The sequence below is a fragment of the Nelumbo lutea genome, chromosome 1, assembly GCF_056320005.1.
Source record: "Nelumbo lutea isolate HS-2025 chromosome 1, American lotus-T2T, whole genome shotgun sequence".
NCBI classification, from domain to species: domain Eukaryota; kingdom Viridiplantae; phylum Streptophyta; class Magnoliopsida; order Proteales; family Nelumbonaceae; genus Nelumbo; species Nelumbo lutea.
The window spans coordinates 112,140,038-112,198,347 of NC_142684.1; the positions used below are offsets into that span (position 1 = coordinate 112,140,038).

At 38.8% G+C, this 58,310-nt stretch overlaps 1 protein-coding gene across 1 annotated transcript; it reads left to right on the forward strand.

The window, feature by feature from the left end:
- The first annotated feature begins 25,595 nt into the window (after positions 1–25,595).
- On the forward strand, positions 25,596–57,416 carry LOC148876839 (protein CELLULOSE SYNTHASE INTERACTIVE 1-like). The gene is made up of 8 exons (XM_088973531.1): positions 25,596–25,937; positions 26,820–26,991; positions 28,299–28,372; positions 29,432–32,489; positions 32,765–35,309; positions 49,445–49,899; positions 56,533–56,649; positions 56,807–57,416. The coding sequence occupies exons 2-8, from the start codon at positions 26,926–26,928 to the stop codon at positions 56,966–56,968; spliced, it is 6,477 nt and encodes a 2,158-aa protein (XP_088829657.1). The 5' UTR covers positions 25,596–25,937; positions 26,820–26,925; the 3' UTR covers positions 56,969–57,416.
- Positions 57,417–58,310: the final 894 nt, after the last annotated feature.

The following is a 58,310-nucleotide window of genomic DNA, read 5'->3' on the forward strand; positions in this document are numbered from 1 at the left end:
TGGACAACCTAGGCTGTCAACAGAATTCCTGCCGCATGAGATGTTAGTTTACAATTTTTTTTGCAATGGAAAAAAGCTTGGCTATCTATCTTCAATAGCTTCTGCTGTCCATTGTCTGTCTTCAATAGCCATATCGATGTTGGATGTAGGGGTGTCAATGCTATTCTAAAATCCCATTTCGAATTAGAGATTTGGTATATAATTGAATCGAATTTGGATATATGACTTAATTCGATTGGATAAATATCTAAATTCAATTGATTATTTAATTCTTATATATAATATATAAAAATATTTAAATGTTTTATATAATTTATATATAACAATTAAATTATATAAACAGTTTATATATTTATATATTTTATATAAATAAAATATTTATTTTATATATTTATTATTTACCTAAAATAATTAATTGGTTGAATCCAAATCAAATCGATATTTGAATATTTAATCAAATTCGAATTTGGATATTAATTTTCAATATCCATCGGATATTGATCTGTTTACACCCCTAGTTGTATGAGTTAATTCTTAGGTGAACTAATTGGTGATGTAGGGAGCATGGTTTTGAAAACCGGACCATACCAGATGGTCGGACCGATTGATAGGGAACCGATCAAGTAACCAATTCTATTTCACCCTAAAACTACTTCTTGGCCAAAACCGTCGATTTGGTCAGCCACCCATTGACTCGACTGGTCAAATCATCGACTTATCAACCTAGACAACAGTTTTTTGGTCGTTTTATATTTATTTATTTTTAGATTAAAATGGGTTGTCTATTCGAACTAGAAAATCAGACTATTCAACCCGAAACCGGTGGCTAAAATGGTTTCGTGCCCAATCCGATTTTTAAAACCTTGGTAGGGAGACTCTATTGTCAATCAGGCTCTTGAACGTGCACAGGCATATATGATATCAAAAATACATGACATGGGAAGAGCTTTGACTAATTAGCACGCAGTGAGTTTGGATGAATACTTAGGTGGTGGTTGGAAGCGTGGACATTTTTGGGACCGATTTTCAAGAAAAAACATCCATGCTTCCAAGACCCATCTTCACAAAAAAACGCCTTGATTTTGTTTGGGAGTGTTTTTGCCACGTAGGCAATGAGCAACACTATTCTGTTTGGTAAGGTGGTTTTCATCACCGTTTTTTATGTGTATGCACACATTACCCTATAAGATGATGTGTGCTAATATCATACCAAAATATATAACAATGTTTATCAAATGGTCTAGATTAATTAGATGATTGTTTTATAATATTTGGCATAAAATTTTAAATCCAATGGTTGAAAATGTCGTAGAAATAGATTAACAACATAGCATGAATAATGACATCATATCCAACGGTTGTGCGTGATCCAATTCACCTAAATGCTTCTAATTACATCCCTAATATACGAAGGTTCTCAATTCACCTTCTTGCTATATGTTTTAGGTCTAAACACCCTTAGTAAATCACTTCCCATCCAAAGAAGAAAAGTACAGTGGTGACTATTGGGAAGAATGAAGAAGAAAATATGTTTCGTTGCCAGCGGGCTAAGTCTACAGTAGTTTGTAACCAAACATGATACACAAGACCGAGTGAGGAAGCTACCGATGGCCGTTATAAAACCTGTAATGGCGATGCCTATGAAAGTATATGGATCACCCATGTCCACTACCATTTCAAGGGTCTTAGCATGTCTCCTCGAAAAAGAAGTTCAGTTTCAGCCATCAGTGTTAACATGTCTAAGGGCGAACAAGTCCCAGCCTTTCAAGACGAAGATATTTCTCTATTTGGTAACTAATATATGTTCCTCCCTTTTAGTTTTATTTTCTTTTGAAAATGACTTCAATCTTTCTACCAAATAAGCTTAATTTCTTCCAAACATCCCCTAAATGGTTCTGATCGTCCAGATTTAAGACTGATGGCAAGTTACGTGGCTCAAGTGACCACCCTCTCCAGCGACGACAGTGACGAAGGAAACGAGTAGATGTTAAATGTTCTGGTGGGCTAAGAAGCACCAGAACATTCCCACTAGTGACAATTCATCTAATAGGTAAGCGCCACATAGGATACAATTATTTGCCATATCAGTCAACCGTTGGGGGCAACAGTTCAACGAATCACTGGCGTTTCATGCAACAACTGGGTCCCGATTTATGAGGCATGCACGTGGGTGTTTGTTGAATCGCCTACGTGGATCCGATGTGGTGCCGTTTTTCAGAAAAACAGCCACGCTTCCAAACATCCCCTTAAATGGTCACCACATCGGTTGATTGGCTCTTTTCTAATATCATGGTCGAACCCTTTTAAATTAGAAAAGACTTACAAGGTGACAACCAACTAGTCACCAGTTTTGGGGTCGATGGTTCAACTGCCTAATTCGAATGGATAGCCCATTTTTGACAAAAAAATAAAAAAGTTTAAAAAATAATTAAAATAAAAAAACAACCAAAAATCGTTGAACGGGTTGACAATTCAACTGCTGGGTCAATGGATCATTGACCAATTCAATGGTTTTTTGTCGAGGACCGGGTTTAAGTAAAATGGAATCAGTTGCCTGGATGGTTCCCAAGCCAAACATTCCAACCATCCAAGTCAATAGTGGTTCAAAAACATTGCCTATATATGATTTGGGAAATATGCAACAAGAAGCTTCATCTTATTAAGGGTGTGAATCCTCTCTCCTGGGTGGACAAATCAAATGAAATAATTATTGATCAATGTCTCACTCTCTGACATGACAAGTTAAATGCATTATCTAACTGAAAACCATTATCTAGTATTCACTAATGGATTTTATTATCAATATACAAACAATATTGGCATTGGTTTTGTCATCAAATAACCAAATTTTCTTGGATGTTGAAGTAATAGGAAAGAAGTTAAACCTTATAATAATGGACCATACATGGATCGATGAAGTGCATTTTGGGCGGATCTCACATCTCCGAAATCAGTTTAAAAACTTAAAATTCACTTGCATATCCAGAACTAAGAACACATTAGCTCATTTAAATATCAAAGGCACTACACCATGGACATGCTACCTTGTACAACTTTATCTATGATATAATTTAATACCCACTCCTTTGCCTAAAAATAAATTGTGGAGATAGGATGGAAAAATAATAGATCAGAGAATTGCATGTACTATTTAGTTTCAATGAATATTTATGCTCATAAGTAGGGTTGCAGATGGATCGGATAACCAATCTGATCCGATAAGAAATCCAATCAATCCAAATCCAATAAAAAGCCGTGGGATTTCAATATTATGATTTGAACTCAAATTCAAATATTTTATTGGGTATCTGATTTGAATCTGATTCGTTTTGTATTGTGTTAAAAAAATGATGATATAATATACATTATATATTGTATTATTTATATGAATAATATATAATATTTATAATATATAAAATATACATATAAACAATAATATATATATATATATATATATATATATATATATATATATATATATATTAAATGGCATCAACTAAATTGATTGGATTTTTCTAATTTGATCCAATTTGTTAGGATCAAAGGGGTATCCAAAATTTAGCTATTACCCGATCGAATTCGGATTCGAATAAAATCCAGTTCTTCTTATTTACAACCATACTTATAAGAAAATTAGCACAATCATATTATTTTTAAAGATCTGATCCAACTTTTCAGTAAGTTACTTACTCAGGTAGGTAACTGCATTTACCCATATTCTTTTATTTTCTAGGTAAATAACACAATGATCGTTTTAGCCATAAAATCCATTATTAAAAGGGACATTTTTGTCCCATTCAACTGTTGGTAACTTTCCCTTAGGTGAAAAAGTTATTTACCCCCCTTGGGGAGAATTGGAATTTGCTCCTCACATAACGCACTTCACACCAACTTCACAGTCACATCCCATCATGTATTGGGAACATCTCCCATGAATAAAAACACGTAAGTATGAGAGATGTTCCCGATACATGGTGAGATGTGCCTCTAAGGTTGATGTGAGGAGAAGATCTAGGCTCCCTAAGATATAGTATATGTTTGGTTCCGTTTACGTTTATTGAGTAAACGGTGCCACATAGGTGCCCCATCAGCAAATGCCTCAATAATTGCATTTGTATGTATTGATGTTTTCAAAAGCAAACTTTAGTTTCTTTGCACCTCTCCCATTTCAGGAAGCTTCATTTTGGGGCTTCCTAAAACGAGTAAGTGTTTATTGGCATTTTGCTGATGTGGTGCCTATGTGTCATAAACACCCTCATTAATTACTTTTCTTGGTTTTGTAACCACCCAAGTACAAAACGTTTACTCAATAAACACAAATGGAACCAAATGCCCTATTTAATCATCTCATCCTACTAATTTTTTCAGACCAATATTTCCTCAGCTGATCCAACTTATTTTGCACCAAACGACCATACATTTCTATGGCTCAACCAAGGTATTGCATAATTTTCATTGATGTGTTTTTAAATATATCCTTAGGTTGTGTTTGGAAATGATGCAAATAGAGTGTAAATCCCGGTTTAGGGTAAATTTGTACTCTGGTTACTTTTGCTTGTGTTTGGCAACATTACATTTATGCATTGACAAATGACAGAAAACACAATTTTCAATGCATGTTTATATTAATAATAAGATGTAAAAGTACATCAATAAAAAAGAAGTAAATTTGCATTCAAGTGGACTTTTGATAAAAAAAAAAAGACATGATTTATCGGAATTGTTATTTGCATCCATTATAGCTAAAAGTCTGTTTGGTAAGAAGGTAAATTTGTTAGTGCAAAACTAACCCAACTTTGCAATTTATGTGAACTGTTTTACACTCTACGCATTTGCATTTACACTTGTTTGCATCATTTCCAAGCACAACATTGATGAAATTCTTGCATGGAATGCGAGGGGTTGTAACAACCCCTCAATTCGTTGACATCTATTAAGGCTTTACACAAAAGAAAACTTTGATATAATTTTCATTTTTGAAACAAAACTTTCTCATCAAAATAGTGTGAAGCTAGCCAAAAAATTAAGATAACCGAAACTTTTGGTGGTTGAAGCGGAGGACTTCTCAGGTGGTTTATTATGCTATTGGAAGTGGGATGTTAAATGCAGCCTTATCAAGTCCAATAAAAGATTAATCCATCTATAGCTCTTGAATCATCCACTTGGAAAGAATTAAGGTCTTCTATTCATTTATGGACATCCTTCCAAAGACCAACGTAAGAAATTCTGGTTAGACCTCTCTAATGATCCATCACTTGGAGACTCACCTTGGTTGGTAATGGGAGATTTAGGCCATGTTTGGTTCAATTCTCATTCTTTCTCATTCTTACCCAAGATGAAATTCTAAAATGGAAAAGAATGGGTAAAAATAGGCAGAATGAGAAAATATTGCTATGAACCAAACATTTTTTTTCCTAAAAATGAATTCTTTTCAGACTAACAAGTGTCCTATGTTACTCATTTTCATTCTTCAAAAAAAATGTGTCAGTTTTCACAAACTACTAGCCTAGGTCTCCAATAGTCAATGTTTACTAATTGGCATAGATGTTTTGTAAAAGTACTTTTTGTAAAAATGTTTTTATAAAAGTATTTTTGTAAAAGTATTTTCATAAAAGTACTTTCATAAAAGTGTTTTCATTAAAGTACTTTTGCAAAAATAAACATCTATGACAATAGTTTTATAGGTAGAGTTTCCTCAAAGAATGAAATGAGCAAGATAGGGCATGATTACCTTTCACGTTGTAGGCTAGTCAATTTTTGTGCTATGGGGCTGATTTTTCATTCTAAAAAGAATGTGGCCGTTGACAATAATTTTGTAACCAAATACTCTAATGTTATTCATTCTTATCAAGAATAAGCAAAAATTAAGAGAATGAGACCGAGAACAAGTAACCAAACATGGCCTTAAATGATAGTCTCTTATCATGATTACAAGGGTCATTTGAAGAAAAAATCGAAAATCTCCAAATAATTGACCCGTTTCATTGAATCAAAGAATTTATGTGATTTGGGTTATAAGAATGCTCCTTACACTTGGTCAAATGGTTAAGTAGGATCACATTCGCATGAAGTGCAGCAAAAGATAGATAGAGCACTAGCTACATGCCACTAGTTGGAAATATTCAGCGATGCAGAATTATACCACCTTCCTCCAATTCACTTTGATCGCTCACCTATATTATTAAGTACACACCCCCTATGAAGAAGAAAAGGAGAGCCGAATTCCACTTTCAGCCATTTTGGGTTGAACATCAAGAATGTTTAGAAATCATTGATGATACTTGGAAAGAGCAAGTTAGTGGAGATTCAGCATCCCAAATTTTGTGGAAACTTAAAGCTTTCAAAAGTAAATTAAAGGAATGGAAAGAAAAACCAAGTTTGGGTGGACTGAAGATCAACTCTCAAAGCTCCAATTACAAATTCAACAAACGAAGCAAAAAGAGTATGACCTATTAGAACAAGAAGTATCCACCTTGAGCTCACTTGCTAGTTGAAGAGCAACTATGGAAATTAAAATCGAGAAAACTTCGATTACAAGAGGGAGGGAGATAGAAATACACACTATTTTTATTAAATAGGAAAGGCAAAGACAAGAATACAAGAAATTGACTGGCTGGAAACAGAAAAGAGGGAATCGATATTGATGAGGGCAGATTTGACCCCCCAGTGAAATTGTGACACGTGGCACCTCGTGACAACTAGGAAAACACCCAGCCAACAAACTTACAAAGTTGGTGACCCACCCAGGCACCAGTCTGGCCGGCCTGGCGTGACCTACGTGCGGCCTGACGCGCGCCTGCGCGGCACACGTGACTTGCGCGGCGCGAGCGCGCGGCCTGTGCGAACTGTGCACGGCCTGCGCGAGCTGCGTGCGGCGTGCGGCCTGCGCGACCTGGCCGACCTGGACCAGCCTAGCGCATGATCCGGCCAAGCCGCCCATAAGGCGCCCACTGACAAACCTAGCTAGACACTGACCCGCCGACTGACATAGGCGCCAGCTTGATGACCTGGTCTAGACACCGACTCGCCGACTGACACAGGCGCCGACCTGATGACCTGGCCTAGACACTGACCCACCGACTGACGCAGGCGCCCCTCTAACAACCCGGCCCAGGCGCCGACCTAGCCGCCTGACACAAGCGCCAGCCTGACGACCTCGAGGAGTTCACCACCGTACCCCGGTTCTGACAGGATGCGACGAGTCTTACCGTTTGGAGGCTTTTCACCCACCTAACCTACGAGGACTCCGGTATATAAAGACCTCACCCCCCAAAGGGGAGGGGGATGAAAAAAGGGAAGCAACCCCTGCTCTCTAGCTCTCTCATATTATCTTCAAAGCTCTCTACAATAAGAGTGCTAACTTAAGCGTCGGAGAGCCCCCACTGGGAAAATACCCCCGGGACCCCTGATTCAGTTCTCGCAGGTCCTTCAGCTCCCGCCGCCTACAAAGAGGAGGAAAAGATGGAGTTCTCGCATGTCTCTTAGCTCCCGCCACCTACAAAGAGGAGGAAAAGATGAAGTTCTTGCAGGTCCCTCAGCTCCCGCAGCCTACAAAGGAAAGAAGACCACCTCATGCTGAGGGCAGTCGAATTGCGCCGCACCAGGGAGCTCCAGCATTCTCTAAGTCATCGGCCGCCTAGTAGGCAGTTCGCCACCAGGCAGTTCGCCACCGAGCAGCTCGCCACCAAGTAGCTCACCACCGGGCAGTTCACCACCGAGCAGCTCGCCACTAGGCAATTCACCACCAGGCAGTTTGCCACCAAGCAGTTCGCCACCAAGCAGTTCACCACCAGGCAGCTCGCCACCAGGGAGCTCGCCACCAGGCAGTTCGCCACCAGACAGTTCGCCACCGGGCAGTTCGCCACCAGGCAGTTCGCCCCCAGGCAGTTCTCCACCGAGCAGTTCGCTAGTAGGCAGTTCACTACCAAGTAGCTCATCACTAAGGCACGCCACCACCGGGTCAAATAACGAGGTACTTAGCAAAAAAATTTTACATCACAAAACATTGGTACGTGGTCGAAAACGGTTACATCAATTGGCGTCGTCTGTGGGAACACACTACAAAAAGCTAAGTTCTCATCTTGCCAAAACTAAGTCCTCACTTTTTAGAAATTGAAGCTATCGCTTTATAGTTTACCTTTTTTATGAACTCAGAGACTATGCAGGGAGCTAACGGACTAAGTAGCTCTACCAACCTTACTTTCAATTCAGATAATGCCACATCAATCCTCTCCACAAGGTCCCCCCTACAAAGATGAGCTCTTCGTGGCTTCCGCGGGAGTTGGCGGCCAACTGACTACATAGGCACCCTTACTGGTCGAGCCTTCCAAGGCTCCCGTGTGAGCTGGCAACCTAAAGTTAGTAGTGTTGCCCTCGAAGGTTGAGCCCCTAGTAGCTTCTTGTAGGAGTAGGTGATCGGCATTACGAAGTTGATGTAGGCCAAGCCTATGGGCCACATTACTACTTAAGACCCGGTCGCCTCTCCGACACGGGCAAAGTTAGAAAAGAGTAGACCACTGGTCACTCCCAAAGCCTATGGGCCACATTACTACTAAAGACTCGATCGCCTCTCCGGCACGGGCAAAAGTCAAAGAAGAGTAGACTACGAGTCGCTCCCAAAGCCTACGGGCCACACTAGTAATTGGATCAGCACTTACTAGCTCATCGACTTACGGGCCAAAAGAAATCTACTCCCTTCGCTGAGTTACTATCGGCTTGGGAGTGGGGGGCTATTGATGAGGGCAGATTTGGCCCTCCAATGAAATTGTGACACGTGGCACCTCGTGACAACTAGGAAAACACCCAACCAACAAACTTACGAAGTTGGTGACCCACCCAGGCACCAGTCTGGCCGGCCTGGCGTGACCTACGTGCGGCCTGACGCGCGCCTGCGCGGCACACGCGACTTGCGCGGCGCGCGCGCGGCCTGTGCGAACTGTGCACGGCCTACGCGAGCTGCGTGCGGCGTGCGGCCTACGTGACCTGGCCGACCTGGACCAACCTAGCGCATGATTCGGCCAAGCCACCCATAAGGCGCCCACTGACAAACCTGGCTAGACACTGACCCACCGACTGACACAGGCGCCAGCTTGATGACCTGGTCTAGACACCGACCCGCCGACTGACACAGGCGCCGACCTGATGACCTGGCCTAGACACTGACCCGCCGACTGACGCAGGCGCCCCTCTAACAACCCGGCCCAGGCGCCGACCTAGCCGCCTGACACAAGCGCCAGCCTGACGACCTCGAGGAGTTCACCACCGTACCCCGGTTCTGACAGGATGCGACGAGTCTTACCGTTTGGAGGCTTTTCACCCACCTAACCTACGAGGACTCCGGTATATAAAGACCTCACCCCCCAAAGGGGAGGGGGATGAAAAAAGGGAAGTAACCCCTGCTCTCTAGCTCTCTCATATTATCTTCAAAGCTCTCTACAATAAGAGTGCTAACTTAAGCGTCGAAGAGCCCCCACTGGGAAAATACCCCCGGGACCCCTGATTCAGTTCTCGCAGGTCCTTCAGCTCCCGCCGCCTACAAAGATGAGGAAAAGATGGAGTTCTCGCAGGTCCATCAACTCCCGCCACCTACAAAGAGGAGGAAAAGATGAAGTTCTCGCAGGTCCCTCAGCTCCCGCAGCCTACAAAGGAAAGAAGACCACCTCATGCTGAGGGCAGTCGGATTGCGCCGCACCAGGGAGCTCCAGCATTCTCTAGGTCATCGGTCGCCTAATAGGCAGTTCACCACCAGACAGTTCACCACCGAGCAGCTCGCCACCGGGCAGTTCGCCAGCAGATAACTCACCATCGAGCAGCTCGCCACCAGGCAATTCGCCACCAAGGAGCTCGCCACCAGGCAATTGGCAAAGAGTAAATTCGCTGAAAGTTGGCAAAGAGTAAAACACCTTTTCCATTGGCTTTAAGTTCCCTTTTTATGGTCATTAATTAATTCACGATAACAGAGATTTGAATTTGCATTGTGATTACTCACTATGATAATCAGTGCATTTGGTGTATCTGCCAGCTAATCTTTAGTCGAGACTTGAGAGAGAGCACGCTTCAAGATCGACTTCGTTCGACTAGCTTGGCTGAACTAAGCGAATCCGAACTCGAACTTAAGCCCGTCTGAAGTGTGAATGTGTGTGATTCTCGTCAGTCACTGCCTTATTCGGATTTCCTGTTGAATATTGGCGTCATACGTGGATGCTTAGTTGTCAATACACAAGTGATCCAGTTCATCTCGTGCCTGAACTGTTGTCTTTTTATAATAAAAAAATATAAATTCTCAATGCTTGCCACAAAGTGGGCACTATGGTTGGAAACGGAATGTATTGAGATGTACGTGTGTACCTGGAGCCATGCATATTTTATCTGTTAAAACTTAAAAATTGGGTAATTGTATTTTAATCGAATATTAATCATCATATTTATATTATATTGGATTTTGAATTTAACCGGAATACGATTCGATAGGGTGCCCTCTTCTAAAACATTAAAACATTAATTCTTTATGAAATTATAACACCAGCATAAAAATAAAAAAATACACCTTATTGAATTGTATTTTCAAAAGTAAAAATAAATTGATTTATTTCAGAAAAAAAATAGTACATGTTTATGAAACCATCAAAGCATGAGCTTTTAAAATAAAAAACAAAGGTAGTATTTAGAACTAATGCCGTTTTCTACACCTCTCAGAGAACGGTGCTGCACAAGCATGGTGTTTTTTTAGAAAATTTTTCTTACGTTTTCTATTTGGTACCATTTATGTTGTTGATACATAGGTGTTTATCGGTGCTTTTTCCAATTTTTAAGCTGTGGTATGAGAAAATGTTTATCACAAAATGGCTAACCAAACATCAAACATTTTCCCAAAAAATGGATTTCTGATGTGGTGTTGATGTGGCATCGTAGAAACGGCATTGATGCCAAACACCTACAAAATTTGTAGTAAATGAATTACTTTATTTCAATAAAATGATATTAAATTACCAGATGAAAACTGTTCTTAATTTAAGGGGATGTTTGGTATCTATGCCGTTTATCTTAAAAAACAGTGCCACGTTGGCGATTCCACTTTTCAACGCCTACCATGCTGTTTGTTCAGGCAATTTTTGAAAAAATGGTGAAAAAGGCATGCATTGTAAATCACATTCTTCCTAATGCATGCATCGGTGAGCTGTTGCATTCAACGGTTATGTGATGTGGTGCTTACATATATCCTAGCTGTCATATGAGTTGTCCATAACTAGAATGTTCTAATGCTTCTCGGCCAATCGGAACTTCAAACACAATGGTAAGCAGGATTCAACCAAATTCATGCATTTTTCTTCTTTTCCACCAAACTATTTCCCCTCTCACTGCACAACCGCTGCAATTGTTGTTGAAGGAGGTATCACTGGAGGAGGTATTGTAATATTATTTAGTTTTTAGGTTTTTCATACTCTTTTCATGGGGAAACTTCTCTAGTACTACCATTTTCTCATTTTTTACATGTTCGGAAGAGTTTACAAAGCATACTAAGGATTCGACTGGTTCATTTTTCATCTTCAATCACGAGGTTTGTACAAATGAAAATGGTGGTGCTGTTTCATGTTGTAGAGTCCTACCAATTCCTTGATTTGTTTACCAGTTTGTGTTTAACTTCTTGTTATTTTTCGTTCAAGGATTAGCTTCTTATTTTATGTTCTGTTGTTTTAACTCTCTACATGATTATTGTACATGTGTGAACTCTGTTCTTTATAAAGCTTTATATACATGGTTGGTATTAAATTGAAGGGCGAGGGTTTGTTTGTTGGTTGCTGAAATGGATACTAAGACTAAAGACTTTAGTTTATGGACTAATGCATGTGAAAATGCCTAAAACTAAAACATAAAAGATTCTTAGATGGAATAATGAAAACTTCAAGAAAGAAGATATTTTCCCTTCTTCAATTAATTTCAGTATGAAACGAAATGTTAGAAAAATGAAAAGAGAGATGGCTGAATATTGGATGGGTTTGAAACATAACCATGGGTGATGATAGTGGGGCTCAAATAAGGTCTCGTTTATTAACCACAAGATGGCCACTGGCCAGTGAACTTAATTAACTGACTAAACAAATAAAGATGAAAACGACTAATAGACACTTTGGCCCGAGGTGAGTCATGGCCTGATAGGTGATTATTTGAAAATTAAATATGATTTTAATACGTGTGATTTTTTTATTGGATCACTCACAACCGTTGGATGTGATGCCATTATTCACGTTGAGGTTGTGGATCTAATCCAACAACAATTTCAATGGTTGGATTTGATATTTTAGGCCAAATATTATCAATCAATTTCATCCAATTAATCTGGACCATTTGATAAGCATCATTATATAATATGGTATAATATTAGTGTGCACCATCATATAGAATAATGGACGCACATACATGAAAAACAGTGACGAAAATCACCTTACCAAACAACATTTCTACTTATAAAGTGTTGCTTATTGCCTATGTGGTAGAAACACTACCAAATATAAAGATGGTGTTTAATTGTGAAAAATGGGTTAGCAAGCGTTGGCATTTTTTTTTCGAAAATTGGCCCCAAAAAACGCTCATGCTACCAAGCACCATCTAAATCAGAAATTAGAACAGTGTCTCTTGTTTTAGTTTAAGAAACAAGTATGAACACATACAGTAGGTGTGGATTATTCACATTCAATTCAATTATAAACTGATTCAAATCACCGTATAACCTGATTGAATTGGAGTTCAGCTAATATCATATAGGCCTCGTTCACTTTTAAGGAAGTTACTTACCCAGGTAAATGTATTTACTTGGGTAATAAGTGCATTTAGTCATTTACTCAGGTTCTTTGATTTCCTAATTAAATAAGACAATGACCATTTTAGTATTAAAAATCCATTATTAAAAGGGACAATTTTATCCCATCCAAGTGTTTTCAATCTCCCCTCCCTCCAAGAGAAAAATAAATCTGAAAAAAAGAACATGGGTATCTTGTCAGTAGGAACCAAAATCCCATTGGCCAACCCCCTCCCAAGTGGGAAAAACATGGGTATCTAGTCGGTAGCAACCAAAATCCCATTGGCCAACTCCCCCCCACCCCCAAAAAAAAAAAAAAAAAAAAACAGGCCCATAATACTTAGACCATCTCTCATCAAGATTTAATTTTTCATATATTTCTCAAAATTGAAAAATCTACACAATTCTTTTTTTTTTCAGCCTTATTATGTGAAAATATAAATTATTATAGGAATGGCCCTAATTCTGTACATGACAAAGGTGGCTTCTCATTTTGGAGTTTGAAAATTACTAACACTTTGTTAAGAGGACAAAAAATATAGTCACCACTCATCACTGTATAAAATAAAGGGCAAAACTATGATGTTGGCAAGATATGGTATTGGAATAGCTTCAACCAATCAAAATCCACCCAAGAATTTTGATAAATACCCCACCTGATTGGCTATCACACTTGATTGGTCACAATTTTTTTAGGTATCATGTCTAAAGTGAAAAGTGACAATAAACTAAATATTTCAATTTGAACAAACAGGACTTATAGTCTAGGTGGTCAGGTGACATCCCTCCCATTGAGTCACATGTAAGGGCCTCAACATTACTGTTACTGAAACCAATTGCAATTTGCAATACTAGAAAAGCAAAAACAAAATAAGACTCAATATGGGGATAGTGTAAATACAAATATATATATTGCAACGTATATATTTGTAGTTACACTCTTCCCAAATGGAGCCTAAAAAAATGTCATCCTACCAAGGACTATGTACCAATAATTATAGCGTCTGATGTGCAAAAGATTATTGCACATGTTAGCTTGCCAGCTTCCGTTATTGTTTATAATTGACCACATTCCAATGAAACGATACAATGAATGAACTGAGTGCACACATTCCATGCATTTCCTTGTTCATGAGCCCCAAACACTGAAATATACTTTTCATGGTTTTTAATACTTACACTCTGTTTGGAAAGGGTGTAAATTTAAATATAAATATATACAAAATATAAGGTTTTGCGTTGTACATATTTATAATTTATACTCTTTTCAAATCAAACTGTACATATTTGTATTCGTATTCTTTTGAAACTGTGCCTTAAATCGATTGCACCATTGTATTTCTCTTATGATGATATTAATTAGAAAAAAGAAAAAAAATTAAAGCTATATTCGGTTGAAATAAAAGGTAAAAAAATCTATATATACAAGATATAATCACAGTTTAAGTTCATACATTCATCCACAATTATCACAAATGTTTTAAGATTAAGAGAAAATCTCCAATTTCAATCAATTCAACTCTAATTAATTGTTGGGTTTAGCCTCCAATATATAAAAATAAAAGGATATTTAACTACATAACAAAAAAGAGATGCCAAGAAGAGACAAAGAGTATACAGCTGCAATAGCTTAGACCTTCCACGTTTACAGTTGGACTGATCTCTTCTGTATTATGATTGGTATGACACAAATAGTGCAAACATCCGGTCCAAAGTCCAAACGCCTGAAAAAAAAACATGGTCCAAACATTCATATATTCGGCTGAGGATTTCGTAAGAGACTCCCATGTGAGGGGCAATTCGTTGGCATCGGATTGGAATATCATTAACACCCGACCCCACTTTCTATTATTTTATACAGGGATGCAAATGGATCAAATCGGATCATAACGAAACCGACCTGATGCTGTTTACGTCGGATCCGATTCAATTTGATCCAAAGATCCGATCGGATCTGATAGTACTCGATTTGACTTCGAATCCTATCGGTAAATCAAATCTTTGGATCTAATACAATCCAACTTATATATATATTTTAAATTATTAAATTATTAAAAGAAATTTAAAATATACTAATTTAAATAAAATAAACATAGAAAATACAAGTATTTTTTAATTATTTCCATCATATATATACACGTTTTTTATAAAAAATAAATATTATAACAAATTTATAAAAATATAATATAAAAAAATACATTTATAAATAAATAAATAACATATATATGTATTAAATATATTTATATTTATAAATATACTAGCGGGGACCCGTGCGGTGCACGAGAAATCTGAAAGATTTAATCATTTTATTTACTATTAATTAATATTATATTAATAATAAAAGTTTGTTGTTAATTAACTAAAAGTATTCAAAGTTATTGTTAATATTTAAAATTTTAATAACTGTATTTTTCATTTAATGTTGATTCACAAAAAAATAATTATTGTTAATTTAATATGAATAAATAGTCTTTAATAAATTTAGTTTTATTAATAATTTGTAGTAATTTCAATAATTGTTATTATTTTTAAATGAAATTTTGATTAACTTTAAATAAATAAAAATAATTACAAAAGATAACATTTTTATTAATTTCACTAATAATTAACAATTATATAGGAATGACAATGGGGTGGGTTCAGGCAGGGCACCCCATCCCTATCCCTGCCCCATAGTCAAGACACTCTACTCTATCCCCGCCCTGTCCCTAGTGTCAGGCAAGTTCAAGGCAAGGCAACCACTCCCCAATGTTGGGCGAGTTTAGCGTCAAGGGACCCCACTCCTCATCAAGGATGGGAAAATCCTTAAATTTCCCAGCCCTGTCCCCAGTATTGGGCGGGTTCAAGTAGAGGTGTAAATTGGGTTATGCTGGCCTGGCCCGGCACGACCCGCATGTGGCCCGCACGTACCTCCCTCCCCTAGGATAATTTGGGGGGTCAGTTCGGCACAGCCCACGGCCCGAGCCTACACAAGTCCGTGTTGTGCCAAGGGCTGGGCTGATCCACGGGTCGAGCCTTGGGCCAGGCCAAGCTATGAGAGGTCAATTTTTAATAAAACTGGAAAGAATGTTTTTATTTCATATGATTTTTTATGTATACAATTGTTTATATATACAATTAAACCTATTCATGGGCTGAGTAGCCCGACGGCTCGGCCTGGCCTAAACCATTATTTTTCAGGCTTGGACAAAATTTCAGGCCCGTTGGCTCAAGCTCGAGCTTTCTCAAATAAGCCTGGCCTGATAATATTACATATATAAAAAAGTACTTATGTTATATAAAATAAATATATTATATATCATTCTTAAATTATTAATAAATATTAATTTACTATTATGAAATATAAATTAGTTTATTAATTTATTAAATTATTACTAATATAATATTAGTTGATAAAAGTATATTGAAAATAAGACATTTTGCGTACAGTTTGGGATTCGGGCTCGATCTTTAGGCTTTATATAAGGGTTGGGCTTGGGCTCAAGATCAAGGCCCAATGGTCAGGTCGGGTTTGGGCCTGCACATTTTCTAGTGATAAAGAGACTCGTGTAAATTATAAAACTATGATTTTTTTATAATTTTAAAAATTATTTAATTCTAGTCTAGTATAAAAAATGTATATATATATATATATATATATATATATATATATATATATATATATATTTTAATTACTTTTAGCATTTTAATTAAGATTTAGCTTTTTCAGAATGTTTGGATTTTTTAATTCTTTTTTTGTTGTTTTTTCATTATAATTCAGTAATTTTTTGCATATGAGTATTTTTTAATAATTTTCATTATTTATTTTTGCATATTAATCACTACAAAATTAATTTTCATTTGTTTTAATTAAAAATAAATTAAATAACTAAATAAATACCATAGTTAATAAAAAATGCAACTAATTTTCAATATTTTTCAATAATTTATAGCTAGGGTATTTTTTAATAATAAAATACTAATAATTATACTTTTTTATTATTTTTAGTAAATACCCTTATTAATATAAAATAATGTTTTTTTCAATATTTTTAATTATTTTTAGTATTTTAATTATTTTTAGGTTTTTCATAATTTTCTGGATTTTTAATTAATTGTTGGTATTTTTTCATTATTATTCAGTAATTTTTTCATATGAGTAATTTTGCAATAAAATATTATTATTAAAACATGTTCTACATTTTCAATTTTCATTAATTTTTATCATTTTTAATGAGTTCATTATGCATAATAAAGGTCTCAACTCATAAAAAATATTAATTAATTAAAATGCATTAGTACAAAGTTATCTAATAATATTATTAAAACTATCAGTTAATATTTTTATATTTAAAATTATTATTGGTATTTTCCATTATTATTCTGTAATTTTTGCAATAAGATATTGTTAACAATTTTTTGATTGTTTAACCTCAACCTATTTATATTATTATTACTCTCTCTCTCTCTCTCTCTCTCTCTCTCTCTCTCTCTCTCTTAAATAAATAAAATAAGAGGCCGGAAAACCCAAAGGTCTCTCTCTCTTAAATATCTTTTTTATATGTAATAATAATATGCATTAAAAAAAGAGGCATTGGAAAACCCAAAGGTCTCTCTCTAATAGTGTGCAACTTTATTAATCTAATCAAGGTAAGCAATGATTACTGTTTTATATTTTTAAAACAAAAGAAATTAAGAAAAAATGCAAAAAATGGTGAAAATAGATAAATAGCTTCTCTCAAATGAGAGACATGCTGACATGGATAGACCAATTTTAATATATGTATATACATATATATATATATATATATATGAGAGAGAGAGAGAGAGAGAGAATATATATTGAATCAGATAGGAGTGATCTAAATCCAATTCTATTTTTGATTGGATCCTATTATCCAATCCAATCCTAAAATCTGATAGCGGTGGTTCAAATTTGATCAAATTGGATCGGATCCAATCCATTTGCACCCCTAATTTTATTTCCCATTTGCACCTTTTCCACCAATCAACTATCAATACCAAGGTTTTAAAAACTGACCCGAAAACGGAACCGTTCTGGCCATTAGTTTCCAGGTGAGCGGTTCAACCGTCTGGGTCAAACGGTTCAAACTGTTTGAACATCTTACCCATTAGATTAGAATATTAGGGTAAGATACATACTATATAAGAGAAAATAAGGGTTGAAAGTTGAAACTTTGAATGAGGGAGATTTGAGATAACTGTCAATTGAATCGAAAGAGTTTAGAAGAAGAAGAAGAAGAAAAGAAGGACTTGCAGGTTGCGAGCTTATAATGGCAACGATGACGACGACTTACAGCGGCAATAGTGATGAAGACGATGACAGCGATGGCGATGGCGAACTACAACAACAATGATGGTGGCAGATCTGAGATTTCTTAGTCTTAGATCTCACTCTCTCTCACTATCTCGCGCAGTTCTATCTCACACATCTCCAAATCTCTCTCACCTTTTCGCGCGAGAAAGACAGATTTGCGCAGATCTAAGATTTCTCAGTCTCAGATCTAATATTTCTCAGTATTTAAGATTTCTCAGTTTTTAAAACTTTATAGCAAACCATTCTCTGGGTTGAACAATTTAATGGTCAAACCGTCCTAGTCAATGGTTCGTTGACTAATTCAATGATTTTTTTACCAAATGTCAGGTTTGGGGTAAAACGGAACCGATCACCTAAACGGTTTCTGGTCCAAATGGTCCAACCATCCGGGCCAACGACTGTTCGTAAACATTGATTGATACGCTTCTGAAATGTGTACATGCCCTTAAAGACAAAAGGCGTCATTAAAATGATTTTATTTGCCAAAACCATTTTCAAGATCAATGGTGGAGATTAATCATATAAAAATAACAATAAAGAATAATGGATAAATTACAGATACCCACCTTGCACTTAGGGGGTTGTGATATTTAGTCCCCTAAATTTTGTTTTAAGACAATGACTCCCCTGTACTTTTGGGTAGTGTTTTAAAAACAGACCTGGAGGTTGAACCGCTTTTGCCTCTGGGTCACCGGTTCAATTGTTTGGGTCAAACTGATCATACCATGCCACATTAGCATATATATATATATATCTGTGTATGTGTGTGTGTACAAATCATATTTTATCAATAAATAATGTATAATTATGTTTCAGACATGGTATATATTATTTTATATTTGACATATGCTTTTTAATTTTTTATGTATAAAAATATTAAAAATTGCAATTTGATGCCAAAAAGGGTGTTATGCAAAAATATTGGGGCGAGGCGCATTGGAACGCATAGATCTCGAAAAGTTACCCAAACAAAATAAAAAAAATCACCTTAATCGGACAAACAAAAGTTCGATTAAGTTACCCAAACAAAAGTTACCCAAAGTTTGCATACATAGTTAGTATGCAACCCGCAACCTGGTGACCGGGTCGTTGGTTTGATGGTTCAACTGCCAGGGTCAATGATTTTGTTGACTTTTCAATGGTTTTTGGGGCAATCCTGGGTTTTATAAGAATTGAACCCGAAAAGTCGACTAGGTGATAGTTCAAACAATTCGATTGTCCAAGTCAACAATCGGTTAAAAACAATACTTTTTGGTTTCATGATTTTGCCCCTGAGTGTTTGATAGAGTTAACGATAAAAATGAATTTATCAAATTACTCCAAGTTAATAGGCCAACTAAAATATGGATAAAAATCATGAAAATACCCATCCTTCCCTTTTTTTCCTTTTATACTATGGGGTACCCACCCCCATCTCCTTACCCCCAACCTTGTAGTGGGATTTGATCCCAAGTCTTCACTGCAACAAGTTAATCTTAATTACCAATTGAACTTAGTTAAAAATGTCCATTCTTAAGCATTGCATTTGAAGATCAATGGCTCATTTAATATCACATTTGTATAGGGAATACCTTGTTGAGAAAAACATGTAAGAATTAGGGTGGTGCTCAACAACATGGCTGGTTTATCTTTAAAAACAAAACCAACCATGTTGTTGAAAACCCCCAAAATTGAGTCTATGTTTGGGTAGACTTCTACTTTTGTACTTTCAATAGTATGAAAGTAAAAATACAACTTTACTTTAGTATTTTTGCTTTGAAAGCCGAAAAAAATTTTAAAAAGCATGCTTTCTAAAACAGAAGTACCATTTTTTGTTTGGCAAAAGCACCCTATCAGTCATGTGATTCATCTGATCTTATATGTGACAAAGGCCACATTACCCACAATTAGGCATCTGTATACACTAAAGATACACACATGCCATTAGGGGTGGCCACAAGCCGAGCTCTTCATGTGCTACTTAAGCTCAGCTCGTGAAAAGCTTGGTTTAGTTTCAATAGAGCTTCGAGCCGAGATCAAGCCCAATTTACAGGCTCGATTAAAAAATGAGCCAAGCTCGAATATATATTATAATTCTTAATTTTTAAATATCAAAAAAATACTTTTTATATATAATTTTTTATTTTTATAAAATATTTTTTTCTCAAATCGAGATCTAGCCGAGCCAAGCTTGAACTTACGAGTTTTTGACTCGAGTCGAGCTCGCTCGAGCTTGAGCCTTGTACTTCCTAGGCGAGCCGAGATCGAGCCTCATACTATTCAGCTCGGCTCAGCTCGAATCCACCCCTACATGCCAGTGTACACATCATGTACAATTTGTCTAGTGATTGGCAATCTCCCATTCTATTTGGCACGTGTACACATCATGTACAATATGTTTGGCATAAAACTCATTCTACTCCATCATTTGATTCTCTAGCGATTGGGAGATTGTATTTCACAACCATCTGTCTCATAATGTCATCCTTAACCCTCTCCATGTGCCAACGACCCTATACCCCGTTATCAATCTACACAAATCCTAGGGGTGGCACACTATCAATTTCCTCATTCACAACCACATCCAAGTTTGTGAAGTAGTTCACTTCAGGCAAGTCAATGACTCCATGCATTTGAACATAATTGTGCAGTGCACAATAGGAAAATACAATTTGGACATGGTTTTTCATCTTGTAAGGAAGCATTAGTTTTAGAATTGGGAATCCTTGTGCATGCCAAAACATCGTTCTATAACATTCCGAAGCTGAAAGTGTGAGTGGTTGAAATATTCTCTAGCAGTTCTAGAGGTACCTCGGCCTCTAAAGTTAGATAAATGGTATCGTTCTCCTCGGTAAGAACTGGGCGGAGCTAGGATTTTTTATTAAGGGGGGCCAAAAGCTAGGAAACATGGGTAAAGGGGCTAAAATATAAGTGGAACTTAAATAGATTTTATGGGAATTTTGAAGGCATAGGGGGGGGGGCATGGCTCCCCTCTGCCACCCCTGGCTCCGCCCCTAGTAAGAACATAAGAATCCATCCATGCTTGTATAACCAGAATCAACCATGTAGTACTTGCCTACATTATTGACAATTTCATGAATTTGTAAGATCACATGCACCATTTGTCATGGGAAAAAAAACCAAAAAAACAAGAGGTATCCAAATGGAGGGGAAATGATGATCCTATACCGGTTGGTGGGCGAGGAAAATTTTGTGATGGATCTTGAACTGTTTCTAGGAAAATCCTAAAATTATGAGCACTCCCTTCCCATCCATCATAGACAAATGTGAACAACATATTGAATGTACAGGCACACGACATTTTGAGTGGTAGTGGAGCTTTTACCACAGATTGGAATATGCTTGTCTACTGGGACATGTGCATGTATATAGGTGCCATCTATTGCACCAATGCATTCATGCATACGTATAAGCAATAATTGAGCACATTGAGGTTGTATGTAATTCATAAAATGATTGAGAAAGACATCATGGGTACCTTGAAGAATGGATAAAACTATGGATTAGACCGGATTCCCTTTGGGATGACACTCATGTTAGGACTCCTTATGTAGTGTTTTGATAATTCAGCCATAGCTTTCAACATAGAAATGAAGTGATGAGAGATTGTTTCCCATGAATGCTGAAACCTATCAGCAACCGAGTGGTTTGAGTTGTGGTGCCCGATAGTTGACATAAATATAGCAAGTTGCTCCTCCACACTTACAAGCTGGGTGTCTCTGAGTCCCCTCCCTCTTAACTCATTGCACAGTCTTATAGATATATCTATATCCATCCTAAATAGGTCTAGACATCTATCTAGATTACCTTGTAAGACATTGTGAATGCATTTTGCCCCTGTCAAACTATCATCTCTATAGGGTATCCTATGCAGATTTCTCTTCACATAATACTCAACACCAACCATAACAGTAAATATGACGACATCATCTTCCTCTTCATCATGCCAAAGTTCATCATCATTGTTTCTAGTATCACAAACATTATTATCCTCTAATGCATTATCAGTGCCTCTTTCACTACTTGAACTTGCATGTGAGTCAGGTTCAGTGTTTTCAGACATGTTTAAGTTACAACAGAATTAAAGCTAGAATATGTTCATCATGTTTGAATCCATGACAGTCATTATGCTATATAGAATAAACATGCACACACACACACACACACACACACACATATACAGAATAATAGTGAAAGGATCCAACATATTCCCATATAAGCTGTAAGGGCAAAAAAAAAAAGAAAAAAAAGAAGAAAAACACATAAGTTCCATTACCAACACAAAAGTCATAAGCATAAGGTTTCAAATCCTCCAAAAAACCAAAATGAAAGGATCCAATATGTTGTCATCATAAAACAAACAAAAAAACATAAGGTCCATCAGCATAAGTCAGTGTTTATCCAGTCAATTTCCCTAGCTATCCACCCTCAGCCTCCCCTCTGAATCATCCCTATCAACCACTCCTTCCTACGTGCCCCTAGAAGATTAATAAATGTCTGGCTTTGGAACAACCTAGTTGCTTTGACAATCTCATTCATGCTCAAATCCTCCATCTCATTCAAAATATGGATGCATTTTCCCATATTGTACTTGGCACGATTGTTGTCACGTGCAACTAAACGATCAATCCTCCTATGATATGCACTAGCAATGTCTTTCATTGCATTGGAGGCTTCATGGGTTTGCTACTTCTTTTCCTTTATGGTAGCTCAGGTAGTAGATGAGTGTAAGAGTGGGTCATCATCACCATGAGTAAAATCTCTAATCGGGGTGTTATTGTTTTGGTGAAGAGTTTGCAGAGCAGATTGTTCCTTTACCTCATTTTCATCATCATTTGACACCACACCCATGCTTGTGAAGTTGCAGCTGATCCAGAAGTTGTGGTATCGCCAAAAATCAAGTCAAGACTATCAAATTTAGGGCACCCATGTTTCTTAAATCTCTTTGCATTAGGATTCACCTAAATAGTGGCAAAGCATATTATTAATAGTTGAAGAAGAATATCCTACTAAACCCACAAAAGTATAGAATTTTCATTGAGGGTAGGGTTTACACCTTAACATATTCCTCCCACACATTGTCAGCACAAGTGATTGACTTTGTCCTTTCATTCCAACCCAACCCAGTATGCTCCTTCAACTTCTTAAATGCTCAATACCTTATCCTTAGTCCATTGAATTTATTCCTAAATTACTTAATTTCGTAATTCAACCCAGTTGCCAAATAATACTCTTGCATCATGGTCTTCCATGCATTCATATTAAAAGTCATTGTGTTCTGACCACCCCCTTCACTTGATCCACCATAATGTCAATGAAAATGTTTTCAAGCTCTACTCATAGAAGCTTCTTCAAATGGTGGGACTGATATCTGACTAGTGCTCATGTTTTTGTTTCTCTCTCTCGCTATAAATATATATATATATATATATATATATATATATATATATATAGCGAGAGAGAGAGAGAAATAAATACACATACATTATATCGTGAATGAAAGATGGAAACATAGAAAAAAAAAGATAAATGACAAATGATGGATCTATACTTTACAAGTTGGTTTCAAATTTTCCAATTGATAGCTACAAATAAAGGGAAAAAAATGGGGTCAGCCGTTTGTGCTAAGTATGGATTCCCATGGATCATGTTTTCCACCATAATAAGAACTCATACAGATCAACCAAAAATAACAAGCATTCATATCATGAATGCATATACAATAAAAGCTCCAACATTGAGGGATGTATACATCAACAACCATCAAAACATAGGTATTAACATTGGATTAATATGGACATTTAGTGACATACAAACAGATCAATGGCAATCATCAACATATAGGTAATTAGGTATTTAGATGCATACAAACAGATCAATGGTCACAACAGTAGTATACAGGCATACAATAGAGTAATATGGGCATACGTGGATGTATACAAGCAATAACAGTGGAGTAATATGGGCATTCAATGGCAATCATCAACATACAAGTATTTAGATGTAGACAAATAGATCAATGGCCGCAGCAAGTATAAGTCAAGAGTAGTATTAGATTTGTTATGTAAACAAATGCATAAGCAAAACTGTATAGGAAAGGGATTGCCATAAACCACTATAACATTAGACAACAAGCTCTCAATTGCAATGGTTCGTGTTTAATGTTGAGGAAATCAGAAAAAACTCTCTACAGTACACATGTCAAGAAAACCATGATCATCTTCACTGTATAGGAAAGGAAATGACATATGAAAAACACAGATAGTACCCTCCACAACAATCAATAATGGGAATGCCAAAATAGGGGAATCATAGATCATCAACAGAGAGTTGATGGACAAGTAATAAACATTCCATTATATTGGTTTTGTACAAGTATAATGCTATATATAACATTACAGTAAACAAGCTATAAAAACATTCCATTAAGCTTCAATAATAGTTTAGGAAATGAAGAAGTCAATAACAGTGGTTCCAGTGGCGGTAAACATGTAATAAACATACCATTAAGCTTGAAGATATTGCATGAAATGGAGAAAACATTAAAAGGAGGGCAAAAATATGAAACCGGGATCCATGCTTGTGATTCTAGTGAGGACTATGCTTTCACTGGCAATTTCCGGTGGCAATGGGGTTGGAGATGGGCGATGGCGGCGCAAGAACCCATGATGGCAAAGAGGTTAAGACTTGAAGACCATAGACGAATGGGGAAGTCTCAATTAAGGGGTTTTATCTAAAGGGTGGTCACATGAAATGGAAGCAAAATTTCCCCAAGCATGGAGAATAAAAGTCGAATTCATGTTTTTAAAAAGTATAAAAGCCAAAGTAGGAAGTATGCCATCCAAACACAATGTGGTGTTTTTCGTACTTTTGTACTTTTGAAAACTCTATCCAAACAAGGTCCAAGTCAAAGAACAAAATGATTTTAAAAATAACATAATAACTTGATATTTTAAAAAGGTTCAACTATGATATTGAAAAGACATGATAACGGAAAAGTATCAAAGATGTGATCAATCAGGTGGTATTCATAAAATTCATTGGGGTGCTTTGATTGGTCAAATTTGTTGTATTACCATGTCTTTCCCATATCATAGAGTTTTTCATTTAAAAATGTACAAATCATGGTTTTAAAAACCGATTTGGAAATTAAACCACTTGGCCATCGATTCCTAGGTCAAATAGTTTGGTTGTTTTATTCAAACCCTGGTTGGATGGTTTTGGGGTCCAAAACCAGACCCGAAGCCATGACTGGTTCCCAAGTCAACCAGTCCGTCCATCTGGTCCGGTTCGGTTTCAAAACTATGTTATAAACCCACAGATGACAATTAAATGACAATATCCAATTAAGTGACGGAATGGTAACGGCAGGGGGCTAAGTGTGGTGACCCTCAAAATAGAGGTGGGTGTCTGCCATTTACCCAAAAAGAATAACGTTTAACTACCGTCTCGGCGGCTCGTGCGTGGCCGTGGAGTGAACTTGCTAAAATGAGCCAATCCGTGAAGATGCGTCTTGAATTTGTCGGCGGTCTAATGGAGAGCAGAGGCTTCTTCCATGATTTGCAATACCGCACAAAAAGACTTCACACTTAACTAATCATCCATTAAAAAAAACATTAACAAATATATACAAAAAAAAAATCTGGCAAATTACATTACATCAGCCTCGTCCTCGTCCAGACCGGGGAAAAAGGCCGGTGCTAACCTTCTATACGAAGTCTTGAACACACTCAGTCTCCTCACTCCTCCTTAGAATTCTCTGCAACGAAATCCATGCATTAAAAAAACCTTGCTTCCATCCATTGGGAAGAAAAGTCTCAGAAGGTGAGAGACAGAGCAATCGCTGTAATGCCAAGCCTTAGATCTTTCTTTCTATAATCTATAGATTCGACGCACCTCGATTCTCTGTCTTATCTCTCGTTTAATGCTCGCATTTGATTAGAATTTGGAATGTGAATTTTTCGTATTTGTTTACGTTCTCTGAACTTTTAAGATGCACAGCCTTCGTGAGATTCATTTCTGTACAGTGTTGACTGAAACCGATCTGGCTGTTTTACTAAGATTTTCCATTTCTTATTGTAATTTTCTCTTGTTTTGCGGAGATTGAGTTGTCGAGCCAGTATGGCTTCGCATTTTAGTGTTGGGAGATGTAGATATTCTAAATGTTTTGTTTGGGAGGTTTGAGTAGTATTCTTTCAAATCCATTGCGTTTTTCAGTTGTTGAGTGGAAAAGTCGGAACATTGAGTTCAGAGTGGTTAAAATATGGATATTGGGTTGCTGAATAGTCCATCTAGTGGCTTGTTGTATAAGTTATGTGGAAATCATTGGATCTCTGTCGAATTTTCTGAGATTTCATATGGATTTCGAAAATTCTGGGATAGGGCGATTGGCTTGTTGTTTCTCTAGGGTAGCGGCACTGGATATAGGCGAATTTAATTCTTTTTGAATTGATGTTGATGTGGATTCTTAAATATCTGTAAAATGCTTGCTCATTGCTCCGGATCTGCTATTTTCTTACTCCCAATTTTGCTGCTGTTGCCGATTCTGTCACTGTGGTTTTAGAGATCGACCGAATTCGTCTTGGTTAGATTCATTTCTTTTAGTCTCGTGATCTTTGGGTTTTCTAGCGAGTAGCAATTAGCATTTGTTATGCATTTCCGTGTCTGTTTTTCTTTTATTTAATATCTCGATTTCTTGATTTGCAGGAGGCTCTTCTTTTCTTCTTCTTTATTTGATGATATCTCCACAGTAGATCTGGAAGAGAGCAGCGTTCAGGATTGGTTTATTTAGAGGTCCAGGACCGCTGCAAAGATGGCTACGACACTGGCTTGGAGGATTGCTACCAGCAATGGCAGCAGCCATGGAACTAATGATGTGGTACTTACTTTTGCTTTTTGATATTTTATTCTAGCTAAATGGTAGACTGGAATGCTTTATTTGAGTGCTAAGCTCAACTAGCCTTCATAGATTCTTATGAAATGGGACTGGGTGTAGGTCTCCGAAATGTATGTCCTTTGCCTCCTTTTGCTGTTTGGTTCTCTACTGCCAGACTTTGACTGGGCTTGTTACCCTTGTATGCTATATAGTATATTGGTCTCAAAGTTTCAGCTTCTATTTGTTTCTAGTTTTCTAGTATGGAAATGATGGGGCTCTGCTGCAAATGAATTCTGGGGGATTCCTTATTTGTTTGGGTTGCTACTCTGAAAGAACATGTGTCCTGAATGGGTGAGAAAGCATATTTCAATTTCTGAAAATCAGCTCATATGTGGTTACATGGATATCATACCTGACAAGTGACATTTCATGCCATCTCATATATTCTTTTTGTAAGCATGGCTTGCCATTGCAACCAGTCCCTATAAGCTATATGGTTCCTCCATAACAAGGGGGAGATTGAGGAGGATGTCACCCAAAGAATTAGAGCAGGATGGGAAAAATGGAGGGGTGCATCGGGACTTTTATGTGATAGGCGAATACCACTTAGATTAAAAGGAAAATTTTATAAAAGAATTGTGAGGCCTATTATATTTTATGGAGCAAAGTGTTGGGCAGCCAAGAAAAAACATGTCCCAGAAATGAATGTGGCAGAAATGTGAATGCTAAGATGGATGAGTGGAAAAACTAGAAAGGATAGGATTAGAAATGAGGTTAACCTAGGTGTAGCTCCAATAAGTGATAAAATGAGAGAGAGAGAGAGAGAGAGAGAGAGAGAGAGAGAGAAGACTAAGATGGTTTGGGCACATGCATAGAAGACCACCAACTGCACTAGTTAGAAGAAGTAATTTGTTACACGCTGAAGGGGCTAGAAGAGCTCAGGGTAGACCAAAATAGGATATGGGTAGAAGTAATAAGAAATTATTTAAGCACTAATAATTTAAGGGAAGTTGTCAAAAACTCACCATGAGTTTTCAACATTTCTCTTAAACTCAATACAACTTTTCAAAATGTCTAAAACTCACCATGTCAGTAAGTTTTTATTTTCCATCTTCTTCCCTATGATTAGTCACATTGTATTTATTTATTGTGTAAGTGCATTTTTCCTGCTTCTTCCTTATGATTTTTCCATCTTAGTTCTTGTGTTTTCTTATAGCAATCACCATATGTACTTGCATTCTGGTTCAAAATTAATTTCACTATTTTCTGTCTGGTAATTATTGCATCTTCTATCTTTCTTATGGTAACAGGAAAGAAATGGGGACACAAAACATCAAGATTTGGAGACTCCAACTCCACACTTAAGCATTAAGGCTGGTTTGAGGTAAGTAAAAAGTTCTCCTAAAAAGTAACATTTCCAATTTGGATAATTCTGAAACATTCTTGTTTGCATCTTCTGCTTATTAATGTATGCTTGTACTACCTATGTAAAATAAATGCAGCATTGAAGCTTTTATCAGTTTAAATCATGGATGTTAAGATATTTCTTCACTTTCTTTTGTTATCAAGTTGAAGCATATGATTGGACAATGAACAAGGACCACTCCATCCTATATTTAACACGCAAATATGAAAATGTGTCTGACAGCCATATTTTTTGAAATGGATGATGACCTTTTTAGTGTCCTTGTTGCATATATTGTAACCAACAAAAACCACCATCTACCAAACACAGATATCTTTCTAGTGGCTAGCCATCTAAGTGTCAAACTTAACCACTTCTCTGTTATGAGAAGATGTTTGGGATGCTTTACAGGCTATGTACCTTACTTGTAACTAATAAATAGGTATAAGTCCTTGTATCATAATTCTGAGCATTGATCCTTGCCCCTCTAGGCCTCTACCTTTCCCAGGTAATTCCATACTTCTTACCCTAACTTTCTTCGTACAGTTGTGCACAGTAATCTCACCAAAGGAATCACTATACTCGGAAGTATCTTGTAGCCCTAAAGGAAGTTTCCCGATTCATGTTTTGGAATAACTAAATTTTCTCTGGTGCATATGCATCTTTAAGTTTATGAAACTATGGACTTTTGTTGTACCTTCTCTATCATCCTATATTAAATTGAATAGATCCATTAATTAATGATTATTCAATTGTTTTTCTGAAAAAAATCCCTTTAAGCTTATGCTTTGTCAAGTATTTTAGATGATAGTCTTAATCTGTTTTCTTTCCCATAATCAGATCAAACTTATGATATCTAGCTTAAGGTAGTTATGTTAATACAAATAGATGCTCATACTACTTTTTGCAAGCAAGCTTCAACATGCAATCTGGAGCATTCTAGTGTGGTTCCATTTTCTTGCTTGGATGCAACAAGCAACATACTTTTTTTTTTGGATAAATATAGATTTGAGATCTTATCCTTGCAATTTCCTGCAGGGATCGTGGAACCATGGAGGATCCAGATGGGACATTAGCAAGTGTTGCCCAATGCATTGAGCAATTACGGAGGAGTTCTTCAACTGTACAAGAGAAAGAGAGCTTATTGAAGCTATTGTTGGACCTTATTGAAACACGCGACAATGCTTTCAGTGCAGTTGGATCTCATTCTCAGGCAGTTCCTATACTTGTTTCTCTTCTCAGATCAGGATCACTTGGAGTGAAGCTGCAGGCTGCTACTGTTTTAGGCTCTCTTTGTAAAGAGGATGAACTGCGGATAAAAGTCTTGCTTGGGGGATGCATTCCACCATTGCTTTCTCTTCTTAGATCCAGTTCTGCAGAAGGACAAATTGCAGCTGCAAAGGCTATTTATGCTGTATCTCAAGGTGGGGCTAAGGATCATGTTGGATCAAAGATTTTTTCAACTGAAGGAGTTGTTCCTGTGCTTTGGGAGCAACTAGAAAATGGGCTTAAGGCTGGAAATTTTGTTGATAACCTTCTAACTGGAGCTTTGAGAAATCTGTCTAACAGCACTGAGGGGTTCTGGTCTGCAACAATAGAAGCAGGAGGAGTCGATATACTTGTGAAATTGCTCACAACTGGACAATCAAGTACCCAGGCAAATGTTTGCTTTCTTCTTGCATGTATGATGATGGAGGATTCATCTGTGTGTTCTAGAATCTTAGGTGCAGAAGCCACTAAACAATTACTCAAGCTATTAGGACCTGGTAATGAAGCCTCTGTTAGAGCAGAAGCTGCGGGTGCTCTTAAATCCCTCTCTGTTCAGTGCAAAGAAGCAAGGCGTGAGATAGCAAATTTTAATGGAATACCTGCTTTGATAAATGCAACAATAGCTCCATCAAAAGAATTCATGCAAGGTGAGTGTGCTCAAGCATTACAGGAGAATGCTATGTGTGCTCTAGCAAATATATCTGGTGGTTTGTCGTCCGTCATCTCTAGTCTTGGTGAAAGTCTTGAGTCATGTACTTCGCCTGCTCAGATTGCTGACACACTAGGGGCATTAGCTTCAGCTCTTATGATATATGATAGCAAAGCAGAATCAATTAGAGCATCGGACCCCTTTGTTATTGAGCAGATATTGGTTAAGCAGTTTAAACCTCGATTACCATTTCTTGTACAGGAACGTACCATTGAAGCACTAGCCAGCTTGTATGCAAATGCTATTCTCTCAAAGAGACTCATAAATTCTGATGCAAAGCGTTTACTTGTTGGTTTGATCACAATGACAACAAATGAGGTACAGGATGAGCTTGTAAGGTCCCTTCTCTTACTTTGCAACAATGAGGGCAGTCTATGGCGTGCTCTTCAAGGTCGGGAGGGGATCCAGCTGTTAATATCCCTTCTTGGTCTTTCCTCAGAGCAACAACAGGAATGTGCAGTTGCTTTGCTCTGTCTTTTATCAAATGAAAATGATGAGAGTAAATGGGCCATAACTGCTGCTGGAGGCATACCCCCACTTGTTCAGATTCTAGAGACAGGGTCTATGAAAGCCAAGGAAGATTCTGCAACAATCCTGGGAAACCTCTGCAACCACAGTGAAGATATACGGGCTTGTGTTGAGAGTGCTGATGCTGTTCCTTCTTTATTATGGCTACTAAAAAATGGAAGCCAGAATGGGAAAGAGATTGCAGCAAAGACGTTAAACCATCTTATCCACAAATCTGATACTGGGACAATCAGCCAACTAACTGCCTTGCTAACCAGTGACCTACCAGAATCTAAGGTTTATGTTTTGGATGCCCTGAAAAGTTTGCTTTCAGTGGCTCCTCTTAAGGATATATTACATCAAGGAAGTGCTGCAAATGATGCATTTGAAACAATAATTAAAATTTTGGGTTCTACAAGGGAAGAAACACAAGCCAAATCTGCATCAGTTCTAGCTGGACTCTTTTATCTCCGGAAAGACTTGCGTGAAAGTAGTATTGCTGTTAAGACTCTCTGGTCGGCCATGAAGTTGTTAAATGTAGACTCTGAAAAGATATTAGTAGAATCTTCATGCTGCCTTGCTGCCATTTTCCTTTCAATTAAACAAAACCGGGATGTGGCTGCTGTTGCTAGAGATGCATTGTCTCCATTAATTGTTCTTGCTAACTCTTCAATTCTGGAAGTTGCAGAACAAGCAACAAGGGCATTGGCTAATCTTCTTTTGGATAATGATGTCTCAGTCCAAGCAGTTCCTGAAGAGATAATTTTTCCTGCTACAAGAGTGATGCGAGAAGGGACAATCGATGGAAGAACCCATGCTGCAGCAGCAATTGCTCGTCTCCTCCAATGTCGCTCAATGGACTTCGCAATTTCCGATTGTGTAAATCGTGCTGGGACAGTTCTTGCCTTAGTTTCTCTTCTGGAGTCTGCTAATACGGAATCTTCTGCCACATTGGAAGCACTTGATGCACTTGCTTTGTTGTCAAGGTCAAAAGGAGCTACTGCAAATACAAAACCTGCTTGGGCTGTACTGGCTGAATTTCCACACACTATAGCCCCAATAGTTTCATGCATAGCTGATGCAACACCATTGTTGCAGGACAAAGCTATAGAAATTTTGTCAAGGCTCTGCCATGATCAGCCTGTTGTCCTTGGAAATGCAATTCCCAGTACCTTAGGTTGTATATCATCAATCGCAAGAAGGGTAATTAGTTCCAAAAACATAAAGGTAAAAGTTGGAGGAACTGCACTTCTTATTTGTGCTACGAAAGTGCACCACCAAAGAGTCATTGAAGCTTTGAATGAGTCAAACTCCTGTGTATATCTCATTCAATCTCTTGTTGAGATGCTCAGTTTGGTGCAAGCATCCCCCTCACTGCATCAGGATGACAGCGAAAGCAGGGAGATAAGCATTCATAGGCATACTAAGGAACAAAGTAGGACTAGTGAAAGTGAGAGTAGCACAACAGCTATTTCTGGTGACAAATTAGCTATTTGGCTGCTTTCTGTCCTTGCGTGTCATGATGATAGAAGTAAAACTGCAATTATGGAGGCTGGAGCACTTGGTGTTCTTACAGACAAGATCTCTCAGTGTTTGCCACAAGCTATTCAGGTATTTCACACAAACTGCAATTTATTTGTTATAGTATGAGTTGTGCATGCATTGATGAGATATGTGGTGGTTGGTGAATCATAGTCCTTTTTTTAGGCTTTTATGATCAGACCTTAACCATTCATTAACATTCTACCCTTTCTTCTTCATTGTTTATTTTGTTTTTGTAATAGTTGATTACTTTTTATGCATTTCTCACTATTATTTTTGATGTTGCATTTTTCTGATATAATTCCCAATGCTTCTATTCACCCAATCAATATAATTTTGTACAGAATGACACCATAGAAGATAGCAGTACGTGGGTTTATGCTTTGTTGCTTACAATTTTGTTTCAAGACAGAGAAATTATACGGGCACATGCAACTATGAGATGTGTCCCTGTACTCGCAAACATGTTGAAGTCAGAGGAGTCAGCAAACAGATATTTTGCAGCACAAGCACTGGCTAGTCTTGTCTGTAATGGTAGCAGAGGGACTCTTCTAGCTGTTGCAAATTCAGGGGCAGCAGGTGGGCTTATTTCCTTACTTGGCTGTGCCGATGTTGATATATGTGACCTTTTGGAATTGTCAGAGGAGTTTTCTTTGGTGCGCAATCCAGATCAGGTTGCTCTAGAGAGGTTGTTTAGAGTTGATGACATTAGAGTTGGTGCTACTTCTCGGAAAGCAATACCTTCACTTGTTGATTTGCTGAAACCAATTCCAGATCGACCTGGTGCACCTTTTCTAGCTCTTGGACTCTTGACGCAACTAGCAAAAGACAGTCCCTCAAACAAGATCGTGATGGTTGAGTCTGGTGCCTTAGAGGCACTGACCAAATATCTTTCACTTGGTCCACAAGATGCAACAGAGGAAGCTGCCACAGAGTTATTGGGGATTCTATTTGGAAGTGTGGAAATACGAAAGCATGATTCTGCATTTGGTGCTATTAGTCAGCTTGTAGCGGTCTTACGTCTAGGTGGAAGAGGGGCAAGGTATAGTGCTGCCAAAGCATTGGATAGCCTATTTTCCTCAGACCATATTAGAAATGCAGAGACTGCTCGGCAAGCTATTAAGCCCCTTGTAGAGATTCTTAACACTGGCATGGAAAAGGAGCAACATGCTGCTATCGGTGCACTCGTTAGGTTATTGTGTGAAAGTCCATCAAGAGCCTTAGCTGTTGCAGATGTTGAAATGAATGCGGTGGATGTTCTTTGCAGGATCCTTTCATCAAATTGTTCAATGGAACTGAAAGGGGATGCTGCTGAGTTGTGTTGTGTCCTTTTTGGCAACACAAGAATTAGGTCCACAATGGCTGCAGCTCGCTGCGTTGAGCCTCTGGTCTCTCTTCTTGTTACTGAGTTTAGTCCTGCTCATCACTCAGTGGTTCGTGCACTGGATAAACTGTTGGATGATGAGCAACTGGCCGAATTAGTTGCTGCTCATGGTGCAGTAATTCCTCTTGTTGGCCTTCTGTTTGGTAGGAATTACACACTTCATGAATCTATATCAAAAGCTCTTGTGAAGTTAGGAAAGGATAGACCAGCGTGTAAGATGGAAATGGTGAAAGCTGGAGTCATTGAGAGCATACTTGATATCCTCCATGAAGCACCTGACATTCTTTGCACTGCATTTGCAGAATTGCTTCGGATATTGACTAATAATACAGGTATTGCTAAGAGCCCATCTACAGCCAAAGTGGTTGAGCCCCTTTTCCTGTTGTTATCAAGACCAGAATTTGGTCCTGATGGACAGCACAGTGTTTTACAGGTACTTGTTAATATTTTGGAACACCCCCAGTGCCGAGCAGACTATAATTTGACTCCTAATCAAGCTATTGAACCACTTATCCCTTTGTTGGAATCTCTTACTCCAGCTGTGCAACAACTAGCAGCTGAACTTCTCTCACATCTGCTCTTGGAGGAACATCTTCAGAAGGACTTGATAACACAACAAACTATTGGTCCATTAATACGAGTCCTAGGGTCTGGTATACCCATTTTGCAGCAGAGGGCTATAAAGGCTCTTGTTGCTATTGCGTTAATTTGTCCAAATGAGATTGCAAAAGAAGGTGGTGTCAATGAGCTTTTCAAAGTGATACTGCAAACTGATCCTCCGTTGCCTCATGCCTTGTGGGAGTCTGCTGCTTCTGTTTTAGCCAGTATTTTGCAGTTCAGTTCTGAGTTTTACTTGGAGGTACCCATTGCATTATTGGTACGATTGCTTCGTTCTGGAACTGAAACCACAGTTATTGGTGCATTAAATGCTCTACTTGTGCTGGAAAGTGATGATTCTTCCAGTGCTGAAGCTATGGCTGAAAGTGGTGCTGTAGAGGCACTTTTGGAACTTCTTAGGTGCCATCAGTGTGAAGAAACTGCAGCAAGACTGCTGGAAGTATTGCTAAATAATGTGAAAATTAGAGAAACAAAAGCTGCTAAATCTGCAATTGCACCATTGTCACAATACCTTTTGGATCCACAAACTCAAACCCAGCAAGCAAGGTTACTAGCAAGCTTGGCTCTTGGTGACCTATTCCAGAATGAGGCTCTTGCTCGAAGTACAGATGCTGTTTCATCTTGTCGAGCTCTAGTAAATCTTCTTGAAGACCAACCTACTGAAGAAATGAAAGTTGTAGCTATATGTGCCCTGCAAAACCTTGTAATGTACAGTCGATCAAACAAAAGAGCTGTTGCAGAAGCTGGTGGAGTACAGGTTATACTTGACCTTATTGGTTCAAGTGATCCGGATACATCAGTTCAGGCAGCAATGTTTATTAAATTGGTTTTCTCTAACCATACCATCCAGGAGTATGCTTCTAGTGAAACAGTCAGAGCTATAACTGGTATATTTTCTCTTTCTTATTATTATAAAGAATCAATCTACCTTTAATTTTTTTTTCATGGTATATCTGTTACTGTTGCCATGGATGCCTATAGCATTTTATAGAACTTCTGTTTTTGATTTTGATTATTTGCTGACCTGCTCTCATGTATCTTAGAGTAGTGCTGGAAACTTCATCTCCAAGAGAGGAAATAATATCTTTAATTTTCACCAAGGATTGCAACTTATTTCTTATTTGTGGCTCTAAGTTTATCTTCCTTATCCAACTAGTGTTACCACTCTGTTTGTGGGTTGGCAACAGAATTCCCATTCCATAGTGCCATTCTATCAAAACTTGCTTCCATATACTGCATATGCCTCAAGTTAGCTGCCTATGGGACCATTTACTCTTTCAGAAAATGAACTGTCAATCCTCTATATTTTTATCTATAACTTAAAGAATCCATTGATGGAGTAGATAATAGGAGCATAATATATTACAATCAAATCACCTTTACAAAGAAAAATAGATCTGGCCTGATGCTGCTTTCCCCATAGTCTCCCAAGAAACCCAAGGGTGCAATCTGTACCTCCTTTAGTTTTATGGATAAGCACCACAAATCATTGACTCTCAGTTAATAATTCGTCTATGTGGATTCTTGAGGGGACACTTCTATATATGATTTTGTTCTTATCTTCACTTATTTGATATAAATGAACAATTCAATATCTACTATGCATAATAGTTTTCATATTTTCTTGTAAAATGTTTCTAGTCAACAATGATAAACTTTTAGATTCACTCATGCAATCTGCTATGGGCAATGAATTCAAAGGATGAGGAAATTTTTAGAAGCAAAATTCCAAATTTGAATGCTTCCGAGTCTGTTTATTCATTTTTCTGAGCCAATTGCTGGGTGCAAATTGGGTTCTGATTCCTATCCCGTGTCAATTCAAGACTGTGTTAATGGATCTAACCTCATGTTGAACAAGAATCAGCATTGATTCATTATCATGAAAAAGTGCTTGTACTGCTCAAATCACCATGATAAGCATCCTATGAAAGCACTAAGGCACAAAGGCTCCAAACAAATATCTTTTTTCATCAAAGTAACATAATCTTCTCTACAATATTGACCTAAAATTATAGGTTAATGGGCTGGATGACAAAACCTAGAAAGCCTCAAAATTGATTTGTTTGAATCTGGACAAGATTTAAGGCATAACTGGATTCCTAATTAGATCCAAACCAAGAACTACAGGAGCTTTTTGAAACTGTGTGAATGGCCCTAAACCAAAACAGTAGATCATTGTGAATAAACCCTAGTTGATTCTAGGTCAAAGTAGAGAAGAAGAAAGAAGAAAGAAAAGAGAAAGAAGAAGAAGGAGAGGAGAAGAGTGTTCGGCCAGACTAGAAGAGAGGATGTTCTAAAAAAATCTCTCCTAGCCGACCCACTTGACTTTTATTCATAAAACTTGAGTTACAAGAAAGACAATTTTGTCCCTCATAGAAGATGGGACACATAACTTAAACTCAGATACAATAGACCTTTCACTTTCAATAAGATACACAAGAATGACCAAAATACCCTTGACTCGAGCATTCTAACACTCCCCCTCAAGCTGGAGAGTATATATCATATAGTCCCAGCTTGTTACAAATGTAATCTATTCTTCCCCGAGACAATCCTTTTGTGAAGAGATCTGCCCACTGATTTCCTGAGCTCACATGAGATGTAGTTATTACCCCACTTATCACTTTCTCTCTCACAAAGTGACAATCCACCTGAATATGTTTAGTTCAGTTGAAAAACAGCCCACTTGATGTATGGAACTGTTTGAGATTAGATGCAAACCAGAAAATGAATAAACAAGAGAGGAAGAGAAGAGAGAGCTGGCGGCAATGAGTGTTAGAGAGTAAGAGGTTCGAACATAACCCCTCTCTAACACTCTAAACATCTTATTAATAAGTTAATCTTTGACAAATTACAGAGAGGCCCTTGAGTGAGCAGGAAAATACAAAAAAACAGAATATTACAGAGTATGGGCCCAGAATAAGGCCCACAACAGAGAGAAACATAACATAACATGAAATGACAGTCTATGGGCCATTCGGCCCATCTTCTCTACACTCCCCCTCAAGCTGAGCATAGATGTTAATCATGCCCAGCTTGCCAGTGTCATGTTGAAGCCTTGCCTTGGAAATGCCCTTGGTGAGAAAATCTGCCAGTTGTCCTTCAGAAGTAATGAATGGAAGACACACTTCACCGGAGGAGACTCTTTCACGAATAAAGTGTCTATCAACCTCAATATGTTTGGTTCTATCATGTTGTACCGGGTTGTGAGCAATGTTGATGGCAGCCTGATTATCACAGTACAACATCATGGGTTTGTCATGATCTACCCCAAGTTCTTCCATTAAGGACCTTAGCCACAATAATTCCGAGCCTCCATGTGCCATGGCTCTATATTCTGCTTCTGCGGAGGATCGAGCCACAACTGTTTGTTTCTTACTCCTCCAAGAGACAACATTACCAGCCACCAGACTGCAATACGCTGAAGTAGATCTTCTATCATCAATATTTCCAGCCCAATCAGCATCAGTATAAGGTTCAAGTTTCAATTGACCATGTTTGGCAAATAGAATTTCTTTTCCTGGAGAGCCTTTCAGATAGCACAAAATCCGTTCTGCTGCTGCCATATGGGTATCTCTAGGAGCATGCATGAACTGGCTAATGCAACTGACAGCATACGCGATATCTGGCCTAGTCATGCACAGGTACAAAAGCTTCCCAAGAAGTCTCTGAAAGACCCCTTTGTCTTCCAACAAAGTTCCATCCGAATTTGAAAGTTTGTGACTCATATCAATAGGAGTTGCAGCTGGTCTTGCACCCAATTTTCCAGTTTCAGACAACAAATCAAGGACATATTTCCTCTGGGAAATAAGAATCCCATCCCTGGATCTGGCAACTTCTATGCCAAGGAAATATCTCAACTCCCCCAGATCCTTAATCTCAAATTCTGTACGGAGGAAAGACTTAAGGCCCAGAATGCCAGAGGCATCATCACCAGTCACTATAATGTCATCAACATACACAATGAGATACACTACTAGAGACCCACTTTTCTTCACAAAAAGAGTATGATCTGACTGTGTCTGAACATAGCCGAATTTAACAAGTGCAGTTCTAAATCTCTCAAACCAGGCTCTAGGAGATTGTTTGAGGCCATAAAGAGATTTCTTCAGTTTACATACCTTTCCTTGTATATCTTTCCCATACATTCCTGGAGGAAGACACATGTAGACCTCCTCATGTAAGTCACCATTCAGAAATGCATTCTTTACATCTAACTGATAGAGAGGCCAATCAAAGTGAGCTACCAGAGATAAAAGAACCCTCACAGATGTCATCTTAGCAATAGGGGCAAAAGTCTCCAGATAGTCAATCCCATATGTCTGTGTGTAGCCCTTTGCAACAAGTCTGGCCTTGTACCTCTCAATAGTCCCATCTGCCCTGTATTTAATGGTAAAAACCCACTTGCATCCAACTGGATCCTTCCCTTCAGGCAAATCCACCACCTCCCAAGTACCATTTTCATGTAGAGCATCCATTTCAGCCTGCATGGCATCTCTCCATTCTGGAATCCCAAGAGCTTCTGATACAGACCTAGGAATGGGGTTAGAAGCAACTGAAGAGAGGTAGGCACAATATGAAGGGGAAAGTAGGTCATAAGAAAGGTGTTTGGAAATGCAGTGTGTAGTACACTTCCGCTTTCCTTTCCTAACAGCAATGGGGACATCAAGATCTGGGAAGGGGGATTCCAAGGGAGCTGAAGCAATACCTGTTATCTCATCTGTGATTGGGAGGGTATGAGCCTCATCTGTTGTAAGGGAAACCACTTGCTCATTCCTGGATCTCTGCCTTTGATACACTTTGGGATTATGGGTAGGACGAGGAGGTAAAGAAATAGGAGCACTAGGACAAGAGGAATGAAGTGGCTGATCCTCCTTTGATTCATTTTGTGAGGATACAGATTTGTCAAGAGACTGAACTGGGACAGGAAGGGGAAGAGCAAAAACTTGTGACAGACTCTCCCTCTGTTGACAATGTCCTTCCTGAGAGGAACCATAAAAAGGAGAAAGTTCATCAAAGGTAACGTCCATAGAGACATGTCTGGTGCCAGTCTTTGGATCAAAACAACAATAACCCTTTTGTGTGGGGGAGTAACCGAGGAAGATGCATTTGTGGGCTTTTGGTTCAAACTTGTGTCTCTGCACACTTGGAATGTGAACATAACAGGTACAACCAAACACACGAAGAGGAATTGGGAAGAGATCCTTATCTGGATGAAGAAGACTGAAGGGGGATTTAAACCCTAAAACCCTGGATGGCATACGGTTTATGAGATAGGTAGCAGTAAGTACAACATCACCCCAAAATCTTGTGGGAACATGTGAGGCAAATAAAAGGCTCCTTGCAACTTCAACAATATGTCTATTTTTTCTCTCAGCAACTCCATTTTGTTCAGGGGTTCTAACACAGGAGCTTTGGTGAATAACCCCCATGTCAGAGAGATACAAGGATAAGCTCTTCTCAAAATACTCTTTTGCATTGTCAGATCTGAAAACCTTAATTCTGGTACCAAATTGAGTCAAAACAAGCTCATGAAATTGCCTCACAAGTCTCGGGACTTCGTCTCGGGACTTCGTCTCGGGACTTCGTCTCGGGATTTCATTAAGTATATCCAAGTGAATCTAGAAAAGTCATCAATGAACAGGATAAAGTATTTGTAGCCCCCCATAGAGGATAAGTGGTAAGGCCCCCACACATCAGAGTGTACAATATGAAAAAGAAAAGATGATCTTTTATTGCTCACAGGGTAATTTTTTCTACAATGCTTTGACAACTGACATGACTCACAATTGAGACTGGACACACTGACTCCCTTAAACAGTTTGGGAAGCAAATGACTTAAAGCAGAAAAAGGTAAATGACCCAACCGACAATGACTCAACATAATTTGATTGACTGACTCTGAAGAAGTAGAACCAAAAGCAGCATTCTTGGGATGAACAAAGCATTGGCCAGGGGTGTCGAGCAAGTATATTCCATTCGCTTCATGGCCACTCCCAATCACCTTCCGAGACTTCAGGTCCTGAAACACACAATGAGAAGGGAAAAAGGTTACACAACAATTCAATGACTTAGTCAAGCTACTTACAGATAACAAGTTGGTATTTAACTTAGGTACATGAAGAGTGGAAGATAAAAGTAAAGAGCCTGTAGGCTTGACAGTTCCCTTGCCAGAAATGGGGGCAAGAAAACCATCAGCTAAGGTGATTTTGTCACGACCAGGAAGCAAATCATATGACACAAACAAAGTGGAAAGGTTGGTCATGTGATCAGAAGCACCTGAGTCAATGATCCAAGGGGTCTTGGGATTACCTGAGGTAGATGCATGGTTAGCAGAAGCCCTTATACCTGAGTGAGCAAATGCAGAGGTGGCTGGACTTCCAGAAGGGTTGGATGATGAAGTTACACCTTCAAGCTGGCTGATCATCCTTCCAAACTTCTCATAATCAGCTTTCATGGCTTCCAATTGTGCACTTGCAGACTCAAACTCGGTATCTGTACTTGTGGCTGTATGTGCACTTCCTGTCTTTCTACTGTCATTCTTCTTCTGGAATCGGATAGGGACAAGACTGGGATGCAATTTCCAGCACTTGTCCTTAGTGTGTTTCGGCTTCTTGCAATATTCACACACCACCTCCTTCTTTCCTGTGCCACTGGGGGCTCCTGTAACCCCTTTGGGTTTGATTCCCATATTTGCAAAATGATCATTGATACTGACCCCTTGAACCTGCACTTGCCTCCTGCTTTCTTCACTACTGACCAAAGCTATGCTTGAGACAATGAAACATCTTCCTTGGACAAGATGTTTTGCTTTGTAATGTCATATTCAGAATTCAGCCCTGTCAAGAACTCAAAGACCCTATTCCTTTCAACCAATTTCCTATATGTTTCAGCATCCTTAGGGGTATCCCATGTCACGGCCTCTATCAAATCAATCTCTTGCCATATAGATTTTAGGGCTGAGAAGTATGCTGCAAGTGACTTCTCCCCCTGTCTTAGATTCTTCACATCACTTCTCAGTTTGTAAGCTCCAGCAACATTCAACTTCTGGGAGTAAGTTTCTGCAACACTATCCCAGATTTCTTTAGCCGAGTTCATCCACAGATAATGCTGACTAATCTGTGGCTGCATTGAGTTCACAAGCCACCCAATCACTGTGTAGTTTTCTTGTACCCATCTCTCATAAGATGGATCATCCTCTGGAGGAGATTTCTTGCTCCCAGAAATTAAACCCCATTTTCCTTTGCTACAAATGTGGATTTTCACTGATTGTGACCAAGCCAAGTAGTTGGTCCCATCAAGCTTAACTGTAGTTACAGCCAGCATAGAATCAGTTGGGGTTCCCAAAATCTGTCCATATTCAGCAGCATTCTTGTTTTCAAGGCTTGAGAAATCCATCATGTAAAGGCTCCAATTAGGATTTTTAATAGGTTTCTCAAGGTACTGGGGTCTTGATGAGTTTAGTTTGAGCTAAATAGGCAACAACAACTAGCTCACAGAATCCGTTCAGACTTGATAACTGTGACAGTCTAGTTCGGTGGTAGTTTTTTTCTTTACTGTTTCACCCCTTAAAGGACACCCAACAAACCTCCAATCACAAGGTATTTCAGGTTCTCAACAGCCGTTGTCCCAAAGAGAAGAAAACAGGGCCACAGTCCATAAGAGACCTTTCGTCGAACACTCAGTGTGTAGTAGTTAACAGCCTACTATTAACTAGAAGAAACCACTTCAAGGTGTTCAGTATAGGTCCAAGAAGAGGCTGGGATGAAGATGAGACTAGTGCCACTTAGTTTTAGATCAGTTTCAGCAGCTCGACAGTCCAATAATCAGTCGAATAGCACTTCCAAAACAACCCAGAAAAACAGTCCAGCAACAGTGGGCCGAATGTATGTGGACTTTGAATGCTTTAATAGTCCTCCCAAACAACAAAAAATAACTCAGCAAAGGACTGAGAAAAGACTTATAGCAAGAGAGTCTCTGGTTTGAACTATAAACCAGGCCGAACACTTGTTCTCTGAGATAACTTCGAAAGTCCTTCTCTCTGATTTCAAATCAGGCCAAACAACTTGCTCTCTGATTCTTCCTGGTAACCGAACCCTTCTCCAAGTGTATAGAAACTTGGGAAACCCTCCAATGACCTCCAAGAACCAGGCGGATGACTGTAAACTTTCAGCCCTAGAACCTCCTCATGTAGTTGGCTGAACTAGAACCACATGAGGGACACGCCAAGCAATGGCCCGCTCTGATACCAAGTTGAAAAACAGCCCACTTGATGTATGGAACTGTTTGAGATTAGATGCAAACCAGAAAATGAATAAACAAGAGAGGAAGAGAAGAGAGAGTTGGCGGCAATGAGTGTTAGAGAGTAAGAGGTTCGAACATAACCCCTCTCTAACACTCTAAACATCTTATTAATAAGTTAATCTTTGACAAATTACAGAGAGGCCCTTGAGTGAGCAGGAAAATACAAAAAAACAGAATATTACAGAGTATGGGCCCAGAATAAGGCCCACAACAGAGAGAAACATAACATAACATGAAATGACAGTCTATGGGCCATTCGACCCATCTTCTCTACAAGTTCTTTCATGGAAGACAGGATTGGATGAGATGTGAACAGCAACTTGGTTATCACAATATAGTTTCATGGGTTTGTCAATTGAGAAACCCATCTCCTGTAGTAGGTTCTTCAGCCATACTAGTTCACATGTGGTATGGGCCATAGCCCTGTACTCTGCTTCCGCACTACTTCTTGCCACCACTGTTTGCTTCTTGCTCTTCCAAGTTACAAGATTGCCACCTAGGAAGGTACAATACCCTGTGGTTGACCTCCTGTCTGATATAGAGCCAGCCCAATCAGCATCTGTGTACCCTACTATCTCAAGAGTTCCTCCCTTTTGGTATAACAAACCACGACCTGGAGCACCCTTTAGGTACCTAACAATTCTCAGAACAGCTTCTCAGTGAGGAACCCGGGGATGTTGCATAAACTGACTCACCGCACTCACAGCAAATGATATATCTGGTAGGGTAATGGTTAGGTAGTTCAACTTTCCCACCAACCTTCTGTATCTTCTAGGATCATCAAACTCTTCACCTGCATCCACACTTAACTTGGCATTGAGTTCCATAGGAGTCCCTGCTGGTTTAGCACCTAACAACCCTGTTTCTTCAAGTAGATCAATAACATATTTCCTCTGACATAGGTTGATCCCCTGTTTTGACCTTGCAACTTCTATTCCTAAGAAATACTTTAGCTTCCCCAGATCATTCATATTGAAGTGGTCCTGTAAGAATTTTTTTCAGCTTGTCAATTCCATTGCTGTCACTTCCAATTATGACAATATCATCCACATACACGACTAGCAAGATTTTTCCATCTTTTGAGTTATAGTTGAACACAAAATGATCAACCTGACACTGTTTCATCCCAAAGGCCTTCACCACTTCACTGAACCTGCCGAACCATGCACGAGGAGATTGTTTCAGTCCATAGATTGCCTTTTTGAGCCTACACACCTTACCAACCTTCCCCTGAGCAACAAACCCTGGTGGTTTCTCCATATACACCTTCTCAACAAGATCACCATGAAGGAAGGCATTTTTTATGTCAAGTTGTAGGAGAGGCCAATCATACATAGCAGCCAATGAGATCAACACCCGAACTAAACCAATTTTAGCTACAGGAGAGAATGTCTCCATATAGTCTACACCATATAACTGAGAATAGCCCTTGGCCACTAACTGTGCCTTCAATCGTTCCACACTGCCATCAGGAAGATGCTTCACTGTATAGACCCATTTACACCCAACAGTGTGCTTACCAGGAGGAAGGGTGGTGAGTTCCCAAGTATGATTATGTTTTAGAATAGAGAGTTCTTCTTCCATGGCTTGCTGCCACCCTAGGGAGGTAAGGGCTTCCTGTACAGTCTTGGGAATGGGAACCGATGAGAGTAATGATATAAACTTGCAATGAGAAGCAGAAAGGTGAGCAGTGGAAACTAGTCTGAAATGGGAGTACAAGTACGTTTACCTTTCCGCAAAGCAATAGGGAGATGAAGATCTGAGGGAGAAGGAGCAGTAGCAGGATCTGTCGACAAGTGTTGAAGTGGAGGAGGAGCCGAAGCACTTCTGCGGGTATACACCTGAGTAATTGGCGGCCTCTCTGTAGTAACAGGCATATGATGTGCATTTGCAGTAGGAATGGGAGCTATGGGAAGGGGGTCCACAACCGGAACAGGAAGAGGAACCACAGTGGGAGAAGAAGAGACCCTGACATCTAAGAAAAAAGGAACTGATTCAAAGAAGGTGACATCAGGGCACACAAATGATTTATGAAACTTAGGGTTATAACACTTGTACCCTTTCTGAGTCCTTGAGTAGCCAAGAAAAATACACTTCGTAGCTCGAGCATCTAGCTTGTCTACTCCAGGCCCCAAGTGTTGAACAAAACAAACACAGCCAAAGACTCTTGGGGTGAGAGGAAAGGGAGACAAAGTGGGAAACAACACGAAGAAAGGGGATTGACTTCCAAGGATTGACATGGGCATCCGATTTATCAGAAAACAGGATGTAAGAACAACATCACTCCAAAAATGCTTTGGGACATGCGTGCTGATCATCAAGGACCGAGTAGTTTCAAGAAGATGTCTATTTTTCCGTTCAGCTACACTGTTTTGTTGCGGGGTGTAGGCACAAGAAATTTGATGAATTATTCCATGATGTTCTAGGTATTGTTGAAATGGTGAGGAGATGTATTCTTTGGCATTATTGGAGCGAAGTATTTTCATATGAACACCAAATTGAGTGCGTATTTCAGCATGAAATTTCTGAAAAATAGAGAACAATTCACTACGGTCTTTCATAAGATAGATCCATGTCATCCTTGAAAAGTCATCAACAAAGATTACAAAATACTTAAACCCATTATATGACACCACTTTAACTGGACCCCATACATCAGAATGAACTAAAGCAAAAGGACTGGAGACACGACTATCAATTCTTGGACTAAATGAGACTCGATGATGTTTTCCCAACTGACATGATTCACAATCTAATGATGAAAGATGACTCAAGGAAGGAACTAGCAGCTTCAAAGCCTTGAGAGAGGGATGACCAAGTCTGCAGTGCCATTGGAGAGGAGTAAGAGACTATTGAAAAGCCATTGGGGGGCCACCACCATCAAGGTAATACAAACCACCTACTTCATGCCTTCCACCAATCTTCGTCCCCGTCTTGAGATCCTGAAACACACAAGAAGAAGGATAGAAGGTTACAGAACAATTAAGGGACTTGGTTAATCTGCTAACAGACATAAGGTTAAAAGGGAACTTAGGAAGATATAAAACAAATGCTAAAGACAATGAGGAGAGATCAACATCACCAACACCACAAATAGGAGATGTAGAACCATTAGCAAGTGTAACTGTCTGAGATGTGGAGGAGCGAGAAAGGGAAGAAAATACATCAAGAGTCCCAGACATATGGTCCGAGGCTCCAGAATCAATGATCCAGAGTGAGGCTTTGGAAGCTAAACAAGTCATACCTGAATGGGCAAGTGTAGTTGTGTTCTGCTGAGATGTTTGAAGGAACTGCTCATATATTGCCCGTGGTACACTCACCATTTCCTGCCCGGAAGCACAAGTGGGTGTGGAGGGGGTTGGGGCAGTTTGCAGGCTTTCAGTAATTGTGCTACTACTCTTAGATGTAACATGGTTAGCCCAAGTGTTGGGTGGACCACGCAAATCATAGCAGAAATTAATTGTGTGCCCCTCTAAGCCACAATGTGTACATTTTCTCTGAGCATTACCCCTTCCTTTTCCACGGCCTCCCCCTGACTCTCGGCCTCCAGTCCGGCCACTAGCCCGGTTAAACATGTGTCCACCACGGTTGCTTGGAGGGCCACTGCTGCCACCACTTCTACTTCCACGGCCACTCCCTTTAGTCACTATCAAACCAGATCTATCAGAGAAGGAAGAATGTTCCACCGGCTCAATGGATGTTCTCTTAAGACGGGCAAAAACTTCTTCAAGTGAGGGGAGAGTTGATCCCCCCAATATCTATGCTCTGACAGGCTCATACTCAGCCTTCAAGCCCACAAGAAACCTAGTCACATCAAGCTGTTCACGTTGCTGTTGTTGGATCTGGACATCTGATGTTAGAGGGTGATACACATTTAGCTCATTGCGGATGTTCCTCAAACTTGCATAATACTCTTCTAAGCTTTGACTTCCTTGCTTCAAATTGAAGTACTCTTAGTATAATTGATATACCCTAGCTTTGTTGTCTTGTCCAGAGTACAACTTTTTAGCATGATCCCAGATCTCTTTGGCTGTATCTAGGAACATGAAGTTCACACTAATCTTTGGTTCCATGCTATTCCAAAGCCATGTCATTATCTGTGCATCATCTTGTTCCCAATCACAGAACCCAGGAGAATCAGAGGAAGGTTTCTCCTCCCTCACATGTTTTACTTTCCTCTTGGCCTTCAAGAACACCTCCACAGATTTTGCCCATGGTACATAGTTCTCACCATTCAACTTGATGGATGTCATTTGAACACTTAGATAATCTGAAGAAAGCATGATGCCTGTTTTGTTGTCATTCCCAACTACAGTTGAAGCCATCTCAATTATTTCACCTTTGGATATACACCACAATCTCACACTCGTCACAAGACTTATCTCACTTATGATACCACCAACCCACTTTCTTCAACTGCACATTACACACTACACTCTAAAGCTGAAATCATTCAGTCAACACATCAAACACTTGAACTGCACACTGCAGGACCATTTACCATCAACACACCACTACTGAAATTACTCAGTCATTTCATCGAACACTTGTTCTTCATACTGCAGAACTGATTACACTCAAGGTCTAGGGGTTCACTTTTAAGCATTTAGAATCATAGATATGTCAGCCACCACAACACAATCAACACCACACCACTGCTGTCATGGACATCAGCAGTCTACTACTCTTCTTTCAGCACACATGCGAGCAAGAAAACAACAAAAAAAACATAACTGATATGTGTATCAGTTTCACCCAGCACCACAACAGCTAACTTTTGAAGCATAAAAAAAAAAACAGCATTCACAGTCCATTTTTGAACACACGACAACAGTGTCCATACCTGTATACGTCCAACCCTCTTCGTCCACTGAATAGAGGGTCTAGTATACCACTTCAACGACCACCGCAGCACCGGCCAGAGGCATTCTCACCTCCAGGCCCTCAAAACGGAAACTCCTTTTCAGCCCTTTATCGAGTCTTCAATCAGGTCAGCTATAAGATGATGAAACCTACCGTGAAGCTGGCGGCGAACCCAGGAAGAAGACAACATCAAGAAAAACACGAGACCTTAATGCTCCGATACCATGTGAATAAACCCTAGTTGATTCTAGGTCAAAATAGAGAAGAAGAAAGAAGAAAGAAAAGAGAAAGAAGAAGGAGAGGAGAAGAGTGTTCGGCCAGACTAGAAGAGAGGATGTTCTAAAAAAATCACTCTCCTAGCCGACCCACTTGACTTTTATTCTTAAAACTTGAGTTACAAGAAAGACAACTTTGTCCCTCATAGAAGATGGGACACATAACTTAAACTCAGATACAATAGACCTTTCACTTTCAATAAGATACACTAGAATGACCAAAATACCCCTGACTCGAGCATTCTAACAATCATAAAACTCAATTTGGGACTTGAAGACCCTAAAGTGAATACCCCTATGCATGTAATCAACCTAAGCACAGAATGAACTTAAGAGAAACTGATCCAGAAATTGTTACACTATGCAGCTTGGATAGGTGTTACCTTCTTTCAGCTGTAAACCCATGCCTGAGCACCCTTGTTATCATAGGTTTCAAGTACATGATTGTTTTAAGTGCAAGTTCAGAAATAAGGTCTAATTTCCATGCCCATCGATGATAGCCCCCTATCCATGTATGACATGTGACCTAGTTTTGATATGCAGCCATACTTAATAACTTGTGATCCATGTGAGAACCCCACCTCAGTGAGCCATTTCTTATTTGTGTTAGGTAGGGTTTCCCTAGCCTTTAACTAAATCTAAATAAAGCTATGTACTTATCACTTTACTCTTGAATGAAAAAGTTGAGTTTGTAACCTTTTTTATCCAAATTTACTACACGAGGGAGTGGTCCATCCTCCAAACTCTACCTCAAACCGTGATGAAGGCAGGAAGCAATCCCAGGTCTCTGCTACAACCACAAGGAGACTTCACCACCAAGCCAGCTAGGGATGCAAATTTGATACCCAATCTGAAGAATTTCTACTGCATCAAGCCCAGGTCCTTGGGACAGACCCTTTCAAATTTTGAGAAATGTTCAACCTGAGCCTGCTCAAGTTGCATCTTTAGACCCAGCTGGCAGTTTCAAGTTTTGAGCCTTCAAATTGTTTACTTTTGGGAGGAGAAAAATCTCTTGAGTGTGTCGATGAGATGCCATCATGTCTTTCCCTAAATTTGGTGAGGCTCCAAAAGTTGGAATGGGGTAGTCAGACTAGCCAAATATCCACCATGCTTTGTTGTTTTTCTTTCTTCTTCTTCTTCTCCTCTTTCTCATTGTTGCCATTGTGAGGAAAAATCCATTGAAGCTCCAATTGGAAGCCTATACCAATGAAAATACTCCAATCTTGGATACCATGCTGCATCAGACACTAGGAAAGTCAACATCACATGGTGTCCACTTTGGGTGCTGAAGTGGTGTTTGGACCATGTGTTAGCAAATTGTAGGATTTTCTGATTGTCTTTTCATCAAAGATTCAGGACTCTCAAGGAGCCAGTTTCTCCTAACCATCATCAGATATGTGAATTATTTGAAGTTTTCACTGATGAGCAGAAGTATCACTTGGTTTTTATATATGTTTGTGCTGTTTTTGCTGCAATACTGCTTTTGTATAACATGATTTTCATATTCTTTTCGTTAAAAGTGCTCTTTCATGCATGCAATTAACTTCCTGGGTCCAATTGGTTCATTTGCTGTCTTTCAGCTGCTATTGAGAAGGATTTATGGGCCACTGGAAGTGTAAATGAGGAATATCTCAAAGCTCTAAATGCACTTTTTAGCAACTTCCCACGTTTGAGAGCCACTGAACCTGCTACACTCTGTATTCCACATCTGGTGACATCGCTCAAGACTAGCTCAGAGGCAACTCAGGAATCAGCCTTAGACTCACTTTTCCTCCTTAGGCAAGCTTGGTCGGCATGCCCAGCTGAAGTCTCCAAAGCCCAATCAGTTGCTGCTGCCGAGGCAATTCCCTTGCTGCAATATTTGATCCAGTCTGGCCCTCCTCGATTTCAGGAGAAGGCAGAACTTCTATTGCAGTGTTTGCCAGGCACATTAATGGTAATTATCAAGCGTGGCAACAATTTGAAGCAATCAGTGGGAAACCCAAGTGTCTACTGCAAGCTCACACTTGGAAATACACCACCTAGGCAAACCAAGGTATGATGCATGAAACCCCTATTCATTTCTATCATTTTTATCTTTAAGTTCCTTCTGCTAACCAAAGTTCTAGGCTAAGTGGACCATTATTGACTAAAATGGATGCTCAAAATTCTAAATTGTCATGTTGCAATTGGCATCCTCAAAGCATGGGTAATTTTTATGTATAGCTTCTATATATTCAATAACTGCAGTAGATAATCTTGTTGAAAGACTGCCTATGTATATTTGTTTGTTGCCCTGAGGAGATGGTGCAGAAAGAAGTCTGTCCTGGCTTGCTGTTGATCTTTTGTTGTGAATGCAAAATGTCCAGAGTTGTCCCATTAAGTGTAGGTGCCCACTTCGGTACACCAATAAGTTGATGTTAAGAGTAAAGACTTTCTAGTCCTGTTGGTTTCTGTAGCTCTCTCCAAAAAACTATTTTGGACATCTGGACTAATCAAACTTTTTGTGCCCATGTTGGTGACGACCTATTCACTTTTTGACTCTCAATCAAACCTCTTCTCTTCTCTCCTCTCTTCCCTCACTCTCTATTGCCTTTCTACCACCATTATATGGTATCAGAGCAAATGTTTTGGGTCTGAAGACAGATTGATTGAGACTTGAGAAAAGAAGTTTCTTTGATTAGCCTGGGAGAAGTTTTTTGTGTTTCTTTTATCTTCTTCATCTCGGTCGTGTACCAAGGAAAACCCCTAAGATTGTGGCAGCAGGATGCTGTGAAAGAGTTTAACAGTCTTCTAACCCCTGTATGTGGATAGTGTGATCCTTTGTGACCAGGTACATGGTGTTTGTAGGTCTAGTATGACCTGTCTCTGCTGTAACAGCAGTAGTATATATATCTTTTGTGATTGTGGAGATTGAGTGGCATAGAGTAGGGCTGTTTTTATGAATTTCAGATCTGGTTATACTCGAAAAACAACCTGTTTGGTGCTGGAATTGCTTCAGAAGACTCCAGATTGTTGTTTCTGGGTTCAGGAGTGAGTTTCAAACTGTAGAACAGTGTCTGTGTACTGTAGTACTTGATCCTTATAGTGCTGGCTGGTGTTCAACGTATTCCCTATGACTGAATAGTGAAATTTACCAAGTCTTCTGAAGATTCTGCTACTTCTGGTGTTTCTTCTAATCAAAATGGACTGAGTGGAGAACTAGATATGAATTTCCCTATCACTATAATTCCATTAGATGGACTTAATTATCTAAAGTGGTCTAAGGGAATTAAACTTTATATCACTACAAGGGGGAAGATAGGCTATATTAACGGTAAGGTGAAGGAGCTGAAATCTGGAAGTACTGGACATGACAAATGGGACCAAGAAAATAGTATGGTGTTGCCATGGCTTCTTGTATCTATGTTTCCCACAGGTGAGAAGGAACTTCACGTGGGCTGGTACAACTTGTAAAATTTGGGAGCAGGCTAAATCCACCTATTCTAAGTAGCTGCACTATGCAAAGATCTAGCAGTTGCAAGCTGAATCCTCCACTTGTAAACAAGGGTAGAGAAGCCTTTCAGTGTATTGCTCATGTTTGAATTCCATCTATAAGGAGTTGGATCATTATTAGAGTGTGGATTGGAAATGCGATGAGGATGCAAAAGCTTATAAATCTCGGGAGTTTCATCTTGGAGTTGAATCCCATGTATGAATCTATATTCTATCAAGGTGCAAATTTTGGGAAGTTAGGATCTCCCTTCAGTCCAAGAGGTCTATGCCTTAGTACAATTTGAAGAGAGTAGAAAAAATGTGATGAATAGTTCAGAAGGAGAACCAGTTGCTTTGACAACCAGGGGGAGTACAAATTCTTTTAAGAAGGGTGATGTCCAAAAAAAAAGTTGATCACAAGGATAAACTTTGGTGCACTTATTGTCAGCGGTCTAGGCACACTTGTGAGACCTGATGGGATCTCCATGGGAAGCCAAAGTGGGCTTAAGAGTTAAGTAAGAAACCAACATCATATCAGAATAAGAAGTCGGGTCAACATGGTTAGAAGAAGAACAACTAAGAAAGCATGGCTTCCCAGGAGACTCAAACCTCTAGCTCTACTGTAAATCAAGAACGTTCTTCTAGTTATAATTCTTGGGAAGACATGATCAACGCCATTTGAAATTCAGCTTCCTCCTATTCTTCATCCTCCTCTATTCTATGTTTCCTTCATCGTCCTAAGGGCCAACAGAGTTCAAGAGCCATGGAGAATCCTCTTAGCCAGGTACCCTTATTTCCATAAATATAGATACTTTTGTTGTTAATGATCTAGACATCCCTATTTCTAAAATAAAGGATGTTGGATCTTGTACCATTAAGCACCCCATTCCCATTATGTATCCTTTGAGAATATCTCACCCTCTTTTTGTGGCTTTCTTTCTTCCATTGACAGTGTTCCTATTTCTAAGAATGTAACAGAGGCTTTGGCTGCATTTGGCACTCCTTATTTTAAGGGTTTATCTCCTTTTTGCAGTTATCCATTTTGATACCAACAAAGGTTGCATTTGGCATTCCTTATTTTAAGGACTTATCTACTTTTTACAGTAGATAAGTACTTAAAATAAGGAATGCCAAGTGCAACCTTTGTTGGTATCAAAATGGATAACTGCAAAAAGGAGGCATTTGCTCTGGTAGCCAAGATGAACTCTATTAGAGTTATCCTCTCATTAAAAACTAACCTTGATTGGGACCTTCACCAATTGGATATCAAGAATATCAAGAATGCCTTCTTGAATGAGGATCTAGAAGAAGATGTACATGGTTCAACCCCCATTTTTTATGCAAAAGATAGTGCGCAAAATTTGTGCAAGCTGAAGAGATCCTTGTACAACTTAAAATAATCACCAAGAGCCAAGGTTCAAAATATCAATACATCCTCGTATGTTGAAAGGGGCATATCGATACTTTGAACACTGCACCTTTTTATTTTTTGTTTTTTAGTTTTTCTTTTTCAAAATTTCAGAGAGAACCTCATTTTTCTGATATTTATTATAAAATAAAAGATTCTCTTAAAACCCCTTAAAACAGGTGTATCAACCTTCAAAAGATATGATACAGTACACCTAACACAAGGTGTATCGTATTGAAAATTTGAACCTTGCCAAGAGCTTGGTTCAGCATGTTCCGTTTGGTTGTGCAAAAGATATGCTTTAAGTAGTGTCAGTTTGACCATACATTGTTTGTGAAGAGGGGGGAAGGTAAGATTGCAGCCCTGATAGTGTATGTTGATGACATAGTAATTATTGTTGATTGGATTACTGAAATTCAGAAGTTGAAGGAGTTCTTATCCACTTAGTTTGAAGTGAAAGACCTAGGCCCCTTATGGTATTTCCTTGGAGTTGAAGCTGCCCATTCATAAAAAAGGGATTTTTATTTCACAAAGAAAATGCATCCTAGATCTATTACAAGATACAGACAATCTAGGAGTGAAGCCAGCTTATTTTCCCATCGATCTGAATCACAAGTTGGGTGACTGTCATGGGGAAACCATAAAAGATGTAAATCAGTTCCAAAGGCTTGTAGAAAGACATATTTGGTTGTTTATGACTAGACCTGACATTACTTATGCAATGGGTGTTCTTAGTCAGTTCATGCGTGCCCCTAGGACCACTCATTTGGAGGCTGCCAAGTGGATTCTAAGGTATCTCCAAAAGTTCCCAAGAGCTGGCTTGTTATTCCAAAAGCATGGGAATTTGAAGGTTCAAGTGTATATGGATGCTGACTAGGTCGGGTCAGTAAATGACAAAAAATCCACCAATAGATACTGTACTTTTGTGAGAGAAATTGTGTAGAGATGGCAATTGGGCGGGTTGGGTTGGGTTCGGTTCGGTTTGGGTTGAGTTTCAACCCAACCCATCTAACCCGCCAACTCATTAATGACCCAATTAGATAAAATTAAATGGGTTGGGTTCAACCCAAACACACTTGAACCCAACCCAACCCAACCCATTTAGATGAAATAATGAAAATTACACAAAAATAATAGAAAATAGAAATTAAACAAAAACTAAAAAAATGCATGAAATGAATAGAAATTACATAAAAGGTTAAAAAAAATAGAAAATGCAACTTTCATTTTGTCCTTTATATACATGTGAAAAAGCCAATGTTTTAAAAAATGACCCAGAAATGGAACCATTCTAGCCACCGGTTTCCGGGTCGATGGTCCGATCATCCGGTTCGAACGGATGGCCCGTTCTGACAAACAAATTAAAAATAAAATAAAAAATGGTCAAAAACCGTTGAACGGGTTGACAGGTCGACAATTTGAACGCCCGAGTCAACAGGCTGTTGACTTTTTCAACAGTTTTTGCCCAAAAACGGGGTTTGGGGTAAAACGGAACCGCTTGCCTGGATGGTTCCCGGGCCGAATGGTCCGACTGTCTGGGTCAACAACGGTTCAAAAACCTTGGAAAAAACAGTATTATTGTGAAAATTACAACACAAAACCTATAGAAAACTATTAGAAATTACAAAAGAAAGAGAGCATAAATTACATAAAAATAACAAAATTGTAAAATAAAATAATAAAAATTATAGAAACATAAAAAAAAAATGAAGAAAGGAGAAATTATAGAAAAATAACAAAAAACCACACAAAAAACAAAAACTGGAATATGCAAAAACCAGATTTATATAGGTGAAGGGACTCACATTGAGTATTTCATTGCAATTGGCAATGACGTTGGAGTGGCCCGAGTGGGAGCTCATGCACCTCATCATTTTCAGTTTGTTGAGCATCTACTAAGAAGTGAATGATGAAACAGATGAATCAGAAAAAAGATAGGGCTTTCTTACCGCTTCGAGAGAGCTATTCATGTTGTTTCCTTAATCAATTTGATCACCATTTACAATTATAAATCATGAGAAAACAATGTTTTAAAAACGACCTAGAAATGGAACCATTATGGCCACCGGTTTCCAGGTCGACAGTCCGACTGTTTGGTTCGAACGGACGGCCTGTTTTGACAAACAAATTAAAAATAATTAAAAATAAAAATGGTAAAAAACCATTGAACAAGTCGACAGTTCGATTGCCCGGGTCAACGACGGTTCAAAAACATTGATGATTTCTTTTTTCCCAAGGTTTTCGAACCACCGTTGACTCGGACGATCGAACCATTCGGCCCGGGAACCGTTCAGTTTTTGGCCAAAAGCTGTTGAAAAAGTCAACAACCCATTGGCCTGGGCAGTCGAACCGTCGGCCCATTCAACGGTTTTTGACCTTTTTTATTTTTAATTTGTTTGTCAGAACGGGCCGTCCGTTCGAATTGAACGATCGGACTGTCGACCCAAAAACCGTTGGCAAAATGGTCCCATTTCTGGGTCGTTTAAAACGTTGGTATTTGTCTACTAGAAAAGATGAATGAGGATAGACCACCGATAAAGAGAGTGCCTATGGAAATATGAAGAGACTAATGGGTTATCCGTTGGATGACCATGACCCAACCCACCCAAACCATTAAGCCTCTCCCTTGTTGGGTTGCTCAACCCACCAGACCCGAGACTAAATGGATACAACCCAAACCACCAATTAATGGCTGGGTCGGGCGGGTTAGCGGGTTGGGTTGAAAAAGTACCACCCCTAGTCACGTGGAGAAGTAAGAAACAAAGTGCGGTGGCTAGACCCAATGTAACTGTCAATAGTTTATATTGTAACCTAGTGCTGCAAGGGCACTTCAGTCATTTTCCTCCTTATTTTGCACCGTTGATATAAATGAAGTGGCTGGCGCTGCCTTCCCCCACTCTCTTTTGCCTTTCTACCACGATAATAATATTCTAGTAGCTCCTATCCAGGGGTGGAAGGATTCTTCATTTGGGAGGACCACTGTATAAAATGGATTTAGTGGTCTTAGATATGAAATGGGTCTTAGATATTTTGGTATACATTAGGTTTTTATTACTATTTCCATTTCTTTATGGATATGAAATGGATTTAGTAGTCATAATAGCAAGATATTATGTTGTGAAACAACTAAACATTAGTACTCATTCATGCATATGACATCTTGACTGAAGGCAATTAAGTGATTATTCTGTCATTTACTACTGGCTTCTAGTATTTTGTCACATGCATTTTCTATATGGAGCTTGAAGTTTTATTGCGTTCCCCCATGCTCCCATCTAAAGCATAAAAATTTTCATACAGAAAATTCTCAAACACTAGGTTGCTGAAACTGCAATGCTTGAGTTCACATTGCAAAACACCCATCTATGGGCAGGCATAGGTTTACCTGATTAGTGGTTATCTTGATAATATGGTGGATGTGCAGCATTGTTTTGCACATGGCACTTTTATAATTATTTTAATGAAATAAAAATGCACTTGAGCAACTTTTGTGTCACCCATAATGCCTCATCAAGGTGGCAAAGCATGTGATCTACCAATTCAATGACCATTCTTGCATTCTTAGTTTTGGGTCTTAAAGTGCTTGATGAAGTGTCAAGGTACTATGTGCTGCAATATTGAACCTTGCGATATCTCATGGGAGTTCGTTAGCTGAAGTGGGAATTTCTTTTTTTTTTTCCTCTTGAGAGTTCAAACCTCAGTTTCAAATCTTTATTTTTTATTTTTAGCAGCTAAAATTTTATAACACTACATTAATGTCTGTAATAGATAAAACTTGCAAACTTAGTATGTTCATTTGTTATTCAGGTTGTATCAACTGGTCCTACTCCCGAGTGGGAGGAGGGCTTTGCATGGGCATTCGAGAGCCCTCCTAAAGGCCAAAAACTTCACATCTCCTGCAAAAATAAGAGCAAATTTGGAAAGGTAAATAACCTCTTTTCTTTGACCAAAGTTGCTATATATATATATATATATTTTTTTTTTTGAAGTGGATCATCTGTAGAGAAAAAAATTAACAAAATGATAGGTTTTCTTGCATCTTGTTCTGGAGGCTTACCACATTGTTGTAATTCAAATGCAGAGCTCATTTGGTAAAGTAACAATCCAAATTGACCGGGTTGTGATGCTAGGGGCGGTGGCTGGAGAATATACTCTGCTGCCTGAGAGTAAAAGTGGGCCTTCACGGAATCTTGAAATTGAATTCCAGTGGTCCAACAATAGCAACTCACATCAGAGTAACTGATCACTCTTGCTTGTAATTTATTCTAGGAAGAAAATGAGATGGGAAAGAAACAAGAGTATTTATCAATTATTAATTTATAGTATCAATGTACATATTCTGCAAGAGAGAGTTGGCCGTATAGTTTTCTCGCTGCAGTCATAAAACAGCAGGGTTTGTTGTCGTTTTAGGTATAGTTATGCCAGTTTATTCTTTTGTATTTTTTTTCTCTTTCTTATTTCCTGGCCCGAGGAGAGAGCAGCAAATGTAGCTTCCATGTTTTGTATGTTTTTGGTGTTGGTGTTGATTTTTAGTGTGCTCATAAATTTTTTTGGGAGATGGGGAGTGAGGGAGTGGAGGGAATATGACTGGGGTTGTGTTTGTCCTCACCTTCATTGTAACTTTTTTTATCGATTGGAATTTGAATAACACAATAAGATTGTGAATGAATATCTGTGTTTGATTCATAAAACAACTTGTATGCATCTCCCTCCCTCTCTCTGAGAAATTACAAACTCCAGCATCCAGTCTCACAGAAGCGGGCGTTGTAAGAGCGTATTTGTGATCGCCATGCGAGCTTTATTGCGGTATCCAAGTTTCCGCTACAACCAGCAGGAAAATTTTACCTACAGTTTGATTATGCTATTGGCGATTAATCCTAGGGATCGCACATCATCTTTCAATGATTGAAAACTAATATAGTTCTTGTTAATTTGAAGCCCAAACCATGGGGTATAGTGGTGGGGCTTATTGTCCAATATGGACTTAGGTTGACTTCACCCCAACTCATATACCATGCTAAGTCAAAAGAATAGCGACAGCAAAGAGATGATGGGGACAAGGACAAAGTGACAAACAAGAGCATTAGGGGTTTCCCTCTTCTAATATGATATCCTCTTTTAGTAGTAAAATTTTAATTATTTTGATTTTGAGCTTACTAATATGGAATTTCTTATTTATCATCCAGAGCCTTTTGAGTTTACATTGAAAGCATAAAGAAAATTGTTGTCTTTATAATCACGCATTATATTGTCTTTTTTCTTAACAAGAGATTTCTCTTCTAATCTATATATGCCTATGTTTAGTGAATGAAGCAGCTAGCCACTTCAGTTCTTGTCAAAGTTCAAAGTATTGGTTTCCCAATATGCTCCTTACAGGAGTTGTATCAAATCAGTCACTAGTTCAGAGGGTAGCGGGGCCTTAAATTGATCCCTCTGAAGCAGTTTTGAAAAAAAAAAAATAACACATTACACCCGTGTCGATATTTAGAACCTTGGTTTTTGTTACCTATCCTCTGCTGAACTGTGATTCCTGTAATGTATGTATCCTCTGATTATGTTCCTGGTGCTCATTTTATTTTTAACTG

Bases quoted from the DNA above. Each gene is read 5' to 3' on its own strand.
- LOC148876839 (XM_088973531.1), top strand. From the start codon at position 26,926: ATGGCTACGACACTGGCTTGGAGGATTGCTACCAGCAATGGCAGCAGC. The intron at 32,490-32,764 runs GTATTTCACACA...AATTTTGTACAG, and splicing joins GTTTGCCACAAGCTATTCAG to AATGACACCATAGAAGATAG. The intron at 49,900-56,532 runs GTATGATGCATG...TTTGTTATTCAG, and splicing joins CACCACCTAGGCAAACCAAG to GTTGTATCAACTGGTCCTAC.